The 72089-nt window shown below is 46.0% G+C and overlaps 1 long non-coding RNA gene and 1 pseudogene across 1 annotated transcript; one reads left to right on the forward strand and one right to left on the reverse strand.

Moving 5' to 3' along the window:
* The first annotated feature begins 26743 nt into the window (after positions 1–26743).
* On the forward strand, positions 26744–59047 carry FAM182A (family with sequence similarity 182 member A). Its single transcript, NR_026713.1, has 5 exons — positions 26744–27215; positions 41047–41334; positions 45900–45999; positions 53294–53520; positions 55024–59047. It is a non-coding gene; the product is annotated as a family with sequence similarity 182 member A (long non-coding RNA).
* BSNDP3 (BSND pseudogene 3) lies at positions 44118–44481 on the reverse strand (annotated as a pseudogene).
* Positions 59048–72089: the final 13042 nt, after the last annotated feature.

Raw genomic sequence — 72089 nt, forward strand, 5'->3', positions numbered from 1 at the left:
AGTACTCTTGCCACCAAAAATAGTGCTTCTATAAATATTCTTTTACTTATATCTTTATTTTTACTTCTGCTGAAACAAATTGCATGAGGAAACAAGTGTATGTGTATAAAGTGTAATATATGTGTATATATTTAATATGTGTATATGCAACTTAATATATACACAACATACAATAACATATACAACTTTTTTGTTTTGTTTTTTGAGATGGAGTTTTGCTCTCTCATCCAGGCTGGAGTGCGGTGGCATGATCTCGGCTGACTGCAACTTCCGCTGCTTGGTTCAAGTAATTCTCCTGCCTCAGCCTCCTGAGTAGCTGGGAATACAGGCATCTGCCACCATGTCCAGCTAACTTTGCTTTTTTAGTGGAGATGGGTTTTCACCATGTTGGCCAGGCTGCTCTCAAACTCCTGACCTCAAGTGATCCGCCCACCTTGGCCTCCCAAAATGCTGGAATTACAGGCGTGAGCCTCCGTGCCCAGCCTAACATATACAATTTAATGTATATACAAATATAGGTTGGGTGCAGTGGCTCACTCCTGTAATCCTAGCACAATGGGGAGCTGAGGTAGGGGATTGTTTGAACCCAGGAGTTTGAAATCAGCCTGGGCAACATGGTGAAACACTATCTGCACAAAAAACGCAAAAATTAGCTGGGTGTACTTGCAGGTGCCTGTGGTCCCAGGTACTCAGGAGACTGAGTGGGAGGATAGCTGGAACCTGGGTAGTCGAGGCTGCAGTGAGCTGTGATCATGCCACTGCATCTGAGTGTGGGTGACAGAGTGAGACCCTGTCTCAGACAAAAACAAAAACAAACCAAATATAATGTGTATGTGCTACACACTTGATTTCTTTCCAAAGGGTTATATAACACTCTACTTTCACCAGCAATATATGTGACTACTCATTTCCTACATACTATCACTTGTATGCAGTCGAGGAAACTTAGTAGGCCTGAATTGCCCAAACCTGGCATACTCCAAAGAAAGGTTTGACTCTATCCTAGCTCCCAGGAAATAACCTCTAAGTCCTTGGAATCTCCTGCCTATCTGGGAGTTAACAACGTGATTTATTATGGGGAACTTGGACCATGCAGTGTCAGCTTGACCTTGGGAAGGGTGGAGACAGAGAAACTAAGGCCATCCAAATGGGTGCTCTTGTCCATGTGACCAACCTCCAGTAAAACCCTCAACCCCAAGGCTCAGGTAAGCTTCTTGTTGGGGAGTATATTCTATACTTTTTGCCACATATCGCTGGGTGAATTAAGCACCGTCCACACGATGTCACTGGGAGAGGAAAACTGGAAGCTTGTGCTTTGTCTCTCCTGGACTCTGCCCTATGCACCTTTTTCTGCTGCTGATTTTCATCTGTATCTTTTTGTTGTAATAAACTATGAGTATAACAGCTTCACTCGGTTTTGTGAGTCTTTCTAATTAATCACTAAACCTTTGGGACCTCAGAACACAATGTTGTTTCTTCTTTAATTGAATTTTCCATGTTATGTAAGAAACCTATGTGCATAATTGAAAAATTACAAACTAAGAAAGAGCTTTCCATGCAGTCTACTCCCCCAACCTGTTTCTCCAATGCTCCCAGGTCTACTTCCTGAATAATCAAATGTTTAAATTTTCTAAACTATTTCTAATCTACATATCTGAGTGCTTGTCTCTATATTATATAATAGGTAGATCCTGCTTCTTCTCAATATATCAACTTGATATATTACCTGATGGCTTCCTGTTCTGATAGCTGATGACTTGGCTGACACTGGCCCTTTACTCCAGTGCCTGGACCACTTTTCAAACATGGTGCTCTCACCATTTTATTTTTCTTTTCTTTTCTTTTTTTTTTTTTTGAGGCAGAATATTGCTCTGTCACCCAGGCTAGAGTGCAGTGGCATGATCTGGGCTCACTGCAACCTCCACCTCCCAGATTCAAGTGATTCTTCTGCCTCAGCCTCTGGAGTAGCTGGGATTACAGGGACATGCCACCACACCTCGCTAATTTTTGTATTTTTAGTAGAGACGGGGTTTCACCCTCTCAGCCAGGTTGGTCTTCAATGCCTGACCTCATGATCCACCCATCTCAGCCTCTCAAAGTGCTGGGACCGCACTCGGCCACTCTCACTATTTTCAATGGCTCTCTTGGTCACCTTTCACTTGGGAGAGTAGCTGAGGCAGGAGAATCACTTGAACCCAGGAGGTGGAGGTTGCAATGAGTTGAGATGGTGCCATTGCATTGCAGCCTGGGCAACAGGAGTGAAACTCTGTCAAATAAATAAATAAATAAATAAATAAATAAATAAATAAAACAGAAAAGGAAAAAAAAGAAGCTCTCCCTCCATATACCTGTAAGGATCATTGTCTTAATTTTCTTCATGTCTTAACATGATTCTTGCCTTGTCAGAGATCATCCTATCTGAAATTGAAACTATTTACCACTTCCCTATTTTTTCCATGGCACTTAAAACTTTTTTTTTTTTTGAGATGGAGTCTCGCTCTGTCACCCAGGCTGGAGTGCATCGGTGTGATCTCGGCTCACTGCAACCTCCGCCCCAAAGGTTCAAGTGATTCTCCTGCCTTAGCCTCCCAAGTAGCTGGGATTACAGTCATCTGCCACCACGCCTGGCTAACATTTTTTTTTTTTTTTTGTATTTTAGTAGAGACGGGGTTTCACCATGTTGGCCAGGCTGTTCTTGAACTCCTTACCTCAGGTGATCCAAACCACCTCGGACTCCCAAAGTGTTGGGATTACAGGGGTGAGCCACCACACCCAGCCCTGGCTAATTTTTGTATTTTTAGTGGAGACAGGGTTTCACCATATTGGCTAGGCTGATCTCGAACCCCTGACCTCAAGTGATCTCCCTGCCTTGGCCTCCCAAAGTGTTGGGATTACAGGCATGAGCCACTGTGCCCGGACTGCCTTTTGACAAATCATCTCTGTTCTTATATTATGTCCACTAGAATGTAAACTTGATGAGAGCAGGAGATATTGTGAATTTTGTTCAATGCTATTTATCCCTAGAGCTTAGAACTGTACCATGTACACAGTAAGGAGACAAATATTTGTTGAATGAATATATTGAGCAGCTTTTCTCAGACTTTTTGGTTTCAGAAATTCTTTACTCTCTGTTTCTTTACTCCCGACCTCAGGTGATCTGCCCACCTTGGCTTCCCAAAGTGCAAGGATTATAGGAGTGAGCCAAAACACCCAGCCACTCTACTAATTTTTGTATGGTAGTAAGCACGGGGTTTTGACATGTTGGCCAGGCTGATCTTGAACTCCTGACCTCAAGTGACCCCCACCTCAGCCTCCAAAAGTGCTGAGATTACAGGCGTGAGCCACTGCACCCGACTAAAGAAACCAAAAACTTTAGATAAGTGAATTTGGAGGAAATATTTATAACAAGATAATTCTAATTTACTGTCTCTCTGGCTTAATAAAATATTAGTCAATACCCTAAGAAGAAAGGAACAAAATCTAAAAATTCACCATTCACAAACACAAATAGTCGGAAAACAAGGTCAAAACCAAAGAACTTGTTGACCAATTATCTCTCCTCTGAAATCAGCTCTTGAATGTGTTGAACTAGGATTGATCTCGGATTAGGAAATTTTTAAAATATTTTTTAAAGTTTCACTATTTGGAATTTAAAATTAATCCAAATTATGTAATATACAACATTTGGAATTTACCAATCAATACTCTATCATTTTATTTTTCACTCTTCAAATAATTTCTTGTTCAAGAGTTTAAAACGCTTTTAAAATTAATAGATTCTGCAGGCTATGGTCTGTAGAGACTGTCTCTACAAAAAATAACAATATATATACTTTTAAAATATATATAAAATATATATGTATTTAAATGTATATGGTTCAAGTATATAAAACATATTTTTAAAATTTCATTTTTCACTGGATTGTATGGTAAGCGTATGTTTAGTCTGGCAGGAACTTGCAAAACTGCCTTCCACAGTGGCTGTCCCACTTTGCATTCTCAGCAGAAATAGAGATGAGTTCCTGTCGCTCCATATCTTCACCAGCATTTGGTGTTGGTGTTTGCATTCAAGGCAGTCTAAGAGATGTGTAATGGTATCACATCGTTGTTTCACCCTAGTGACATATGGTGTTGAGCATCTTTTCAGAGGTCTATGAAATGTGCTGGGCATGGTGGCACATGCCTGTGGTCCCGGCTACTCAGGAGGCTGAGGCGGGAGGGTTACTTGAGACCTGGAGTTTGGGGCTGCATTGAGCCATGATTGCACCACTGCACTCCAGCCTGAGTGACAGAGCTAAACCCTGTCTCAAAAAGATAAATAAGGCCAGGCGCAGTGGCTCATGTCTGTAATCCAAGCACCTTGGAAGGCCAAGGCGGGTGGATCACGAGGTCAGCAGATCAAGACCATCCTGGCTGACACAGTGAAACCCCATCTCAACTAAAAATACAAAAAATTAGCCAGGCATGGTGGCTGGTGCCTGTAATCCCAACTACTCAGGAGGCTGAAGCAGGAGAATCACTTGAACCCGGGAGGTGGAGGTTGCCATGAGCCGAGATTGGGCCATTGCACTCCAGCCTGGGTGACAGAGTGAGACTCCATCTCAATAAATAAAAATAAATAAATAAATAAATAAATAAATAACTGACAATTTTTAGAACAGTTGTAGGTGTACAGAAAAATAGAGCAGAAGGCATATTGAGCTCTAATATTCACCTCACACCATAGTACACACGCTTCCTCTATTATCATCTTGTTAGTGTGGTAATTTGTTATGCTTGATGAGCCAATATTGATATTATTAAGTTCATGGCTAATATTAAGATTCACTCTCTGTGTTCTACCATTTATGGGCTTCGACAAATGCATAAGGACATATATCCACCATTATAGGGTCACACAGAAAAGTTTCACTGCCCTAAAAATCTTCTGTGCTCCACCTATTTATCTTTCCCTCTGCTCAAGCCTCTGGCAACCACTGAACTTTTTATAATACCATCTGCCTAGTTTTGCCTTTTCTAGTATTCCATATAGTTGGAAATCTATACTATGTGGCCTTTTTGTATTGGCTTCTTTCACTTAGAAATACATGTTTAAGATTCCTCCATGTCTTTTCATGCTTTGGTAGTTCATTTCTTTTTATTCCTGAAGAATATTCCTTTGTATGAATGTTTCAGAATTAGTTTATCCATTTCTCTATTGTAGGATATCTTGGTTACTTCCAATCTTTGTCAGTTGTGTATAAGCTGCTGTAAACATTCATGTGCAGGATTTGAGTGGATATAAGTTTTCAAATACCAAAGAATGCAATTGCCAGATTGTATTTAAACATACAAGGATGCAGATGCCATACACACAAATATGTATGTATATGTCATGCTCATATACAATTTTAAATACATATATGTGTTCTATGGATATATAAGTATTTCTCTACTTTCACAGAAATGTCACTCTAAATCAGTACCTAGGAAGGGTCATCATTTTCTTAATCTACAAATCAAGACATGATATGAGTGGCTGCATCCTTGTTTAGTACGTCCTCTATTATTGAGGATGTTTTCCTGTTTCCTTTTTCATTGCTGTTGTTTTGTTTTGAGACAAGTTTCACTCTTTTGAGTCAAGTGATGTGATCTCAGCTCACTGTAGCCTCCTGAGTAGCTGGAATTATAGGTGCCCACCACCACACCCAGCTAATTTTTGTATTTTTAGTAGAGACGGGGCTTTACCATGTTGGCCAGGCTGGTCTTAGCTCCTGACCGCAGGTGATCCGTCCACCTCAACCTCTCAAAATCCTGAGATTACAGGCGTGAGCCACCATGCTTAGCTCCTTTCATCATTTCAAACTGAGCTTGGAGAAGAACCTGAGGAAAAACATGACTTTAAAATTTTGATGAATGGAGAAATCTCTTTCCATTCACCTTCCTTTCCTCTATTTCATTCTTATTTTAAAATATACAAACAAAGATATGGATACATCAGTTATTAAATAAACATCTGTGTGATACCTATCCAGGTGAAGAAATAGAGGACTATCACCACCGAGAAGTCCTCTGTATGCACCTAACTGATCCTAAAGTCTTCCTTCCCCTTATTAGTAACAGATATAAGAGATATCCACATTACCTGTGGATATCTGCCATCCTCTCCTTGGTTCTCTTTATAATTTTATTATGTATTTTATATCATTTTTTTTTTTTTTTTGGAGACAGAGCCTCGCTCTGTCACCCAGGCTGGAGTATAGTGGCATGATCTTGGCTCACGGCAACCTCTGCCTCCCAGATTCAAGTGATTCTCATGTCTCAACCTTCCAAGTAGCTGGGATTACAGGCATGGCCCATGTGCCACCATGCCTGGATAATTTTTGTGTTTGTAGTAGAGATGGGGTTTTGCATGTTTGTCAGGCTGGTTTAGAACTCCTGACCTCAGTGCCTGGCCTTATTATGCATTTTTTATATGCCTAAAGTAAAGTCTGATTTTGCCTGGTTTTTCTCTTACATAATTGGAGTAAAAGTCTGTATCCTGGTGCATCTGGCCCCTTTTACTCAATATTAAGTATTTAAGATTCACACTTAACATTGTTTCTTCATTCTATTAAAACAGTACACCAGCCAGCCATGATGGCTCGTGCCTATAATCCCAGCACTTTGGGAGGCTGAGGCAGGCAGATCACTTGAGTTCAGGAGTTCCAGACCACCCTAGCCAACATGATGAAACTCCATCTCTATTAAAACTACAAAAATTAGGCCACGTGGTGGCCAATGTCTGTCATCTCAGCACTTTGGGAGGCCAAGGCAGGTGGATCATTAAGTCAGGAGATAGAGACAATCCTGGCGAACACAGTGAAACCACATCTCTTCTAAAAATACAAAAAATTAGCCAGGTGTGGTGGCACATGCCTGTAGTCTCAGCTACTCTGGAGGCTGAGGCTGGAGAATCACTTGTATCTGGGAGGCAGAGGTTGCAGTGAGCCAAGTTTGCACCACTGCACTCCAGCCTGGGTGACAGAACTAGACTCTGTTAAAAAAAAAAAAAATTAGCCAGATGTGGTGGTGTGCGCCTGTAATCCCAATTATTTGACAGGCTAAGGCAGGAGAATCAGTTGAACCTGGGAGGTGGTGGAGGTTGCAGTGAGCCAAGATCTCACCCTGTACTCCAACTGGGGCAATAGAGTGACAGTCTCAAAAAAAAAAAAAAAAAAAACAGCCCAGGCGCAGCGCCTGCCACCTGTAATCCCAGCACTTTGGGAATCCGAGATAGGTGGATCACCTCACGACAGGAGTTTGAGACCGGCCTTACCAACAAGGTGAAACCCCATCTCTACTAGAAATAAAAAAATTTACCGGGAGTGGCGGCATGCGCCTGTAATCCCAGCTACTGGGGAGGCTGAGACAGGAGAATTCCTTGAACCCAGGAGGTGGAGATTGCAGTGAGCCAAGATCGCACCACTGCACTCCAACCTGGGCAACTAAGCAAGACTCTGTCTCAAAAAATATATATAAATTTATATTTATATATATAAAATAAATATAAAAAATAAAAATAAATAAAACTACAGTACACCAGTGTGTATCCCTTCATTGTTGGTGGACATGTAGGTTGTGTTCACTTTTGTCAGTTACAAATGATGTTGTTGTGAACATGTTTGTATTTCTATTTGGTTACCATTAGTGTGTATTTATGTACAGTATAAAGCAAGAGGTGAAACCATAGGTTACAGGGTAAACTTATCTTCAGTTTTACTAGGTATTATTCGTTTCATTCCAATGTTAACACACCAACTGACAGTCTTACAATGTGATAATTCTCAAATCTTCGCATTCTTCTTGACACTTAATTTTGTCAAAATTTTAATTTGAGTCTTTTGGTGGGTATGTGGCAATGATTGTGATATTAATTTACTGGGCCTTTTCTTCTCTGTAACAGGCCCTGGCAAGATATATGTGTGGTGTGGCAGGGGTAGGAGCCCCTAGAGGTAGCATGGGCTCTGGAATCCTTAATCATCCTATGTGAAAAAGTTGGTGGGGCAGTGAATATATATATATATATTTTTTTTTTTTTTTGAGACAGAGTTTTGCTCTTGTTGCCCAGGCTGGAGTGCAATGGCACTATCTCAGCTCACTGCAACCTCTGCCTCCCAAGTTCAAGTGATTCTCCTGCCTCAGCCTCCCAAGTAGCTGGGATTAGAAGCATGTGCCACCACACCCAGCTAATTTTTTGTATTTAGTACAGATGGGGTTTCACCATGTTTGTCAGGCTGGTCTTGAACAGCTGACCTCAGGTGATCCACCTGCCTCAGCCTCCTAAAGTGCTGGGATTACAGGCATGCACCACTGCACCCTAATATTTCCTGTGTGCAATGGTGTAGCCAGGGTGCAAAGCCAGTTCTTAATGATTCTGTCATCCAAATATTATATCTTCTTGCTTCCCCTTGAGATATGCTCATTCCTCCGTACAATTAAACAATCTCAATTACTCTTGAAAGAGCATAAAATCCTCCCTGTCATGGGTCCTTCCAAATTATTTGTTGGCTTGTGTTTAAAATATAAAAAAGAGAATGTAGATTTTGTTTTCTTCTTTCTGCTTAACCTGAACAAAATGTCATAGGTACCTCCTAGCCTGTTGGTAAATCGAGAGTCACTTGAATAATGAACAAGAGTGGAGGGAAACCACATGGATAATTTATCATTACACTATCATCACATACATGGAACTCATTAATGAAGTTTACAAAAAAAAATTGAGTCATTTGTGGAAAAGTGTAAAGAGAATATAGGAGATGTCTCAAGTGAAGAGAAAAAAGCTGCAGAAAATAATTACAAAAAAAGAGTGTTAAGATGTAAACACAAATTCAGAGATTCAGGAGCATGAAGGGCTAAGTTAAGGGAAAAAAGAGTTATCAATATTTTCTTATTCATTTTGGAGAGCAGGATGAATTCTTAAAAGGTCAAATAATTGTGAGTCTGATATATCTGATGATAATTTGTATTTTGTATTTCTAATGTTGTAAATGGTTGTTAATTTACAGTCATTATTTCTATTTCCTTTAGACTAGTGACCATGAGTTTGACTGACAATAACCCATTGGGTTAGTATTGTTATCTACGTGTGTTCATCATGCTATGTGTTAAAACAAGTCCATCAATTTTTGTCTTGTGTTTGTTTTCATTTAATTTTAGTTTAGTTTCTTTGGGACAGGGTCTCACTGTCACCCAGGCTGGAAGTGCGGTGGCATGATCACAGCTCACTGCAGCCTCTACATCTCCAGGCTCAGGTGATCCTCCTACCTCAGCCTCCCAAGTAGCAGGGACTACAGACATGAGCCACCACACAGTGGCTAATTTTTGTATTTTTTGTAGAGACAGTGTTTTGATATGTTGCTCAGGCTGGTCTCAAACTCTTGGACTCAAGTGATCTGCCCACCTTGGCCTCCCAAATTGCTGGGAGGACTGGCATGTACCACTGTCCCGGCCTGTTTTCATTTTATTAATTGGCTGATTCATTCAGACACATAATTATCAAGTCAAATCTCACTCTTTCTTTAGCATTTCCCTTCAGTTTAGCTGAGAAAATCTATTCTTATTTTAAAACATATACAATTATTCAAGTGTGGTGGCACACGTCTGTAATCCCAGCTACTCAGGAGGCTGAGGCAGGAGTATCACTTGAACCCGGGAGTGATATAGTGATTATATGTAGTATATAACTATATAGTGATTATAGTTTATAATTTTAACTATATCATGTCTCCTGCCTCATAAGTACCACTGGACAAGGTCCCTTTTATGTATTCAGCTTCTGTCAGAGGTAAATGTATTTTGAAGTGGAGAACAAAGATAAGTGCAAAATTGGCATGGAGAACTAACGTAATTATGAAAGTTCCAGATACAAAGAGAGAGGGCTCAATATGCCAGCAGTTCTCTACCAATCCATCCTAGCGGTCTTCTTTTAGGATTGCCTAAATAATTCAGGAGATAAGTGCAAGACACACAAGTGTTCCAGAAGCATGTAAACAAGGTACAGAGAAGAGGATAAGATAAAGTAAGATAAGAATATTAGGAATGTCTTGTTCAGAAGATTGCCTACAGAGGCAAAAGGGACAGTTTCATTTTGCTGAGGGAAACAGGGTGGTAAGAACACTCCTGGGGAAGACCCCCACTTACCCTGATACAGAAAGAAGGTGTAAAATAACGTAATGGGAGAGCATTAGGCTGAGATAGCTCCCATGGCCAGGGTTCCTACATAGAAAAAATGAAACAAGCTTAGCCCATCAACAAGTGGCCCGCTGAGTATTAGCTGTGTAATGAGAGACCTACCACCAGGATAGTTCAAATAATGCAACTGCCCAAATTTTTGCCAATCAAATAATTTCTCTACCCTACTTCTATATTCACCCTATAAAAGCCTTCCTTACAAACACCTCCAGTAGATCCTCCAACCACTTTCAGTTTGGAGCTGCCTGATCCATGAATCTCTGTTTGCTCAAATAAACTCTTTAAAATTTTAATGTGCTTAAGTTTATCAATTTTTTTTCTCATTTTTAAAAATTGAGATGGGATCTTCCTATGTTGTCCAGGCTGGTCTTAAACTCCTGAACTCAAGGAATCCTCCTGCCTCAGCCTCCTGAGTAGCTGGAATTATAGACGTGTGCCTCCACACCCAGCTTACATTTATCTTTAAACAAGGGTTTGACCCCTTTCTGAAATATATTTCTCTGAAGACCTGTACCCTCAGTGATATGGGAGGCTCATTTTAGACCATTGGGCACTTTTGTCTCCGGACCACAATTTGCCCTTTGTGACCTGCTCTACTAAGAAATTCAAGTGTAATTCAAATTAGTTTACCATCTGCTGATCAGGGGAGATTGCTCTGGGTGCAAGTTCAAGACAGGCACTCACATCTTCATTCGTACCCCAAATCTCAGCATCACACAATACATCCATGTAATAAACCTGCACAGGTACCCTCCAGAATCTAAAATGAAAGTTGAAATTCATTAAAATTTTAATTTCATCTTATTACAAAACAAAGATACATTTACTTCTTTCCAATTTTGATATATATTATACTGACATACACACTGTATTCTATGGTGAATTATACTGATTGAATTTCACATTTTGAACTAACACTGAATTACTTTGAAAAACTCTACTGGGTCATAATGTATTATGTTTTTAATATATTTTAATACAATTTGCAAAAATTCTGTTTTAAAATTACCTCTCTGTTCCATAAATAAATAAATATGTAAAAAAAATAAATGTTTGTATTATTCAAGTGAAGATTATAGCAATAATTTTGAATATCTACTTAACCTCAACTAGTTTTAATTCAGAAGTAGCAACTCCATAAAAATTCAACTTATTACTACCTTATTACTCATACTTGTCTCCTTGAAGAAGTTCATTGTTATCATCCAGTTTAGACTGGGATGTCATAAATCTCTAGACTGAGTAGTATAATATTCACTGTTCAAAAAAAATCAAATTATTATTATAATGTTATGACACCTCCAAATACAAAAAGCAAGCCCATGGATGTCAGGTTAAGGTATAGAGGCAAGTATTCCTACTTACTATCTTTTAGGGCAGACATATCCCAGCCAAGCTGATTGCAAAATGAAATGGAAACCATATGGTGGAAGGGGACTTGGGACTCACACAGATTGGATTTTCATTCCAACCCTTACATACACAAGCTGCATGACTCTGGGTAGATTGCATATTCTCTTAGAGTTTCAATTTCCTCATCTGTGCAATGACACTTAATGCCTATGGGCTATGGCTGATGTGGGGATAAAAGAACCAACACGGATGCATGGGCAGGGCCTGGTCCATAGGGCAGCTGGCATCAACAAATGGAAGCCCCTTCCCATCTTGTCTTTGCATGTACTACAAAATCCGGAATATGTGGGTATAAAAAGTACTCTTAAAAGAGACATAATTGGAAGCTTTTGCAAAAAGAGATTGGAAAGGTGTCACATCTTGTAGCATGAGGAGTTGTGGGCATACAGTTGAACTTTGTGCTGTGAGATATCCACAGAACTTCAGTAGTTTAAGAGAACAGTTTAGATATCATCTTATTCATCTACCATAGAACTTCCTCCTCTTTTCTGAGATTTCTAGACAGTAACTTTTACAGCTCTAATAATGCAGTTCTCTCCCAATTGTTTGGACTATTCTAATAGACACAAAGCAGTATTTCACCAGCAGATGCTACTGCAGTTTCTATGATGATTTCAAACTGAGAATCCATTTAAACTTATGCAATACTTTTTTTGGAAATAGGGTGAAAGTATTTTAAGTTTAAAATCCTATAAAATAGGTTTACAGTAAATAATTACTTGTTGCAATATCTATCATACTATCTTATATTCACACATGTATTGGAGTCCTAATACATATGTATGAGAGTGAAAGTTACCTGAGGTCAGAGACTGTGCCATATGTTCCCTGCACCACTGGTGCCTATCTCAGCACATGATATACAGTAGATGCTCAATAAATACTTTCCCTAAAAAGCGCACTAAGAATAAATTTGATTAGACATCAAAATACATATGAGTACAATCTAGGGACATGGTCAGGAGCTCAAAATTCAATCTTATTTATTTTTTATTTGGAGACAGAATCTCACTCTGTTGCTCAGGCTGGAGTTCAGTGGCATGATCTCAGCTTACTGCAACCTTCCTTTCCTGGGTTCAAGTGATTCCCCTGCCTCAGCCTCCAGATTAGCTGGGATTACAGGTGCACACCAACACGCCCAGCTAATTTTTTTGTATTTTTAGTAGACACAGGGTTTCACCATATTGGCCAGGCTGGTCTCAAACTCCTGAGCTCAAGCAATCTGTCCACCTTGGTCTCCCAAAATGCTGGGATTACATGTGTCAGCCACCATGCACAACCACAAAATGTTTTAAAGTAGCTTCAAAACCCCTTTGCAAATAGGTGTATTCATAACAAGATGCAAACAAGAAAACATTGAGCTTCATATAATAGAAGGGTTCTGCCTGGATTTGCATGTGGCCCCATCATTTGTTTGCTGTTGGGCCATGGTCATGTTACTTAGCTGCTCTCTGCCTCCACATAGGTTTTAGGCCTGTGCATCCCTCATCTACAAAATGGGAATAATAAGAATATCTGACAATTAGACGTGTAGAAAATATATGTAAAGGCCTTTGAAAAGAGCTTGTGAAAGCTCAATAATTGTCCCCAATAATTGCTCTCAATAATTGTCAGCTATCATTCCATAATAAGCGTAATCATAAAAATGTTTGACTCAAAGAAAGATTCCGACTTCATATCCAGCTTCCCAAAAGAATATCAGACATAGGACCTGTGAAAGGAATGACATTGAGATGTATTTTCACATCGCTAAGTTGGTTTTTTCTCTTTGTCATTCAATTTCTGCAGTCCCTACTCTAAGCCCATGGTCCACCTTTTTATTTTTCCTCCTAAAATGTCTTCCCTTCTCATAAGATTTACTTTTCCTAAAAAGGGCCCTTTTCATCCACCCACTCTTTTGCCCTTCCCAGAAGTTGGTTAATGGGGACAAAAATACAGTTAGATGGAAGGAACAGAATTTCTAGTGTTCAAAAGCACAGTAGGGTGATGATCATTAACAATAACTTATATATTTCAAAATGACTAGAGGAAAGATGTGGAATGTTCTCAACACAAATAAATGATAAATGTTTAAGTTGATGGATATGCACATTATCCTGATTTGATGACTACACATTGTATGCATGTATCAAAATATCACATGTACCCTAGAAATATGTATAATTGTCATGTATCAATAAAAATAAAAAGGCCTATTTCTCTTTCCTTCCTCCCCGTATTTCCTACAAAGTGGATTTTAGTAACAATCTTGAGTCATCACAGAAGCTAATGAAGTTGGGGATTCCACGAATCCATCCAAGCATATAAAGCCCATTTCCCGGGGTCCCTTTTCCTTAGCTCAAGGCCACAAAAAATCAGAACTTGAATTCCAGCCCACATTTGCCTTATGTCTACATAATTATGAGTTGTAAATGAAGCTAACAATTAGTTAAATATGTTCTATTCTCCTACTTTGATAAATATACACCCATAATAACCCACAAGGTCAAAGTCGAGTGTAGAATTCTCTGATTTCTTGGTGCTCTGCACAGGATTGTGGTAGTAAAGGGAGAGCCGATCCTCAGCCCCAGGCTAAACTTTTTTCTTTCATCGTAGGTAGCCCTGTCCTCACTTGAGAAGCTTTGCATACCCCTGTGTGGGGGACTCCCTAGGCCCCGTGCAAGCTCCATCCACAATTCTCACCCCATTCAGACAGCAGAAAGCCTCTGGTGCACAAGGGGGCACCATTTGGACAAGCAGTTTGCGCTTTGAAATGAACCTAGGGAAGAGGCCATGCAGGCTCAGGCACATTTCATCAGGGGCCTGAGTGCCCAGCGTGTGCCCTAGAAGAGAGGGTGAAGCTCTGGGTGGGCCAGGGTACAGTCAGTGGAGGGCCAGAGAGGCACCTTCTCAAGTACAGGATTCAGGGCAGGGGTCCTCTTGCCCAGATCGATGGCTACCATTGCTTAGTGCAATGGCGCCTGCGTCATGTCTTCTCAGCTCACCTTTCATTCAGTCTCAGCCACCGTGGGAAGTTCCACTGAAGCGCAGGCTTCCCTTGTGCTGCCAGCAAACTCAAGCTCCACTTTCTGCCCTAGGGCATCTCCATTATTGTAGGATTTTGTCTGAGCATAAATACAGCCCAGAAACACTTGCAAGTTAACAGCCTCAGGGGAAGACCTCAACCAGTGTGGGACAGGTGGACAAATGCTCCAGGCTCATGTTTCAGGTGAACAGTTCTGGATAACTTTCCGGAACCTCTTGGAAGGTCCTGAAGAAAAAACACCATGGCAGGAGCCTCAATAACATGCCATTATTTTGGTTTTTCTTTCTTTCCTGGCTCACTCTTCCCACTTCTGACTCTTGCTTCTTGGAATCACTTCCCAAATAAACCACCCACACCCAAGTCCTTACTCCAGCTCTGCTTCTAGGGATACAGGCACACCTTGGAGATATTGCAGGTTTGGTTCTAGGTAACCACAATAAGGGGAATATCACAACAGCGCAAGTCACACGAAACTTTTTGCAAGTCACACGAAATGTTTTGCTTTCTGGTGTATATAAAAGTTATGTTGCCAGGCATGGTGGCTCACGCCTGTAATCACAGCACATTGGGAGGCCGAGGCGGGTGCATCACCTGAGGTCAGAATTTCGAGACCAGCCTGGCCAACATGGTGAAACCCTGTGTCTACCGGAAATACAAAAATGGTGGTGCACTCCTGTAGTCCCAGCTACTCAGGAGGCTGAGGCAGGAGAATTGTTTGAACCTGGGAGGCAGAGTTTGCAGTAAGCCAAGATCGCACCACTGCACTCCAACCTGGGCAACAGAGCCAGATGCCATCTCAAAAAAAGAAGTTATGTTTAAGCTACTGTAATCAATTAAGTGTGCAATAGCATTATGTCTAAAATATAATGTATATACCTTACTTTGAAAATACGTGATTGCCAAAAAATGCTAACCATCATCTAGGCCTTCAGCAAGTCATCACCATTTTGCTGCTGGATGGTTTTGTCTCAATGTTGATAGCTACTGACTGATCCGGGTGGTGGTTGCTGAGGGCTGGAGAGGGAGTGACAAATTTCTTAAAAGAAGATGACAATGAAGTTTACTTCATTGACTGACTCTTCCTTTCACAAAAGATTTCACTGTAGCATGCTATGCAGTTTGGTAGCATTTTACCCACAGTAGAATTTATATCAAAATTGGAACCAATCCTCTCTAACCCTGCCACTCCTCTATCAACTAAGTTTATAATTATTATATAAGCAAAAATGATATCCCTTGGTTTTTAAAGATAATACAAAGTGGATTTTAGTAACAATCTTGAGCTGTCACAGAAGCTAAAGAAGTTGGGGATTCCATGAAGCCATCCAAGCATATAAAGCCCATTTCCCTGGGTCCGTTTTCCTTAGCTCAAGGCCACAAAAAGTCAGAACGTGAATTCCAGCCCACATTTGCAGTATGTCTAAATAATTATGAGTTATAAATGAAGCTAACAAATAGTTAAATATGTTCTATTCTCCTACTTTGATAAATATACTGTCATAATAACCCACAAGGTCGAAGTTGAGTTTAGAATTCTCTGATTCCTTGGTGCTCTGCACGGGAATGTGGTAGTAAAGGGAGAGCCGATCCTGAGCCCCAGGCTAAACTTTTTTCCATCTAATTCCATTTATTTCCATTAAGATTGCAGCAATTTGGCCGGGCGCGGTGGTTCATGCCTGTAATCCCGGCACTTTGGAAGGCCGAGGTGGAAGGATCATCTGCGGTTGGGAGTACCAGTCCACCCTAACCAACGTGGTGAAACATCGTGTCTACTAAAAATACAAAATCGGCCGGATGCGGTAGCACATGCCTATAATGGCAGCTACTCAGGAGGCTGAGGCAGGAGAATCACTTGAACCCAGTAGGCGGAGGTTGTGGTGAGCCGAGATCGCGCCATTGCACTCCAGCCTTGGCAACAAAACAAAACTCCATCTCAAAAAAAAAAAAAAAAAAAAAAAAGATTGCAGCAATTCACTCACGTCTTCAGGTTCCACTTGTAATTCTAGTTCTCTTGCTATCTTCACCACAACTGTGGTTGCTTCCTCTGCTAAGGTCTTGAACCTCTCAAAGTCATCTATGAGGGTTGGAATCAACTTCTTCCAAACTCCTATTAATGCTGCTATTTTTACCTCCTCTGGTGAATCTTGAATGTTCTTAGTGGCATCTGTCATAGTGAATCCTTTCCAGAAGGTTTCCAATTGACTTTGCCCAGATCCATCAAAGGAATCATGACCTATGGCAGTAACAGCCTTATAAAATATATTTCTCAAATAATAAGACTAGAAAGTCAAAATGATGCCTCAGTCCATGGACTACAGAATAGATGTTGTGTTGGCAGGCATGAAACCAGCATGCGTTTCCCTGTACATCTCCATTAGAGCTCTTTAGTCACCAGGTACATTGTCAAAAAGCTGAAGTATTTGAAATGAATCTTTTTTTCTGAGCTGTAGGTCTCAAAAGTGGGATTAAAATACTCAGTAACCCATGCCGTAAACAGCTCTGATATCATCCAAGTGTTGTTGTTCCATTTATACAGCATGGGTAGAGTAGATTTAGCATAATTCTTTTTTATTTTTTCTTTTATTATTATTATACTTTAAGTTTTAGGGTACATGTGCACAATGTGCAGGTTAGTTACATATGTATACATGTGCCATGCTGGTGTGCTGCACCCATTAACTCGTCATTTAGTATTAGGTATATCTCCTAAAGGTATCCCTCACCCCTCTCCCCACCCCACAACAGTCCCCAGAGTGTGATGTTCCCCTTCCTGTGTCCATGTGTTCTCTTTGTTCAATTCCCAAGTATGAGTGAGAATATGCGGTGTTTGGTATTTTGTTCTTGCTATAGTTTACTGAGAATGATGATTTCCAATTTCATCCATGTCCCTACAAAGGACATGAACTCATCATTTTTTATGGCTGCATAGTATTCCATGGTGTATATGTGCCACATTTTCTTAATCCAGTCTATCATTTTTGGACATTTGGGTTGGTTCCAAGTCTTTGCTATTGTGAATAGTGCCACAATAAACATACGTGTGCATGTGTCTTTATAGCAGCATGATTTATAGTCCTTTGGGTATATACCCAGTAATGGGATGGCTGGGTCAAATGGTATTTCTAGTTCTAGATCCTTGAGGAATGGCTACAGTGTCTTCCACAATGGTTGAACAGGTTTACAGTCCCATCATAGTGTAAAAGTGTTCCTATTCCTCCACATCCTCTCCAGCACCTGCTGTTTCCTGACTTTTTAATGATCGCCCTTCTAACTGGTGTGAGATGGTATCTCATTGTGGTTTTGATTTGCATTTCTCTGATGGCCAGTGATGATGAGCATTTTTTCATGTGTTTTTTGGCTGCATAAATGTCTTCTTTTGAGAAGTGTCTGTTCATGTCCTTTGCCCACTTTTTGATGGGGTTGTTTGTTTTTTTCTTGTAAATTTGTTTGAGTTCATTGTAGATTCTGGATGTTAGCCCTTAGTCAGATGAGTAGGTTGCAAAAATTTTCTCCCATTTTGTAGGTTGCCTGTTCACTCTGATGGTATTTTCTTTTGCTGTGCAGAAGCCCTTTAGTTTAATTAGATCCCATTTGTCAATTTTTGCTTTTGTTGCCATTGCTTTTGGTATTTTAGACATGAAGTCCTTTCCCATGCCTATGTCCTGAATTGTAAAGCCTAGGTTTTCTTCTAGAGTTTTTATGGTTTTAGGTCTAACATTTAAGTCTTTAATCCATCTTTAATTAATTTTTGTATAAGGTGTAAGGAAGGGATCCAGTTTCAGCCTTCTACATATGGCTAGCCAGCTTTCCCAGCACCATTTGTTAAATAGGGAATCCTTTCCCCATTGCTTGTTTTCCTCAAAGATCAGATAGTTGTAGATACGCGGCGATATTTCTGAGGGCTCTGTTCTGTTCCATTGATCTATATCTGTTTTGGTACAAGTACCATGCTGTTTTGGTTACTGTAGCCTTGTAGTATAGTTTGAAGTCAGGTTAGCATGATGCCTCCCGCTTTGTTCTTTTGGCTTAGGATTGACTTGGTGATGCGGGCTCCTTTTTGGTTCCATATAAACTTTAAAGTTGTTTTTTCCAATTCTGTGAAGAAAGTCATTGGTAGCTTGATGGGGATGGCATTGAGTCTGTAAATTACCTTGGGCAGTATGGCCCTTTTCACAATATTGATTCTTCCTACCCATGAGCATGGAATGTTCTTCCATTTGTTTGTATCATCTTTTATTTCATTGAGCAGTGGTTTGTAGCTCTCATTGAAGAACCAAATGCCTTCACGTCCCTTGTAAGTTGGATTCCTAGGTATTTGCTTCTCTTTGAAGCAATTGTGAATGGGAGTTCACTCATGATTTGGCTCTCTGTTTGTCTGTTATTGGTGTATAAGAATGCTTGTGATTTTTGTACATTGATTTTGTATCCTGAGAGTTTGCTGAAGTTGCTTATCAGCTTAAGGAGGTTTTGGGCTGAGACTATGGGGTTTTCTAGATACACAATCTTGTCATCTGCAAACAGGGACAATTTGACTTCCTCTTTTCCTAATTGAATACCCTTTATTTCCTTCTCCTTCCTAATTGCCCTGGCCAGAACTTCCAACACTTTGTTGAATAGGAGTGGTGAGAGAGGACATCACTGTCTTGTGCCAGTTTTCAAAGGGAATGCTTCCAGTCTTTGCCAATTCAGTATGATATTGGCTGTGGGTTTGTCATAGATAGCTCTTATTATTTTGAGATATGTCCATTCAATACCTAATTTATTGAGAGTTTTTTGCATGAATAGTTGTTGAATTTTTTCAAAGGCCTTTTCTGCATCTATTGAGATAATCATATGGTTTTTGTTTTTGGTTCTGTTTATATGCTGGATTAATTCTTAAGAGGTGCCCTAGGATTTATGGAATAGCAAATGTGCATTGGCTTGTAACAAGAAAGTCAGCCTGTCCTTTAAATCCTTTTTTTATTTTATATAAAGTCTCACTCCATTACCCAGGCTGGATTGCAGTGGCATGATCTTGGACCACTCCATACTTGACCTCCTTGGCTCCACAATCCTCCCACCTCAGCCTCCTGAGTAGCTGGGACTAGTAGCATGCACCACCATACATGGCTTATTTTCATTTATTTATTTATTTATTTATTTATTTATTTTTTGTTAGAGACAGGGTTTCACCATGTTGCCCAGGCTGGTCTCAAGCTCCTAAGCTCAAGCCATTCTCCCACTTCAGCCTCACAGAGTGCTGGGATTACAGGTGTGATCCACCGTGTCTGGCCTCTAAATTCGTGTTATGGAGACTCCTTTTCATGGTTAAAATGTCCTGAATTGACTGTGGCCTGTTGGGAGTCGGGATGGAGGAAATTACTTATGGAAAATGAAGAAGAAAGGGAAGCACACCAGAAGAATATGTCATCAATTTTTACATCAAGGACTCCAAGATAAAGAGAAAGTACAGGTGGCCTGTTATCATGGCTGACCATTGGACTGTGGACTGCACCTGAATCTACCAGGTTCTTCTGGGTAGTCCCAGTATTAAATTTTTGACCTGATAATCATGAACACAGTGCTACTGGTCAGACCTTTGTCCAGGTTTAAGCTTCAGAACATAATGTCTTCATGCAGTGGGAGGCCTGATTAGCGTTATGATTCTGCCCTGGGGCATCTGCCCCTTCTGACATGGAGGTAAACTTGGCATCTGCTACTTACCTCTACACTTGAACAGGCAAGGATGGGCTGAGCACAGAGGCTCACATCTGTAACTCCAGCACTTTGGGAAGTCAAGGCAGGAGGATCGCTTAAGGCCAGGAGTTCAAGACCAGCCTGGGCAGTATAGTGAGACCTCATCTCTGTAAAAACAAACAAACAAAACCGAGGATGGGTGGGTGACAGGGAGCAGTTCAACATGGGAAACCATTAATCTGAGAGCTGGAAGGACCCTTAGACCATCCCCCCATTAACAGATGAGACTCTGCCCTGAGATTATAGCCTAAAGCAATGCATTGAGCTTTTCTAGAGATTTGAAAATAATCAATCCTAAAACCCCCAAGCATACTGCTACTGTTTGCTGTTGGATAATGTTTTCTAGTCTGGGTGTGGTGGCTCCTGCCTGTAAACCCAACACTTTTGAAGGTCGAGGCAAGTGGATCACCTGAGGTCAGGAGTTCGAAACCAGCCTGGCCAACATGGTGAATCCACGTCTCTACAAAAATACAAAAAATTAGCAGGCCATCGTGGTGTGTGCCAGTAATCCCAGCTGCTTGGGAGGCTGAGGCAGGAGAATCCTTTGAACATGGGAGGCAGACATTGCAGTGAGCCGAGATCACACCATCGCACTCCAGCCTGGGCTACAAGAGTCAAATTCCATCTCAAAAATAATAATGATAATAATAATGTTTTCTACAAGCAAGGAGTTACTTAGTACTGTGAACCGGTGTGAAGGGATTTGCCATGTGTCAGCTTTTGGATTCATGACAGTTATTTCTAGATAACAGAGGTGGGAATGTTTGTTGATCATCTTCTATGTTCTTTGTTATATTGATTGATTTTTTAAAATTAGCATTTTTATAACAATAAAGTCATAAAAATAAGTAACTAAAATAAAGTAAAGTAATCTAAAAAGGCTGAGTGTGGTGGCTCATGCCTATAGTCCCAGCACTTTGGGAGGCCAAGATGGGTGGATCCCCTGAGGTCAGGAGTTCGAGACCAGCCTGACCAACATGGTGAAACCCCATCTCTACTGAAAATACAAAACTTAGCCAGACGTGGTGGCAGACACTTGTAATCCCAGCTACTCCAGAGGCTGAGGCAGGAGAATTGCTTGAACCAAGGAGAAGGTGCTTGCAGTGAGCTGAGATTGTGCCATTGCACTCCAGCCTGGGTGACAAGAGCTAAACTCCATCTCAAAACAAAACAGAACAAAAATCTAAATGTAATTGAGTTGAATATTTAAACTTTTAATTGACATTTCATATTAGATTCTAATTCCATTTAAAAGAGCATCTCGTAGAAGCAAATGAACTCAATTATATTAACTCTGTGGTTTCATTTAAGCAATTTGTTTTGTGAAGGGACACAAATCCAACCAGATTTTAACGGTGTATAAATATGTATTTATTAATTTAATTACTACGACAGTACTCTCAACTCCCCATTTGAATAAAGGAGAGCATCGGATCTGTGTTCTGGGACAGCGTGCACTATAGGTGTGTGGAAATACCGATGCCCTCAGCTGTGTGGCAGGCTCAGTGGGACCTGGAGTGCAGGAGCCCCTGGGCCATTCACCTCTGGCCACAAAAGTCATTGTCCATTTACCCCAAACTGCTATAGAAAGATTATTTTCAGTGGCTGTTATGATGCAAAAGAAAAGAAGCAGGGAGATTTATTAAACTTTTACATATAAGATATGTTAGTAAATAAAGTCTACTTTCTTCTGGCTTAACTAAAAATCTATACTAGTATTTATGCCTTTTGGAACTTAGAGATGCCAATTTAAAAATTAGGAAGCAAAACAACTGAGTATTGGATAAGACAGCCAAGTACAACTGCAGAATTGTAGAGGTTATGGGTTACATGTATAAGAATATTTCATAGCAATAATCTTTTAAGACTCTGTGAAGACACTCCACAGTGAAGCAGAAATTAGAACAGAATTAATAATACTGTGTATGCTCTCAGTTCACCAATTATTTATCAAAACTAGCTTTATGATACAGGAGGGTGTCTGCTCTTTTGCAGTTGGAAGAAAAGAAAGAATATTTTATTTTTTTGAGTCTTTAGATTTTCTTCACTAACAGTATTTCCAAGGCTAAGTAAGGGGGTTGCAAGTAACACCAAGAGAAAAAAGCAGTCTTGAGCAACTTTTTAAAAATGGTCTTAAAATATGGAAAATGGAGCCAGGTGTGGTGGCTCACTCTTGTGATCCCAGCACTATGGGAACCTGAGGGGGGAGGATTGCTTGAGGCCAAAAGTTTGAGACCAGCCTGGGCAGCATAGCAAGATCTCCATCATTGCAAAAAATAATATTTTTTTAAAAAATTAGCTGGATGTGGTGGTGCATGCCTTAGAGTCCCAGTTACTTGGAAGGCTGAGGTAGGAGGAGCTCTTGAGTCCAGGAGTTCAAGTGTGAAGTAAACTGTGATTGCACCACTGTCCTCAAGCCTGGGCAACAAAGTGAGACCTCTCTCTCTCTCTCTCTCTCTAGATATATATATATGGAAAAGAGAAGGTCCAAGAATATCAAAGACATTGAAGAAGAGGAAAGATTTGTCCTGCCAAATATCAGAACTTTTATAAAGCTACAGCAATTAAGACAGTGTGGTCCTCACTGATAAACTGACTAATGAAACAGAATAGAGAGCTCCCAAGCAAATCTCTACAAATTTAATCTTCGATACGTGATGTAGGTGACATGGCAGATCAGTAAGGAAAGAAAGGACTTTTCAATAAATAGAATAGAAAAATAATGGTTATTGATATAAGAAACAAAATGAAATTATATTCCTACTTCACTCTATATACAAACATTAAATTCCAGAGGACCAAAGACTTACATGTCAGAAACAAAACTTTAAAACTTTTAGTAGAAAATGTAAGTGAATGGGACACAAAAAGCCATTTAACCATTAAAAAAGATTAGACATTTTGACTATCACAAAATTAAGAACTTTTTACATCAAAAAGTGGAAAGATAGGCTGGTCACAGTGTCTCAATCCTGTAATCCCAATAGTATATCACCTGAGGTCAGGAGTTTGAGAGCAGGCTGGCCAACATGGTGAAACCCCATCTCTACTAAAAATACAAGAAATTAGCTGGGCATCAGTGGCAGACACCTGTAGTCCAAGCTACTTGGGAAGCTGAGGCATGAGAATCATCTCAACCCAGGAGGTGGAGGTTGCAGTGAGCCACTGCACTCCAGCCTGAATGACAGAGCCAGACTCTGTCTCAAAAACAAAAAAATTGAAATTAAAAAATAAAAGTAAAAAAGTCAAAAGATAAACTATAAATTAGAGAAGATATTTGCAGTACCTAAAACCTATGAAAGATTAATATCATATCAACTAAGCATAAGGAGCTCCTATGAATTAATTTTAAAAATAGCAACCCAACAGAAAATTGGGAAAAGACATTAATAGGGATTTCACAAAAGAGAAAGCTTGCAAAACATAAAAATTTTCTCAACCTCATTAGTAATCAGGGAAATGCACAAGATACTACACACCTATTCTCTCCACAAATATTAAGAAGTTTGACAATACCAAATGTATTAGTCCATATTCACACTGCTGATAAAGACATACCCGAGACAGGGAAGAAAAAGAGGCTTAAATGGATTAAGGGTTCCACATAGCTGAGGAGGCCTCAGAGTTATGGCGGTGGATGAACAGCACTTCTTACATGGCAGTGGCAAGAGAATATGAGAAGGAGGCAAAAGAAGCAAAAGACGAAACCACTAACCCATCAGATCTTGTGAGATTTATTCACTATCACAAGAATAGCATGGGAAAGACCAGCCCCAAAGATTCAACTACCTCCCCCTGATTCCCTCCCCGAACACATGGGAATCCTGAGCAGTACAATTCAAGTTGAGATGTGGGTAGGGACATAGTCAAACCATATTATTCTGCTCCTGGCCCCTCCAAATCTCATGTCCTCACACTTCAAATCCGATCATGCCTTCCCAACAGTCCCCCAAAGTCTTAACTCATTTCAGCATTAACCCAAATGTCCCCTGTCCAAAGTCTCATCTGAGACAAGGCAAGTCTCTTCTGCCTATGACCCTGTAAAATCCAAATCAAGCTAGTTACTTCCTAGATACAATCGGGGTACAGGTAATTGAGTAAATACAGCTGTTCCAAATGGGAGTAATTGGCCAAAAAAAAGGGGTTACAGGCCCCATGCAAGTCCAAAATCCAGCAAGGTAATCAAATTTTAAAGCTCCAAAATGATCTCCTTTGACTCCCTGTTTCACATCATGGTCATGCTGATACAAGAGGTGGGCTCCCACAGCCTTGTGTAGTTCTGCCCCTGTGGCTTTGTAGGGTATAGTCCACCTCGTGGCTGTTTTCATGGACTGATGTTGAGTGTCCATAGCTTTTCCAGGCTCATGGTGCAAGCTGTCAGTGAATCTACCATTCTGGGGTCTGGAGGAGAGTGGCCCTCTCCTCACAGCTCCACTAGGAAGTTCCCCAGTAAGGACTCTGTAGAGAGGCTCTGACCCCACATTTCTCTTCTGCAGAGCCCTAGCAGAGGTTCTCCATCAGAGCACCACCCCTGCAGCAAACTTCTGCTTGGATATCCAGATGTTTTCAAACATCCTCTGAAATCTAGGTGGAGGTTTCCAAACCTCAATTCTTGACTTCTATGCATGTGCAGGCTGAACACAACGTGGAAGCTGCCAAGGCTTGGTGTTTGCACTCTCAAGGCCATGGCCTGAGTTCTATGTTGGCCCCTTTCAGCCATGGCTGGAGGGGCTGAAACGCAGAGAAACAAGGCCCTAGGCTACACACAGCACAGTGAACCTGGCCCAGCCCAGAAATCCATTTTATCCTCCTAGGCCCCGGGCTTGTGATGGGAGGGGCTGCTGTGATGACCTATGACATGTCCTGTAGACATTTTCCCCATTGTTTTTGGGATTAACATTCAGCTTCTTGTTACTTATGCAAATTTCTGCAGACACCTTGAATTTATCCTCAGAAAATGGGATTTTCTTCTCTATCACATTGTCAGGCTGCAAATTTTCCAAAACTGTATGCTCTGCTTCCTTTATAAAACCGAAGGCCTTTAACATCACCCGAGTCACCTCTTGAATGCTTTATTGCTTAGAAATTTCTTCCAGCAGATACCCTAAATTATCACTCTCAAGTTCAAAGTTCCACAAATCTCTAGGACAGAGGCAAAATGCTGCCATTCTCTTTGCTAAAACATAACGAGAGTTACCTTTGCTCCAGTTCACAACAAGTTCCTCATCTCCATCTGAGACCACCTCAGCCTGGACCTTATTGTTCAAAACACTATCAGCATTTTTGTCAAAGTCATTCAGCAAGTCTCTAGGAGGTTCCAAAGTTTCCCACATTTTCCAGTGTTCTACTGAGCCCTCCAAACTGTTCCAACCTCTGCCTGTTACCAAGTTTCAAAGTTGCTTGCACATTTTTGGGTACTTTTTTAAGGAGCACCTCACTCCACTGGTATCAATTTACTGTATTAGTCTGCTTTCACCCTGCTGATAAAGACATACTCAAGTCTGAGAAGAAAAAGAGGTGTAAAGAAAAAGAACTGTAATTGGATTTACAGTCCCAAATGGTGAGGGGGGCCTCAGAATCATGGCAGGAGGTAAAAGGCCTTCTTACATGGCAGCAGCAAGAGAAAATGAGGAGGAAGCCAAAGCAGAAACTCCTGATAAACCCATCATATCTCATGAGACTTATTCACTATCATGAGAATAGCACAGGAAAGACTGGCCTCCGTGATTCAATTACCTCACCCTGGGTCCCTCCCATAACATGTGGGAATTCTGGGAGATAGAATTCAAGCTGAGATTTGGGTGTGGTCACAGCCAAACCATATCACCAAATATGGAGAGACTGTGGATCAACAAGATCATCTCAAACTAATACAGGAGGTGAGAGTTTAAATTAGAACAACCACTTTGGAAAGCAATTTGGATTATCTTATAAGTTTGAGCATTCTCATATGTTATGGCAAAGTAATTCCTCTACCATAGGCCCTGGAGAAACTCTTGCCCATATGTACCAGAGGTAGTAAAAAAAAAAAAACGCTCATGTAATTCCATTCATAATAGCGAATATATGGAAACAAGCCAGATTTTCATTAATAGGAGAATGGGTAAATTAATAGGATAATGGGTAAATAAATTATACCCTTAAAAACTAAATAATATATCATTTAAGGTAATCATATGTATGAAATAAACAATGTTTTTTTTTTAAAGGAAGAGAATCCTAAACATAAATTCAGGGTAGTAGTTACCCTCGGGCTGAAGGGTGAAAATCAGGAAAAAGGACAGAGGAGGAGCAGATGTTAGGGTCAGAACCCTGGTTCTTTGGTTGTGTTGTAAGTTCACAAGTGATTACCATATTATTCAAATACATTTACACAGAGGCCCAGGCACAGACAAGGATGAAATAGGAGCCAAGGTATGCTATGAGCCAAGGATTATGAGTAATCCAGTTTTGTGCACTTTAAGCCATTTGAAAAACAGAAAAGCAAAACAACAAAATAATTTTTAAGAAATTGAATATAGGGTGTTATGCTCTGAATGTGTCCCCCTAAAATTAATCACCAATGTCATAAGATTAGGAAGTAGGGCTTTAAGGTAGTGATTCAGTCATGAAGGGAGAGTGTTCACGAATGAGTTTAGGATCCTTACACAAGGACTGGATGGAGTGGGCTTCCCCTGTTTTGCCCTTCCACCTTCTGCCATGTGAGGACACAGTGCATCTCCTCCTGAAGACACAGTGCACAAGATACCATCTTGGATGCAGAGACCAGACCCTCACCAGACACCAATCCTGCTGGCACCTTGATCTTGGACTTCTAGCCTATGGAACTGTGAGAAATACATTTCTGTTCTTCAGAAATTACCCAGCCTAGTGTATTTTCTATATAGTAGTACAAACTCATTAAGGCACAATTCCTCTTGTCATTTTCTTCTACAATTTTCTTTGTTGCCTCTTTAGCACTGGGTCATTTTATATTTGATCCTTCATAATATCTCTTACTTTTGGTTTTTCACATTTCTGTTCCAAATGTATTCTTAGATACATATTTTCCACTATTAGCCTCAGGGTTTGCCTGGGAGTGTGTATTTCTGTGCCACCGCTGTAGGACTGTGTGTGTGTGTGTGTCTCCCATTCTCTCTTCTCTCTCTGTCTCTCACCCTCTGTGTGTTTCTTTCCCTCTCTCTGTCGGTCTGTGTGTGTGTGTTTGTGTGCGTATGCCCGTGTGCGTGTGTGTCTTTGGACGAATGTGCTCTGTTCGCCAAAATGCAATTTTTTGCATGTTGGCCAGTCTTTGGTGAGCCTCTTTCTGCATCTCTGCCTGGGTCCTGTGGCCGGTTGTCCATCGTTTTCACGGCGGTTCCACTTTGGGTTTGTGAAGGCCTTGATCACTTGAGGAGACGCGTCGGTCCCAGAGCAATCAAAGTCTCATCCGCATCCTGAGCGGCTTCTTTTCTAGGATCAAGAGGACCACACTCCAGCCCAGGACAAAACCCCACAGCAGCTCATTGTCCGGCAGGAGAGGAGAAGACCCACCTCCAAGAAGATGGTTGTACCCCTGCACGGCTCTTCTCTGAGCAATGAAGCCACACCACCATACAATTCTGAAGAGGAAGCCGGGAATGGGAGACGGCAACAATCCCTGTCCCTGGAATGCTGGCCTCTCTGGACAAGTCACGCGTTTCGCACCCCTCCCCTTATGCCCGTGGCAGTGGCAAGGTTCTGTAACCTGCCTGGGCTCTGGCCTCTGCTCTGTCCTCCCTCTTGCCCGGTCTCCCCTGTTTCTGAGGGGACTAGTTGCCTCTTGGTCTGGCTGAATAACTTCTACGAAGATCGCTTCCCAGTCCATCAGGGAGACACTTCCTGTAGATCCTTGTCATGACTCCTTCTCTCTCCAAACCTGTTTCTGCTGGATTGGGCAGGTCTGATGAGCCTGGAACACTTGGCTTCCACACGTGTCTCAGACAGAGAAGCTTCCTTAGTCTCCTTGTTTCACCTCATGGGTGGGTGGATTGTCTAGAATGAGTGCTAGGCGATCATGACTGGCCTTGTCTTCTAGGACAGATGGTGTCCCATTACCTCTGCACGTCCTGTCTCACAAATGAGGGATATCCTCTCCTCTGCTCGTAGGTGGACTGACTCCCTGAATCTTTTTTCTGTAACGAATGTCATGAAACCAAAGGAACAGGGCTGGGCCTGGGGATGGGGTTGCGGCTGGGTGCAGGGGAGGTTGCGTCAGGGCTACCTGGGCGGTGGAGGCTTCGGGGTGGGGTGAATGTTGCAGAGAACTCCTTGCTCCTCTGGCAGGCATTTCAAAATGTGGCTTGGACTGAGGCACAGGCCTCCTCCTTGTTCGCAGGTGTTCTTTGATTTTCCTTGGCATTCAGGGAAAAGCCACTTGATCCGCCTTTCCACCAGGCACATGCGTGGACACTAATGTTGGTTTCATCATTGCAACATATGCCTCCGGTGACATACATTCACACCATCTGCTGTGGGATACGCCAGTGCCACGCGTGATCGCATTGTCTCCACCTCGGATTCTCACCGACCCTGTTTGCACCTGTCCTGGAAAGCGGTGTCTGCTGGCAGGAGCCCCACGGCTTTTAGAAGTGGGGCACACCACTGCTCTTTCAACGGAGGAGGGAGGCAGAGGGCTCACTGATCAGTGAACATTTAGCTGACACCACGCCTTGAGGGCCATGGGATCATTCTGTGCAGCAGCGAGGCCCTGCCTGCCTCACCAGATGTGCTGAGCCCTTCCTTTCTAACCAGGAGGGGTCCAAACTAAGATCTGAAGAGGATTCCTGAGAACCCAGCAGGCGCCTTGAAGCTCCCCCTCCATCAGTGGAAGTCGGCTCAAGGAGGTCCTGAAGACTGGACTCCTGGGGGTTTGGCCCTGGGACAGGATACTCAAGGCCCCTTCTCCCACGCCGCCACAAACTGGACCCCTGAACCAGCCGCCGCCGTGGCAGCAGCAGGAGCCTCGCCGCCACCACGGAGCAGTGGCGTTATTGAAAGGGGACGCAGCCTAACTGCCAGGAGGGAAGCGCGAGTCGGCCCAGCCAATGCGCATGCGCGAGGCGCGAGCGGCTTCTCCCATTACAGTGGTTCCCACGGTTGTCTTAGAAACAAGTCCTCGAGGCTTGGCAAAGCGGGAGCCTTCCGCGGCAGAGCTTGGGTGTCCGGGCTCTGAGGCTCCGGTCTGACCTCTCCACGGGGTCGACGGGAATGTCTCCGGATGCCAGGAGTTGCAAAGGGCAGACCTAGATGAGGAAACCCCAGGCAGAGTCCTGGGGAAGCAGCACGGCATCCGAGCCTCAGGCTTGCCTGGACGGTGTTGGTTGGGGTGAGTCTCCTCAAAAGTCGTGCCGCAGCCGTGATCTCGAGGACAGGTCGGCCTGCATGCCCCTGGGCTGCTCTGTCAACCGAGGGTCGCTTTCTTTGAGAGCAGAACCACGCAGCCTCATGGGTTGCCTGGGGTTGTGTGTTTCAATGCTTCTGCTCTAGGACTCTGTGTGTGTGTGTGTGTGTGTGTGTGTGTGTGTCGGTGTGTGTCTGTGTGTGTGTCTCCCATGATCTCTTCTCTCTCTGTCTCTCAGTCTCTGTGTGTTTCTTTCCCTCTCTCTATTGGTTTGTGTGTGTGTGCCCGTCTGCTTGTGTGTCTTTGGACAAATGTGCCCTGTGCGCCACAAAGCGGTTTCTCGCATGGCGGCCTGTCTTTGGTGAGCCTCTTTCTGGGTCTCTGCCTGGGTTATGAGGCTGGTTGTAAATTGTTTTCACTGTCGCGGAACCGCTTTGGGTGTGTGAAGACCTGGCCCACGTGAGGAGATGCGACGGTCCCGGAGCAATTGAAATCTCATCCCAATCCTGAGTGGCCTCTTTTCTAGCATCAAGATGAAAACACAGCAACCGAGGACAAGAGCCTCACAGGAGCTCTTTTTCCCACAGGACAGCAGCTGACCCAGGTGAGAGAAGATGCTTGTATCTTTTCACGGCTTTTGTCTGAGAAATGAAGCCACACCACAATACAGTCTGCAAGAGGAAGCTGGGAATGGGAGATGGCAACAATCGCTGTCATTGGAACGCTGGCCTCTCTGGACAAGCCACCCTTTTGGAACCCCGCCCCTTATGCCCATTGCGGTGGCACGGTGCTGTACCCTGCCTGGGCTACAGCCTCTACTCTGTTGTCACACTCGCTGTGCCTCCCCTGTTTCTCAGAGGCCTAGATGGCTCTCGCTCTGGCCAAATTTCTTCAACAAAGATGACTTCCCAGTCCGTCAGGGAGACACTACCTGGAGATCCATGTTATGATTGTTTCTCTCTCCAAACGTGTTTCAGCTGGATTCCGCAGGTCTAATGACCCTGGAGCTCTGGGTGTCCATACATGTCTCAGGCAGGGAAGCTTCCTTCTTCTCCAGGTTTCCTCTCATGGGTGGGGCTGTGGCTGGGGCTGGGGCTGGGTGCAGCCGAAGTTGCTTCAGGGCTACCAGGGCGGTGGAGGTTTGGGGGTGGGGCGAATTTTGCAGAAACCTCTTTGCTCCTCTGCTAGGCATTTGAAAACGTGGCTTGGGTCAGGCACAGGCGCCCCCACCCCCCGGGTCCCAGGTGTTCTTAGATTTTCCTTGGCATTGATGGAAAGGTCACTCGTTCCCCACTTCCGCCGGCACATGCCTGGACACCACCATTTGTTTCGCCGTCGCCCCGTATGCCTCCGGTGACACACATTCACACCATCTGCTGTGGGATACGCCAGTGCCACGCGTGGTCACATGGTCTGCACCTGGCATTCGCCACTGTTCCTGTTTGCACGAGCCCTGTAAAGCGCGGTCGGCTTTCCGGAGCCCCAGGGCTTTTAGAAGAGGGGTAGGCCACTGCTCTTTCAAAGGAGGAGGGAGGCAGAGGGTTGAAGGATCAGTGAATTTGCAGCTGACACTAGGCCTCGAGACCTATGGGATCATTCTTTGCTGCAGCGAGGCCCTGCCTGCCTCAGCAGATGTGGCGAGCCCATCCTATCTCACTCGGTGGGGGCCAAAATGGGATCTGAAGGGGTGTCCTGAGAACACAGCAGGCGTCCTGAAGCTCCCCCTCCCTCCCTCGGTGGAAGTCAGCTCAAGGAGTTCCTGAGGACAGGACTCCTGGGGGTTTGGCCCTGGGACAGGACAAGACACCCGCGGTCCCCTCTCCCACGCTGCCCCAAACTGGAGGCCGGATCCAGCCGCCGCCGCGCCTGCAGCTGGAGCCTCGCTGCCGCCGCGCTGCGGTGGCGTTCTTTAAAGGGGACCCAGCCTGACTGCCAGGAGCAGAGTTCGAGTCGGGCCAGCCAATGCGCATGCGCGAGGCGGGAGCGGCTTCTCCCGTCACAGTGGTTCCCACGGTTGTCTTAGAAAGCAGTCCTCGAGGCATGGCAAAGTAGGAGCCCTCCATGGCAGTGCTTGAGTGTCGGGGCTCTGAGTCTCCGGCCTGACCTCTCCACGTGGTCGACGGGAACGTCCCCAGATGCCAGGATTCGCAAAGGGCTGACCAGGATGGCGAAACCTTAGGCAGAGTCCGGGGAAAGCAGCACGGCATCCCAGCCTCAGGCCTGCCCGGACGGTGTTGGTTGGGGTGAGTCTCTCCAAAAGTAGTGCCGCCGTGATCTCGAGGACATGTAGGCCTGCGTGCCCATGGGGTGGTCTCTCACCCGAGGATCGTTCTCGTCGAGAGCACAACCCCGAAGCCTCAGGTGTTGCCTGGGGGTGTGTGTTTCAATGCCTCTGCTCTAGGACTCTGTGTGTGTCTCTGTGTCTGTGTGTGTGTGTGTGTGTGAGTGTGTGTGTCTATGTGTGTGTCTCCCATTCTCTCTTCTCTATCTCTCAGTGTCTGTGTGTTTCTTTCCCTCTCTCAGTGTTTTGTGTGTGTTTGCCCGTGTGCGTGTGTGTCTTTGCCGAATGTGCCCTGTGCGCCACAAAGCGGTTTCTCGCAGGGCGGCCTGTCTTTGGTGACCCTCTTTCTGCGTCTCTGCCTGGGTCATGAGTCCGGTTGTCAATCTTTTTCGCCGCCGCGGATCCGCTTTGGGTATGTGAAGGCCTGGCCCACTTGAGGAGATGCGTTGGTCACGGAGCAAATGAAATCTCATTCCCATCCTGAGCGGCCAGTTTCCTAGGATCAAGATGAACACACTGCAGCTGAAGACAAGAGCCCCACAGGGGCTCTTTGTCCTGCAGGAGAGCAGCGGACCCACGTCAGAGAAGATGCTGGTATCTTTTCACGGCTCTTTTCTGAGAAATGAAGCCACACCACCATACGGTCTGCAAGAGGAAGCCGGGAATGGGAGATGGCAACAGTCCCTGTCACTGGAACGCTGGCCTCTCTGGACAAGCCATCCCTTTGGAACCCCTCCCCTTATGACCGTGGCGGTGGCACGGTGCTTTACCCTGCCTGGGCTCCGGCCTCTGCTCTGTCTTCCCTCTTGCTCTGCCTCCCCTGTTTCTCAGGGACCTGGATGCATCTCGCTCTGGCCAAATGTCTTCAACAAAGATGACTTCCCAGTCCGTCAGGGTGACATTTCCTGGAGATCCGTGTCCTGAATGTTTCTCTCTCCAAACGTGTTTCTCCTGGATTCCGCAGGTCTCATGACCCTGGAGCTCTTGGCTTCCATATGTGTCTCAGGCAGGGAAGCTTCCTTCTTCTCCACGTTTTCCCTCATGGGTGGGTGGATTGCCTAGAAGGAGCGCTAGGCGACAGTGACTGGCCTTGTCTTCCAGGACAGGTGGTGTCGCATTTCCTCTGCACTTCCTGTCTCATTTTTGAGGGACATCCTCTCCTCTGCTCCTGGGTGAACTGACTCCCTTGATCTTCTGGCCGAAACGAATGTCAGGGAACCAAAGGGACTGGGCTGGGGCAGGGGCTGGGGTTGGGGCTGGGGGCAGCCTAAGTTGTGTCAGGGATACCAGGGCGGTGTAGGGTTGGAGGTGGGGCGAATTTTGCAGAAACCTCTTTGCTCCTCTGGTAGGCATTTGAAAACGTGGCTTGGGTCAGGCACAGGCCCCCCCCCACCCCCCGGTTCCCAGGTGTTCTTCAATTTTCCTTGGCATTGAGGGAAAGGCCACTCGTTCCCCTCTTCCCCCGGCACATGCATGGAGAACACCGTTTGTTTCGCGTCGCCCCGTATGCCTCCGGTGACACACATTCACACCATCTTCTGTGGGATACGCCAGTGCCATGCATGGTCACATTGTCTCCACCTCGGATTCGCCCTTGTTCCTGTTTGTAGGTGTCCTGTAAAGGGCGGTTGGCTTTCCGGAGCCCCAGGGCTTTTAGAAGCGGGGCAGGCCACTGCTCTTTCAAAGGAGGAGGGAGGCAGAGGGCTGAGGGATCAGTGAATTTGCAGCTGACACTAGGTCTTGAGACCTATGGGATCATTCTGTGCTGCAGCGAGGCGCTGCCTGCCTCACCAGATGTGGTGAGCCCATCCTATCTCACTCGGCGGGGGCCAAAATCGGATCTGAAGGGGAGTCCCGAGAACCCAGCAGGTGTCCTGAAGCTCTCCCTCCCTTGGTGAGAATTGGCTCAAGGAAGTCCTGAGGACAGGACTCCTGGGGGTTTCACCCTGGGACAGGACACTGGCCACACCCTCTACCGGGCCGCTGCAAACTTTACCCCGGATCCAGTCGCTGCCGAGGCTGCAACAGGAGCCCATCTGCTACCGCACAGTAGCCATTGTTGAAAGGGGCAGCTGCCTGCCGTCCAGCACCGGAGCTTTAGTCGGCCCAGCCAGTGTGCCTCCACGTGGCTCTAGCTGATTGTCTCATCACAGTGATTTCCACTGTTGTCTTAATATCCAGTCCCTTAATTTTGGCATAGCAGGAGTTCTCCATGACTGTGCTTTGGTGAAGGGGCTTAATGCCTCCGCTGTCTTGCAGGAGTTTTAATACCCCTCCCATCCTGTGCTGTCTCCTTGCTAGGATCAAGACGACTGCAAACCAGCCAAGGACAAAGGCCTCACAGGTGCTCATTGTCCACCCACAGGCGTGTGCCCACAGACCTTCAAGAAGATGGTTCTCACTCCTCTCGCCCTTTGCCCTCATTGAGAAAGCTACCCACAGCTATACACTGGGACGGAGAAGGAAGCTGGCTACAAGATGGGGCAAGCATGTCTGTCACTCAAACGCTGGCCTTCCTCGCCAAGTCACCCATTTGGCACATTTTCCCGGATGCCCGTGATAGTGGCATTGTGCTGTGGCATTGGCCTCTGCTCTGTCCTCCCTCTTGTTCTGTCTGCCCAGTTCCTGTGAAGCCTAGAGGTTTCTTAGTCTGGCTCAATGTCTTCAACAAAGAACACTTCCCAGTCCATTAGGGAGAAATTTCGCTGGGCTCCCTTTTATGATTGCTTCCCTCCCCAAACCTGTTTCTGGATGATAGGTTGTCATGATCCTGGAGTTCTGGGCTTCCATACCTGTCTTGGACAGGAAAGCTCCCTTTGTCTGCATGTCCTAAGTGATGGCTTCGTGGTCCATCAAGGAAGAGCGGGAGGCAACCCCACTGTGGCTGACCTTTGCCTTCTAGAAAAGTTAGTGTTGCATCCCACCTGCCCTTCCTCTCTCATTCCTGAGGGCCATCCCGTTCCTCTGCTCCTGGGGAAAGTGCCTCCAAGCACTGAATCTTTTGGCTGCCACGGATGTCAGGGAGCCAAAGGGACTGGGTTTTGCTGGGTGCAGAGGAGGTGGCATCAGGGGTACCTACAGGTGGCAGGATGTCGGTGTGGTGTCGTTTGTCGAAACCTCTTGGCCCCTCTGGCAGTCATCCCTGAATGTGGCTTGGACTCAGGCACAGGCCCTGTCTCACAGGTTTTCTAGTGTGCTTGGCTTTTCCTTGGCTTTGTGTGGGAGGTCCCAGTGACCCACCTGCACACACCTGGACATCACTATCCGTCTCAGCATCGCCCCATATGGCCTCAAAGACACACACTGACTCCATCTGCTCTTGGGGAACATTAGTGCCACGTGTGGTCACATTGGCTCCATCTCGGACTCACCTCTGTCTCTCCTTGCACATGCTGCGGAAAGCAGTGTCGGGATGCCAGAGCCCCGAACCTTGGAGATGAAGTCAGGCCACTGCTCCACCTAGGAAGGAGGGAGGCAGTGGGCTCATGGGTCAGTGCATTTTCAGCTGACAGTTCGCCTTGCAGCCCTTAGGATCTTTCTGTGCCCCAGCGAGACCCTTCCCGCCTCACTGCATTGTAACCCCATTCCTGATCACCCAGTGGGATCCATAGTCAGGTCGAAGAGGATTCCAGAGAGCCCAGCCACACCCTGAAGCTCCTCCTCCACCGGCAACCAAAGCAGAAGACCGATCAAGAAGGTCCTGATGACAGGACCTCTATGGGTACAACCCTTGGGTCTCCCGCAGGACCCTCTCGTAGTCCTCTTCCCACCCGCCGCCTCGGACTGCGCTGCTGCTGCCACCGCTGCCCCAGTCCCCTCAGCCGCGCGTCGCCGCCATTTTTTAAAGGATCTGCCGCCGGACTCTCGGGAGCAAGCGGGGATTCAGTCTCGCCAGTGCGCATGCGCAAGGCCTGAGCCTCCGCTTTGGTCGTAGTGATTGCCACTGTTGCCCGTGGATGGGTCCCCGAGACTTTGCGAAGTAGGAGCCCCGTGTGATAGTGCGTCAGAGTTGGGTCTGAGAGCAGTCCTGGCCAAGGCATTAACAGGATCGTCTCCAGAGCCTGGGATTCTCGGAGGGTTGACCACCAGGAAGAAACCTCAGAAGGAAGAAACCTCAGAAGGTAGAAACCTCAGGCGGATCGCCGGGGCGGCAGCGCGAGATCCCAGCCTCAGGCCCGGATTCGGGGAGGGTCGACGAGGCCCCTTTCCCAATCTTCACTTCACCCGCCGCAGCACCAGTCCCCGCAGCCACCGCTCCGCGGTCATTTTTCTTTTCTTTCTTTCTTTTTTTTTTTTTATAGTCGGAATCTCACTCTGTCACTCAGTGGAGTGCAGTGGCGGGATCTCAGCTGACTGCAAACTCTGCCGCCCAGGTTCAAGTGATTCTCTTGCCTCCACCTCCCGAGTACCTGGTACTAGAGGGATTAGTCAGAGTCCGGGCTAAGACCAGTCCTGGCCAGGGCATCAACAGGATAGTCTCTGGAGGCCGGGATTCACGGAGGGTCGTCCAGGAGGAAGAAACTGCAGGTGGAGGGCCGGGCAAGCAGCGCAGGATCCCAGGTTCAGGCCTGCACGGACGGTGTGCCAGTGAGTCTCTTCAAAAAAGGAGAGGTTTGCTTGTGTGCCCGTGGGCTGCTCTCTCACCAGTGGGTTGTTGTCATGGAGAGCAGAACCCTGAAAATTCAGGGGCTGCCTGCGTGTAGGTGTTACCGTGCCACTGCTGTATGTCTTTGTGCGTTTGTGTGTGTGCGTATGTCTCTCTCTTGTTTCTCTCTCTCCCCTTTCTCACTCTTTTGCTCTGTGTCCCTGTGTGCATGTGTGTGTGTGTTGGGACATATGTGCCCTGTGCGCCAGAGGACGGTATCTTCTATGTCCGCCTTTCTTGTGGTCAGCCTCTCCCCGCGTCTCTGCCTGGCTTGTGTGGCCCGTTGTCAGTCATTTTTCTGGCGGTTCCAGTTTAGGTTTGTGAAGGTCCAGATGAGGTGAGGAGCTGCGTCTCTCTCATAAGAATTTAAATCACCTCCCCACCCTGAGAGGCCTCTTTTCCAGGATAAAGGCCTCCACCCCCAAGCCAAGGATAATAGCCTCACCGGAGAGGTCATTGTCTACCTGCAGGAGCAGTGCAGAGCGACCTGAAAGAAGGTGGTTCTCATTCATCTCTCTCTTTCATCTCCTTGAGAAATCTAGCCACAGGGTAACACAGGTTTTGAGAGGATGGGAACGGGACGTGGCAAGGATCTGTGAGTGTGCAGGCTGTGTTTCACATATCATTAAACATAGTCCAGTGAGGGTTCTGCAGATAACTGGCGTTTAAGTTTGTTTTATTGAATCAAGGAAAAAGAAAAAATACTGAGAAAAAAATGACGCAACTTGCCTGCCAGCCCATCTGACTGTTACAAATTTAATAGTAGTTTTTATTTATCTTCTCATGTAAAGGTCCTTGGCAGTGATACCTAATTTCCTAAGATAGCCTTGCTTTATATTGTGTGATTAAGATGTCATGCATATCAGAGTATCTGGAAATTCTTCTCAACGTCCTTTACATACGTGATTAATCACATTTCCAAAATAACATACCAAAATGAATAACAGAAAATCATTTTAAGTTGTGGTTCCTTCATGCACAAAACATTTCATGTGTGTCTGGCACTCTTCCGGCCACAGATTTCATCTTAACCTAAGTATTGAAATGCTTGTGCCCTTTGATTAATTTTTCTATGTAAATACTTTGATAATAAGCTACACTGAGGCCGGTGCAGTGGCTCACACCTCTCATCCCAGTTCTTTGGGAGGCCGAGGCCAGCGGATCACGAAGTCAGGAGATCAAGACCATCCTGGCCAACACAGTGAAACCCCGTCTCTTCAAATATACAAAGAATTAGCCAGGTGAGGCCAGGCTCTGGCTCATGCCTGTAATTCCACACTTTGGGAGGCTGAGGAGGGTGGATCACCTAAGGTCAGGAGTTCGAGACCAGTCTGCCCAACATGGTGAAACCCTGTTTCTACTAAAAATACAAAAAATTAGCAGGTTGTTGTGTCAGGCACCTGTAATCCCAGCTACTCGGGAGGTTGAGGCAGAAGAATCACTTGAACCCAGGAGGCGGAGGTTGCATTGAGCTGAGATCATGCCACTGCACCGTCCGGCCTGGGGACAAGAGTGAAACTCTGTCAAAAAAAAAAAACAAAACTGGTCTATACTAAAAATACAAAAATTAGACCCTGAAGGTCATGTCCAAATGAGAAAGACATTGTTTGGCTCAAATTGTCTGACACTAAGGAATAGTGCAGACTGGACAAATGAGGTGACTGACACCTGTAATCCCAGCACTTTGGGAGGCCGAGGCCGGTAGATCACCTGAGGTCAGGAGTTGGAGACCAGCCTGACCAACATCGTGAAACTCCATCTCTACTAAAAAAAAATACATGAAAATTAGCCGGCTATGGTGGTGCATGCCTGTGTATCCCAGCTACTCAGGAGTCTGAGGCAGGAGACTTACTTGAAACTGGGTGGCAGGGGTTGCGGTGAGTGGGGATCACACCACTGCACTACAGCCTGGGCAACAAGAGTGAAACTCTGTCTCAGAAAACAGAATAGTGCAGAGTAAGAGCAGATTTATATATGCATGTATGTATGTATGTATGTATGTATGTATTTATTTTCAGAGAAGCAGGGAATCTGGAATTTTGGGTGAAATGTCTGTTTCCAGAAGGTGAAAATGCTCTCAAATGGAAAATTCAGGTTAGCCTATATCAAGCTTCTCCTTGTTCTATGTGTGAAGACCATGGGACAGAGGGAGCAGCTTGAGCCAAGTCAGGATGGTAGGATGGGACAGGTGGCCAGGGCTGCTGCACTGGGAACCCTGGTGGAGGATTTGGCTGGAAATGCAGGTGGGACCAGACCATGAAGACTCTCAAACACAGACCTGAGGACTCTGAGCTTTATCCTGGGGGCGGCAAGAAGCCATGTTAGGTGAAGGAACAAGGCTGTTTCTCCCACAGCACTAGTGCAAGGAAAGGTCAGGGAGGCCCTCAGTGGAAGCTTGCTGCTGGATTTGTTGATGTGCCTTTTCTCCTGCCTGCACTAGGGTCAGAATGGCCTTGGGTACTGCACACTTCCTACCAGGAATAGAAGGCGCCAGAGCTATAGCACTTCTCTTCCCTTTAGTTCTTTGGAAGGATGAGCAAATTATTCACCCTCTCTGAGCCTCAGTTTCCTCATCCATAAAATGATGACAGTACACCAACCTCGCAGGTCACAAGGATGTTATGAAATCAGGTGAGCACAGCATAGCAGTTGTATTTTTGGGTCCTATTATTACATGTGAACTAAGTTGCCTTGTAGAAAAAGCACAGGCTCAGGGGACCTGTGTTTCAATCCCACTAAGCCCCTGTAATGCCCACCTCTCAGGGATGATGGAAAGATTAAGTTCAAGGAGACGATGCTTGTGCAGCATCTGATACCCAGCAGATACCTAAGAACCTAACCTACCACCCCCCTGAGCAAGCACAACAGTCCTGCTCCTCCTGCAAGTACTGGGGATGCTGCCTCCCACCCGCCTTAGAACACTGCTCCTCCTCCCTCTCTGCAGGAGGCATTTTGTAGGCCTCAGTTGCTGGGCTTGCTGTCCTCTCACCTGCCTCTCAGCATGGGGCTCAGAGCACACATTCTTCACCTTTGCAAGAAGCTTCTCTAGGCATCCCTGCCCCCAGGCTTGCTGAGTGCATTCACCTATTGTCTTATTTATAATCCAGACAGAGTTACTCCCTACTGTGTAGATGATGAAATGGGGACCTAGAAAGGGAAGGAAAGACCAACACTTTGAGCACCTGCAATGTGCCTGAGGCAATGTACGCATTAGCTCTGCTTCACAGCAGCCCAAGAGGGAGGTATTATTCTTCCCCTGTGTAAATGTGGGTGTTGAGGCTCAGAGAAGGGCAGTGACTTGTCCAAGGTCACATAGCAAGCAACCGTCAGTGGCTGAGGGCTAACCCAGGTCTTTCTGACTTCAGAGTGTGGGATTTAGAACAAACATTTGCAACGTGAGATTGACAGATCCATCCCCCAGTGCTGTTCCAAAGACCAGATGGGGTCGTAAGTGTGTGAGTACCTGATATGGTGCCCAAGGACTGGGAGTAGAAGCAGAATCCCATCCACCTCCACCTAATCATACAGAGAAAGGAGACAGGAGCCCAGGGAGGGCAGTGCTGTGCCCAAGCTGTCAGCAAGCAGTAGGCAGAGCCCAGGCCCCTGCTTTCCCATGCCCACCCCTTCCCAGTTCAGGGCAAGGCCACCTCTCCAGGCCCTTTCCCTCCCCTAGAGAGGAAACTCCCCAAGTTCCTCTGACCAGACAGGAGAGCGAATGAGAGCAGAAAATTCCACTTCGGCACACACACCTGGAGCCTGAAGCTGAAAGCTGGAATCCCAGACTTTGACACTCAAGAAGGCACCTCCACACTCTTTCAGCACCTCCACCTGGGACCTTCATGAGCACCTTGCTTCCCTCCCAGGGGAGAGGGGTGTCCCAGAGACACTGGGGCCCTTAGAAGGCACTATGAGTTGGCAGTGACTGCAGCAGCGTGGTGGGATTGCGGGTGGTGTAGGAAGCAGGGGAAGCAGATCACAGCACTCAGGATGGCCAGAGCTGAAGGCATCAGAGTCCCCTGCCCTTGCTCTGCAAAAAAAAAAACCCATGGCATATTCCCCTCCCACTCCACACCTCCCACGGTCAGCAGTAGGCCCCAGAGGAGGAGCAGCGAGGCCTCAGGAGGACAGCAGCCACTGCTGGCAAGACGTTGGTGTTCTCCTGTTGAACTGCACAGGTTGTCAGCATCAGACAAGGTCGCTCTGTGACCATGATGGGTCAAGACAAAGCAAGGTCACTTGGTAGCTATCATGGCTCAGCTCATGCAAAATATGGACAAAAATGACCTCATACCCCCTCCCCTGTGTCTATGTCTTCACCACTACCTCTTTGTCAATTGCAGCGTTAGCTTTGTTTTTGTCTTCCTTCCTTCTAGGTAAGATTGGGGAAGATGCCAGGTGATAGAATCCACCCTGCCTCTGACAGCATCCAATCTGGAGCAAAGGCTTATTTCAACCCTCCCCCAAGCTCCCAATACAAGCCCAAATTCTGGAACAGGTCCTTTCCAACACCTCCTTCAGAGAAGCTCCCTGGCTCCAGGCAGTGCTTGCTCCCCTCACTGCAGCAGGAAGCCTAACTTGCGAACTGCAGGTGTGCTCCAGGTGGTCACTGGATGCAAGGCATTGACAGATGGATCCCATCGATACCCCCACTGCAAAACCATGTAAGCATATCATCCCCCACTTGCACATGAGGAAACGGAGGCCCACAGGGTGGGGAAGGGAAGACATAATTTGTCCTTCAAATGCGATACCGGTGAGATGTGAGAGGCAGCACCCCTCATAACTCTTCGAGGCAGTGGGCACACCAGGACCCTTCCAGGCAGATCGGGTATGTGGTCATCCGCCCATTGCATAGCATGTGTGGGAGTTGGGGAGACCAGACATGGGTCTCGCCACCTCTCCACTGGCCCGACCTCCCTGCAGGCCCCCAGGACAGGGTTAGCATCTGCTTGCTGGCAGGCCTGGCCACCAGAGATTTTTTCTTATGTCTAAGGTCCCTGTAGTTGTGGTTCACAGGATGGGGGCTGCTCCTGAGATTCAGCACCACACAGGCACTGCACAGCACTGTGCCATGGTGGTGGGCACTCGCTTTCCAGATAGGGCCCATGTTGCCAGCAGGCATGATGCATCATTTACCCTACCTTGAGTGCAATATGTGGTTTTATAGAAAAAAACTTGGGCCAGGTGCGGTGGCTCACACCTGTAATCCCAGCACTTTAGGAGGCCAAGGCGGGCGGATCACAAGGTCAGGAACTCAATACCAGCCTTGCTAATATAGTGAAACCTTGTCTCTATGAAAAATACAAGAATTAGCCAGATGTGGTGGTGGGCGCCTGTAGTCCCAGCTACTCCAGAGGCTAAGGCAGGAGAATCACTTGAACCCAGGAGGCGGAAGTTGCGGTGAGCCAAGATCATGCCACTGCACTCCAGCCTAGGCGACAGAGCAAAACTCCATCTCAAAAAAAAAAAAAAAAAAGAAAGAAAAGGAAAAGTATTTGTAGATGAATGAAGGTGATTCCTTTGAATATTGAAAATGATTTTATTTTAGCCATTGGTCTGACACTCATTCCGATGGGGTGACATGTGTCCCTGCCTTAGTCAGCAGAGCACAGGAGTGTGCTACACCTCCCCTCATCTGAAGATTCAGCCCATGAGCAGGAACGCCTGTCTTTGTGTCATACCAACAGAGAGGATGTGTCTGGTTTCACCATTCACTGCAGAGGCAGAAATTACCCAGAAAGAAGAGATAGTCTGTTCCCGGGAGTGTGTCCTTTTGACCCAGCATGGGGGTCATCTCCCTTCCTTGGCCAGGACCCCCAACCTGAACACAGAGGTAGAGAACATGTGAAGGGCTCCCATTCCCAGGTGGTCCAGGGTGCAAGCTCTGAGCCTGTGGTCCTGGTCACTGCCCTTTTCTCCACAGCATGGCAGTCACCATCCTGGGCTGGGGTACAGAGGGGCTTTGCAGAGATCAGCATAACAAAAGCATCACTGAGATGCTGCAATAGGAAACCGTGATACCTTCGTGGGCTGCCAAGGCAGCCTAAGCTATTTGTTGCTGCACTCAGTGTCCCCAGACAGCTGTGTGGCTGTCACTGCCTCTGGTGTGTCCATTTTACTTCTCTTCTCCTGCCTCAGCTTCTGCTCTGAACTCTGTCTCTAACTTACAAGAAATCAAGCTCACTGGATTCTGAGCTCTTCGGGGTCAAGGACTGTGTCAGTAGTTCATGTCTCTTTCTAGAGATCACAGCTTAGTATCTGGCACAGAGCAGATACTCAGCCAATGCCAAATGATTCATTTGCCAGAAGGCTGAATTTCATCCATAATCCTAGTCAATGCAAATACATTTTGCCGGTGGGGTGTGTTTGTCCTCTGAAGGCGTTTTCCCAGGCTTTGTAAATACATACAGGCCATTTAGAAATTTGAATGTCAAAGAGTAAAGGAGCTTAGAAAGTAAGCATTGGAGAAGTGTGGGAGGGTGGTATTATTTACAAAACATTCCTGGGTCCTTGTGAGTTCTATACACCCTTGATGAGCACTGATTCTGGGCCAGGCCAGACACCCAGCTGGACCCAGGAGATACTGAGGTGAGTAAAGCCAAAATGCCTCCATTCAGCAGGAGGCGGGCAGTCACACCAAAGTGATAAAGGCACAAAATGCAGAGGCAGCAGAGGAGCAATGACTACCTTGTTCCAGGACTCTGTGACCTCAGGGAGAGCTTTCAGAGGAGGACATCTGTGCAAGGCTTGGAAGGATGAACACAAATTTGCCTAGCAGAAAAGGGAGCCAAGCAAATCCTGATGGAGAACAGCTTGGGTGAGAGTGTGAGCCACAGGATTGAGGGGCTCAGGCATGTAACTGGAGGAGCAGAAAGAATGAGGGGAGATAAAGTTGGGAGGTCAGCAGAGGTCAGTCACAGAAGGTTTTGAATCCTGGTGAGGGAGCAATGGGTGCTGCACAAGGGACATGGGCCTGGAGGAGATGCAGTTAGCTCTGAGTGAAGATGGAGCATGCCATCCACCAGGGAACCACAAGATACAATAGAAATAAGAACCCTGAGAAGCCTGCACAAAGAATGAGGGGCCCAGGGGTAGCACCAAGAAGGTCCCTGTCAGAGACCAGCTTTGAACGGAGACAGAAAAGACTCTTGAGGGCCTCAGCTGCTGCAAACCTCCTCAATAAATCATATTTTACCTTCCAATATTTGCTAAAGAATACTAACTATTGGAAGAGCAATGGCCCATTGATAATAATTATTCCCTCAATGTACATTTTTTACAATTCTCAAAATGCTCTCGGTCCAGTCTCTCATGGGAACCCCCATAAAATCCCATTTTACAAATAGGGAAATGAGGCCCTGTGATGTCACACCGAGGTTTGCAGCAGTTCCAGGATAGAAAATAGGAAGCACTTTCATCTCAGCCCTGGGTATAAGTCTCAAAATTCCTTTTCGGGGAGGGGGTCCTTGAGGCCATCCAGCAGCCCATAGTCCAAGTCTTTTTCTTCCTCCTTGGGCTTCTCCACACCTGTATCCAAAGCTTCCTTCTCCTCCTTTGTTCTCAGGTACCACTACCAGTTGTTGGGCAGGGAGACCTCCTGCTGCTGCCCATCCTATGTTGCATCCTCCAACATGGGTGCACTGTGGTTCAGCCAGCACCTATACCACCTGCAGCCCAGGGCTCCTGTGGTGGGCCTGAGGTTCCTCCCTATCAAATGGAGATATGCTGAGGTTGCTGCCTTTGCTGAAGCCCATGTCCAGGTCATCTTGGGGGTGGCCAAGGTTACAGGGTCCTGGGGACAGGCCAGAGGGCTGCAGGAGCAAAAACCAAGAGGATGAGGGGATCTCTGGGTCAGACCGCCTGGATCCACATCCCAGAGACTAGCTGCAAGGCCTGAGGAAGAATGGTTCACTTCTCTGGGTGTCAGTTTCCTCCCCTGTAAAGTGGGAGGTATAACAGATTCACTCCTACAGTTGTCTCTGAGCTTTATAGCAGGTAATGTGTGCAAAGTACTTCCCATAAGGCCTGGCACATGGTAGGTGATAATAAATAATAAACAGGGTTACTATGATATCATCATCTGAGCTAGGTCACTCATGCACCTCTCCAATGCTTCAGGGTGCCCCTCCATCCCTCACAGGGTAGCAGCAAGTGAAAGGGATCCCCCTGGCCTTGAGGAGCTCACATCTACTTATTTCCCAGGGGTCTCTGTCCAGTGCCCACACATGCCTGGCATGTAGTAGGTGCCTCATCCACATCTGGTGAAAGAGTGGAAAGCAGGTCATTATCATGTATTGTTTGGCACAGAATCTGCAGTAGGGGACAGAGAAGTGAGTGACTGTAGTTGTGCCCACCAGTTCCTGTCCCTGAACTTTCAGGGATCAAGAGGCCTTAGCAAGTCTAGTACCAGGGAGTGGGCACTGTGTGGTGGAGCAGGAGGCAGGTCTTAAGAAAGGCAGTGGGGTGAGGAGAGGAGATCTGCCTTTGAGGTCTGGGAGATCCTCTACCAGGACCTCAACAAAGGCCCCAGGAAGGTCATCCCTCCTCCCAGAATCTCTCTATACTCTTCTATATAATGGGGCTAGCCTGGAAGAGATACTTGCACAACCATGTTCAGAGCAGCATCATCCACAATAACCAAAAGGTGGAAGCAACCCAAGTGTCCGTGGATGGATGGACGGATCAACAAAATGCTGTCTATGCATACAGTGGAATAGTGTTCAGCCTTGAAAAGGCAGGAGATTCTGACACCTGCAGTGTCAAGAATGAACCTTGAGGACATTAGGCTGAGCAAAATAAGCCAGACCAAAAAGACAAATGTTGTATTATTCCACTTTTCTAAGGCACCTAGAGTCATCAAATCTATAGAGACAGACTGGACAATGGTGGCTACCAGGTCCTGGGGAGGGTGGTGATTGGGGAGTTGTTTTTAAATGAGTTACAGAATTGTAGTTTTACAAGATGAAAAGCATTCTGGAAATTGGTTGCACAACATTGCGAATGTATTTAATGCCACTGAAATGTAAATTTAAACATAGCTAGACAGTAAATTTTAGTTTATTTTACCAGAATTTTTATAATGGGGTAGTTATGCCTGTCTCCTTGTGTTGCTGTAGGATTTCATGAGATAACATATAAGGAACCACCCAGCATGTTGCCTGGCACATAGTAACTACTGTATTATACTGGGTTCATAAATAGCACTCCCCCTTTTCCCTTCCCACAGAGTGCAGTGAATAGAAGACACTTCTCTGCACCCCAAAAGCTCCATGCTGATTGTGAGAAGGAAATGCTGGATGGAGGGGTTCCTGGAACTACTGTGAGGGGTGAGCTTTCTCCAGATGTCTAGAAATGAGGCAGGGACCCTACATCTTCCACCCCCACTAAGGTTACCTTGCAGTTCCCAGCTGGCTCTATACTTCCTGGAAACTGCCACTTTTCTGCCTCCATTACCTCATAGCCCTGTCAGCACCATTATCTTCATCACCATGATCGCCATCACCATCCTTACAATCACCAACACTATCATCATCGCCATCACCATTCTTACCCTCGCCATTCTCACCATCATTATCATCATTACTATCACTATCATCGTCACTATCACCATTCTCACCATCATCCTCATCATCATCACCATTATCCTTACCATAACTATCACTATTATCATCACCACCTTTGCCATCACCATCCTTATCATCACCATCACAATCACCACCATCACCTTTCTCACCATCACCTTGTTCACCTTTACCATTCTCACCATCATCATCACCTTCATCATCCTCAACATAACTATCACTTCATTATCACCACCTCCACCTTCACCATCACCATCCTCACCATCATCATCACCACCATCACAAGGATCCTTGCTACATGAAACCATGCATTCTGGGTAGCAGGGCTCTTGGGTCAGGGCTTCTAACACATCTTGTAGGATAGAAACCCAGCCCCTCAGGGTCTCACAGTTGGTGAAGTAACTGATTCTTGTGAGGTCATATTCCTCTGGGTGATGTGGGATGTCACAAGACCAATAAATATGGGCTGAAGCCCATCGCATCACTTCTTTTCTTGTAAAATAAGCTCCATCATCAGTAGTAATTGTATGATAGCAGAGAATAAGAACTCAGCAAATGTAAATAATTTGATGCTATCAGAAGCATATGAAGTGGAGTCCATATTCTGATATGCATCTATTCCAGTGAGGGCAATTCTTTACCACTTCCATGAAGGAAGGGAAAAAATATTATTACCACATTACCAGAAATCTGTCTGGTCTAGGCAAGGCAGTTCCTCTATCCAGGGTCTCATTATTGCTCATTGTCGGCCGTCAGGGCACTCATCTGGGCAGTAGGCAGCACTGCTGCAGGGAAGTTCACGTTATTGGAAACATGTAGCATCTTCTCCTGCTACCATCGCCACATTGTCCATGAACCCACTGGGCAAATGATGAGGAATCTGGGAAAAGATCTCATAACCAGAATATAATCATCCACATCAGGATATCAGCATTCACCCAACACTACTGTCCAATCAACAGACGCTATAATCTCACCCAAATTTTCTCAGTTGTGCCCTAAATACAGTTTTTTTGAACTTTGTAATCCAGGATCCAATCCAGGATTTCCCATTGCATTAATTGTCATGTCTCCTAAGCTCTTTCAACTTCAAAGAGTTCCTCTTTTTTTCCCTATTTTTCATAACCTTAAGAGTTTTAAGAGCATAAGCATTTATGAAGGATGTGTTCACCTTTTTCCATCTGATGTGTTTCCACATCCAGACTTAGGTCATGTATCTTTCACAAGAAAATCACAGAAATAATGCTGTGGTCTTCCTAGGACATCCCAGCAGGAGGCACATGATCAAGTTTGTGCCAGATTTGTCCACCACAAAGTCATCATTCTTCCAATTGTAATTGAGAAGTATTTCATATGAAGATATTAATTACACATACACATGAATGCATATTTATATGTAACATACATACAAAATATTATTTCAATGTCTAACCAATATAAAAGTTATTAATTAGATATGTTTAATTTTATTTCCTACTAAGTCTTCAAAATCTGGTGTGTGTTTTACCCTGACAGCACATCTCAGTCCAGCCTAGCCACATTTCAAGTGTTCAATATTCACATGGCTGTGGCTACCATATTTGTTAGGGCAGCACTAAAGCACTAAAGAACTTCTTCCTTGGAGAAGTTCTAAGCTTTCAAAATGTTTGGCAAATACATTTTATAAAATTCTTCAGAATCCATAAATAGGCAATTACACATTTAGTAAGCCATAGAATCCAACATGGCATTAAAAATGAATCCCTCGACAAAAAAGAAGGTAGGCAACATTTTCTTCAGACCAAATGGACAAATCAATTATGATTACCTCACATGCCCATTATTATTTATTAACATCTTTCATTAATACCCCCAAACCCCATCAACAGGTAAATGAATAAATGCATTGAGGCCTATCTGAACAATGTCCCAATTCCTTACCATTCTTACTTCTTTTGCAAGCAGAAAAGACTCAGTATTAGCAAAGACTATTCAGATAGTTTGTTCTTATGCCAGTAGTTGTAATTTTCTGGAGGTCTATGTGATATCAATTATGTACTTCAATACCTCTCACAAGTACTTTTCCTGTTTGGCCATTTTCTGCGGTATATCCATGTTCCTATTTTCTCTATTCTTTTATTTCTATCCTAGACTTTTCTTTTATCCTATAATTCTTTATCCTAAAAATATTAATTTAAGGATAATGTCACAAAATATTATATTTCTTCAGATGATACTCCAAATTGATACTTAATATACAGAAATGACTATCATGGACATAACCCACAACATGTGAAATGTATGGCTCATTCTACTGACATTATACAGGAAAGTTAATGACAACTGAATTTCTAGTCATTTTCCACCCAACAAGTTGCTTATAAAATGTCAAGGAATTGTAGGTATGTACACAGTGGCTATTTTTGGGTGGGGTGTTCAGCAACTCTCCTCTTGAGAGCCCCCCTTTTCTTTGAGGACCATTTCAATGAGAACCAACTAAGCTTGACCCAACCTACCAGCCCCAGCCCTAGAGGTGATCATGATGCCCAGCTCTGGTGAAAGACTCTACCCTTGGATCATAGCAACTGTTTCAGTACTTTTTTTTTGGAATCATCAGGAAGGACTCTTGCTTTTTCTAGCACTGTGGTCTGTGAGGACAAAGTAAGTGTGTTATTTGTAGCACTATCTCTTGCTACAGAGAGGGAAGAGAGTCATCTTCAGAAGGAAAAAATGAGGCTAAAACAAAAGGAAAAGTGTCAAGAGAAAGAAGGAGAACATTTCTTGATGATTTTATATAAGCCCCTGGGTCCAGCTATGCATGACAGCAACTTGGGTTAAAGCTCTGTCGCTTATGGGACCATTGACTTAAATATAAAATAAAGTATTAAAAGCTATGAACTTTTAGATGAAAATACAGAAAAAAAATCTTTGTAATATTCAGTTAATCAAAAATGTCTTAGATGAAGCCCCAAAAACCAAATGCACAAGAACAATTAATAAATTGGACCCCATCAAAATTAAGAGCATCTGCTATTTGAAAGATAGTGTTATGAGAACAAAAAAGAAAACTCAAGGGGAAAATACTGGCAAGTCTCATATCTAATAAGGGATTTGAATCCAGAGTATATAAAGAAACTATTAAAATTTAATAATGAGAAAATAAGCAAAGAAAAAAACAAAAAAGAAAGAAGCAAAATAAACGTGAACATACACTTTACCAAATATATACAGATGGCATGTACGTACATAGATACTAAATATTATTAGGCATTAGGGAACCACAATAAAATACTATTGTACAAACAGGAAAATGTCTAAAATTTTAAAAGAAGGCCCATACAAAATGTTGGCAAGAGTGTGGAATTCTTATATACTGCTGATAAAAATATAAAATGGTACAACCATTTTGGCAAACATTTTGACAGTCTCTTAAAACTAAACCTAAACCTATTAATTATTACACTCCTAATGTTTACTCAAAGTTAGAAGAACTTATATACATGAATGTTCATTGCAAATGTATTTGCATAAGTCCAAAACCGGAAGCAATGCAAAAACCCATCAACAGGCAAATGTATATATAAGTTGTGACCGATCTGCACAATAGAATACTACTCAGTCATAAAATTAATGGCCTATTGATGCCTGCAATATAGCTGAATCTCAAAATAATTATGCTGTGTGAAAGATGCCAGACCCCTCCTAAAAAGGGTCCATACTACACTTCATTTGTATAAATGTCTAGACAAGGCAAACTATTTTATAGTGACAGATTGGTGATTGCCAGGGAGAGTGGTAAGGTAGGAAGATAGAAAAAGTTTGGGATTATAAAAGGGCAAGGGGAAACTTTTATGAGTGCTGGATATGTTCATTATTTTTATTTTGGTGATGGATTTGCAAGTATACATAAAAAATAACATGCAATGGAAGTAGAAACAGTAATTTTGTTTCTTTCTTAAAAAAGCACAATTTACTTACTAATGGGATGTGTGTGCCTGTTGGGCACACAGCACAACTTTTCAAATCTTAAAATCGGACTGGATCTCAACCACTGGACCTTATTCCTATTCCACACTGACTTTAGCACAATACTTGCTTTTATCGCGGTAATTAACACCACCCACCTTAAAGGTAAAGAAATGCACTTCTAACTAACTACTTTTGAAACTCTGAACTGCCTCAGGCTAGTAGTTCTTAAGGTCTCCAGCAAATGTTGCTTCGTTTCTCTCAAAAATATACAGCCTGGGCAACATGGCAAAACCCCATCTCTACTACAATTAGAAAACTTAGCCAGGCATAGTGGTGCATGCCTGTTGTCCCAGCTACTCAGGGAGGCAGAGGCTGCAGTGAGCGTAGACCTCACCACTCCACTCCAGCCTGGGGGACAGAGTGAGACCCCCATCTCGAATACACACACACACATACACAGACTCACACGCTATCCACTGGTGCCCCTGTCAGTTAAACACAGCATCTCAGGGCACCTTAGCACACAGTGTGAGAGCCGTGGTCCTAAACACTTCAATTAAAAGTGAAACATCTCTGGCTGGATTTTTAGAATATTTACTTTTTAATGTTTTATATTATATTTACTTTTATGTTTTAATTAATTTATCTGAATACATGAATCCAGACATTTGGAAGTAAAACAATGGAAAACATGCCTGCAAACACTAATCAGCACAAAGCTCATGTTGCTATGTTATTATTGCCAGTTTAGACTTAAGCCAAGAAATATTGCTAAGATAAAAAAGATTTTACGATGTCAGTCACTAGAAAAGTATGCCAATTTTAAATATGTATAAATATAAAATATCCCTTCAAGTTATTTAATACAGAAACTGATATAACTAAAAGAAAAATGGACTAATCTACAATATAGATTTTAACATACCTTTCAATTACCGATGGAACCAAGAGAAAAAAATCCATAAGAGAAAGGGAGATTGGATGAACACAATGAACAAACTTGACATAAACTGACATATACAGAACGTGACACTCAACAACTACTGAATACACATCCTTTTCCAGTGCACGTATCATATTTACCAACATAGATTATATGTCAGAATTTAAAGGGACTCATCAGAGTATTCAGTCGTGGGATTTTGCCTAAACTTGTCTGGCCTTCAACAGGGTTCAAATACAGTTAAATTCTTATTTCATCTAAAGAGTCCTATCCTTTTTTTTGGAAATTTTACCGCAACAATCTAAATTTGCATAACAACTGAACCCAGCCCTTGGAACTTGAAGTTTATTCTAGCCAAAGGCAGATTAAACTGTCTAAGTAGTAATGTCCTTCAAATTGTTGTCCCCTGCTCCAGTAACGGAGTATAGCTCCAAGAAGCTAATAGACTGTTTGTACTTCATACTATACATTCTATGTTACATCAAAACACGGTATAAAGCCTTGAAATCAGCAGCAGAGAGAAAATGAGATCAACAACCATCTAGCTGTGACCTCACTACTTAGTAATTACGCTTTTAGCTGACTCCTTTACTTGATTCCTAACTGCTTATTTCTGGCAGGGTAGCACTAATCCCTGACCAAGCTGACCTTTTAAGAAGTGAGCAGAACGAAAAGGCTCTACCACCAGTGATCAGTTTAACAAGCTGCAACACTAATCACTGGCTGCAACTCTAGTCACTGGCTGCAACTCATATTGTGGGTTTTAAGAGCTCAGAATTAACATGGAAATACTATTGACTCCAAAAGAAACTCAGAAATCTCTGGGAATCCAGCAAAGATAGAAAGGGTCCTCTCAATAGTCACCACTCACACTTTGCTTTGTTTTGGTAACTATTTTTATTACATACGGAGAATATCAAAAAAGTATGCCTTTTCCTCATTGTGAATGCTAACCCTAAAATGGTAAGGCCCTTGCAGGTTGAAACCCCCAGGCTCTCACTGGCCCTTCAACAGAAGGCAGTGAAGTCACCTGCAAGAGTGATCACCCAAAAGCTTCCAGGCTGGACGAGTTGGGACTCAGTTGCCAAATTCACAGTTCTCTTGGGACACGGTTATTTATGGAGCTCCTGAAGATGAGAAATTCCACCCAGGAAATTCTGGTTATAAAAATTATTCACGGCCGGGCGCGGTGGCTCACGCCTGTAATCCCAGCACTTTGGGAGGCCGAGGCGGGTGGATCACGAGGTCAGGAGATCGAGACCATCCTGGCTAACATGGTGAAACCCCGTCTCTACTAAAAATACAAAAAATTAGCCGGGCGCGGTGGCGGGCGCCTGTAGTCCCAGCTACTCGGGAGGCTGAGGCAGGAGAATGGCGTGAACCCGGGAGGCGGAGCTTGCAGTGAGCCGAGATCACGCCACTGCCCTCCAGCCTGGGCGACAGAGCAAGACTCCGTCTCAAAAAAAAAAAATTATTCACATCTAATTATCTCAGGAGACATCAACACAGCAATGTTGAAAATTTCCCATTAATTGTTAATCCATGGAGAAAAACTGGACAATTATTTTTTAAAATATGAAAAGCTTCATATAATACAAATTATACTCCCACATGTGATTCAATTTCTATTAATGGCAGAGAAGTTAATAATTACGAATTGCCAGTGGTTAAAAAAAATAAATCATTCGGCCGGGCGCGGTGGCTCACGCCTGTAATCCCAGCACTTTGGGAGGCCGAGGCGGGTGGATCATGAGGTCAGGAGATCGAGACCATCCTGGCTAACAAGGTGAAACCCCCTCTCTACTAAAAATACAAAAAATTAGCCGGGCGCGGTGGCGGGCGCCTGTAGTCCCAGCTACTCGGGAGGCTGAGGCAGGAGAATGGCGTGAACCCGGGAAGCGGAGCTTGCAGTGAGCCGAGATTGCGCCACTGCAGTCCGCAGTCCGGCCTGGGCGACAGAGCAAGATTCCGTCTCAAAAAAAAAAAAAATAAATAAAATAAATCATTCATCGTTGGAGACGTGCAGAAGGTTTAAAAGAGGTAAGAATTAGTTTTTGGGTTTGGGGCGTTTTACGCTTTCCAAAAGGTTTTGCTCTTTTTTTTTGCTCATGGCTTTCTCTCTCTCTCTCTCTTTCTTTCTGATTTCAGTTTCTTTTGATTTCTCCTGCTTAGAAATGGTGAGAGAACTTTGGATGTGGAACGTGGAGGAGGAGGAACACGAAGTGGGGATCTCCACTTGGGGTGGTCAGCACTGCGGGTGCCCAGCAAAGTCACTGCCTGGTCCACATCCCGGAGGGGTCTCTGCGCCTCAGTCGGCATCGCAGCTGATGGTGAAACTTTTGGTGTGGCAGAAGAGTGTCCACAAACTTCGGAAGGTATCCGCTACATCCTCCATAGCCGTGTATCCCTGCCGAGGGCGATCTTCTGGGGGAGCGGAAAGTCCTGCTCATGGGCCAGGGCTGGCTGGCTGGAGCCACTTGCGCGGCGCAGCCCTGGCGGAGGTTCAGGCGGCCCCGGTGTCGCAAGCGGCTGTGAGTGATGCCTCCTTGGGGCCGGAGTGGTCCCAGGAAGGCTGCAGACCAGGGCTGACCAGCGGGCAGCATGGTGGCCACGATGGAAGGTGATGGGGTTCGCAGCGCCAGGGGACCCAGCAGAGCCCGAGCCCGGGCATCCCGCATCTCCAGCCAGCATCGCGGGTAGGCCTGGCGCTGGTGAAGTGGCGGCCAGTGCACAAGGCCCATGACCCAGTCCCAGAGGCCAGCCCATTGTCAGCTAACTTCAGGAACCCCGGGCCAGCTGAGGCCCCGGGCCCCATGGGCAAGACAAAGGGCAGAGGGTCCGCAGGCGGGGCCGAGTGCAGGCAGTGCAGGCCTGGCTCCACCGCCGCGGAGCTCGCAGGGCGCAGCAGGCATCGGGCAGTGACCAGGGCTTCCAGAGGAGGCTGTGCACCCCTGCAAAGGCTCCTGCCCTGCGTCCAGCCTATCCGCGGAGACTCCACGTGCACCCCCTCCTCATTGTCCTTGTCTAGGGCCGCGGCAAGGTCCTCGCTCCCATGGCATGGCTCCGGGGCACAGGAGCCTGGGCTGAGCAGGTGGAGTAGGGTGAGCTCCGCCAAGAACCCAGTGAGAGTGGCGCCCCAGGGCGGCACAGGAGGCCGCATTTAACGTGTCAATCATCTCAAAGATTTTATGGCATCTTCTTTTTGACATCTTATAATATCTATAATGTTTATTATATCTTGTGATATAATTATTAACACCACTTCATTGTGATTATTATGATTATTTTTATAACAACACATCTTCAATTATTAATATTCCCAGTTGCTAGAGAAAAATGAAAACGACTAGTTTTGAAAGCCTCACCTCTGCCAATGGAAGCACATTCAAGCATGTCGCCAACGCAATCCACTTTCCACCACTTTCACAAAAAACGTTACTGCACAATTATACTATCCTACCCTCATATACTTTTTTTGTGTGTGTGTACTTGTATGTATGTATGTTACATATGAGATATATATATATATATATATATATATGTATATATATATAAAGTATGCCAGAGATGAACAAGTATTAGAAAATTAAATGCAGACAGGTCATGTCAGTGCTATGTATAATGTGGTGTACTAAGTATAGATGTTCAACAGTGTGGGATCTAGGCTGGAACAAGACTCCTAGTCTTAAGCAATTCTTTCTAGGTTCAGTCTCTGGAAATAATGCCTTGAATCAAATGTGTGAGAAAATCAATGGGTTTTAAAGACTATTCTATGTCAACTATAACATTTAATTTGGGGATTTCTGTCCCTTATAATGTCTACCTCATTTTGGATGGAATCCTTGAGGCCTGGTTTATTTTTCTTTTCCTTTCTACAGATCGCTGCTCAGAGTGAGGAATGGAGTTGTGTTTTGAATAAAATATCCACGCATCCTTTTGTGAGCAAGGAGCATGATGGTACTTAGACCTACCATTTCTCGTTATGGTGGTTGCGGTTACAGTGGGGCTGGGGTGTTTACCTGGAGCCTGGACATCCACTGGGACATGATACCCACTGGGAATTTTTTGTGTCAATCTGGTCTCTGATGTCCACCTGGGGATTGGGTATCCACCTAAGGCCTGATGTTTACCTGGAGCCAGATGTGCACCTGAGACCTGATGTCTATCTGTGGCCTTATGTTCCCCTGGGGACCGATGCACACCTGAAGGATAGGTATTCATCTGGGGCCTGATACCCACCAGTAGTATGGGTGTCAACCTTGGGGCTAGTGTTCAGCTGGCGTCCACTGTCTACTTGGGGCCTGGTGTACACATGGGGCCTGGGCATCCACCTGAGACTTGATGTTTAATATGGTCTGGAGTTCTTTTGGGGCCTGTTGTACCCTGGAGCCTGGGTGTACACCTGGAGCCTGATGTCCCAGGTGAACAACTGGGTCCCAGGTGATCTTCAGGCCCTAGGTGAAAACTCCAGGCTCTAAGTGGACAACCAGGCTCCAGGCTGATGTTTACTGGGGCCAGATGTCTACCAGGCCCCAGGTGAAATCCCCAGGCTCCAAATGGACAACATAGCCCCAGGTTCCAGGTAGACATTGGAATCCAAATCAACACCAGGCCCCAGATGGACACCCAGGCCTGTGGTGGACATCAGACTGCAGAAGGTCATCTGGCTCGAGGTGGACATCAAGCCCCAGGTGGATACCTAGTCCCCAGGTGGATATCAGGCCCCACTTTGACACCAGTCCCTGGGTAGATACCTTGGCCTCAGGTGGATATCCAGTCTCTAGCTAAGCATCAGGCTCCAGGGGGACCCAGGCCCTAGCTGACTGGGGACTAGTGTTCATATGGGGCCACATGTCCATCTGGGCCCTAGGTGTCAACTTGTAGCCTGATGTCAACCTGGAAGCTGGTGTTCACCAGAGAGGACTAAAGTCCTCCTGGTGCCTGGTGTCCAACTTGGGACTTTGTGTCCACCTGGAGACCGATGTCCACTTGGGACCAGATGTCCAGCTGGAGCAAGATGTCCACCTGCAGCCTAAAACTTCACCTAAGGCCTGATGTTCCCCAGGGCCTACAGAGCCTATGTATCTACCTAGGGACTTGTGTCCAGGTGGGGCCTGAATTCCACCTGGGGCCTGGAATTAACCTGGGACCTGATGTCCACCTGAGACGTGGGTGTTCCTCTGGAGTCTGATATCTATCTGGGGCCCGGGTGTCCTCCTGTGGTCTGATGTCCACTTGTAGGCTGGTGTCCACCTGGGGCCTGGGTGTCCACCTAGGAACCTGATGTATACCTGAAGTCCAGTGTCTACGTGGGTACTGATGTCTACCAGGAAAGTGATATAAACCTGGGGCCTGATAGCCACCTGGGCCCTGAGTGTCCACATATGTTCTGATTTCTCTTTTGGCCTTAGTGTAGGGCCTGAGTGCCACCTGCTTCCTGATGTTCACCAGGAACCTAGGTATTCACTTGGGGCTTGCTGTTCACCTGGGACCTAATGTCCATGTGAGGCCTGGTATTCAGCTAGAGCCTGGGCATCCCCCTGTGGCCTGAAGTTCAGTTGCTGACTAGGAATTCCACTAAAGCTTGATGTCCACCTGGGGCATAGGTAACCACTTGTGGCCTAGTGTTGCCCTGAAGCCTAGGTGTCAACCCAGGGCATAATGTCCCCTTGGGGCCTGCTGTCCACCTGCAGACTGGTGTCTACATAGGGCCTGGTATCCACCTGGGGTCTGGTGTCTGCCTGGGGCCTAGTGTCCACCTGAAGACTGAGTATAGACCTCAGATCTGATGTATGCCTGGGGCCTATTTATCCACCTGGGGACTAGCATTCATCTGGGGCCTCATGTCCACTTAAGCCCTGGGTGTCAACCTGGTGCCTAATGGCCACCAGGGATCTATGTACTCACTTGGGGCCTGGTGCTCCCACAGGGCCTAGGTATAAACCTGGAGAATGATGTGCAGGTGGAGGTGGATGTCTTCCTGGGTGCTGGTGTTCACCTGGGGACAAGGGTCTCCCTGGGGACCAGTGTTTATCGGGAGCCTCATATGCACCTTGAACCTGCTGTCTACCTAGGGCCCGATGTCCATGTTAAGGCTGGGTGTCCACCTGGGACCTGGTTGTCCACTTGGGGCCTAATGTCCACCTAAGACCTAGTGTTCACCTAGGGCCTGGGTGTCCACCTGGAGCCTGATGTTCAGCTGGAGATGCATCCATCCGAAACCTAGGTATCCACCCAGGTTCTGGTGTCGACCTGGGGTCTTATGTCCACCTGGGGACTAGATATCTACCTGAGGCTTGATGTCCACCTGGAGCCCGATATCCACCTCAGAGCTGGGTGTCCACCCAAGTTCTGGTATCCACCCGGAGCCTGGTGTTCATCTGGGGCCCAGTGCCCACCTGGAACCTGGGTATCACCATGGGGCCTGGGTGTCCACTTGGAACGTGATGTGCACCTGGGACCTGAGTTTCCACCTAGGGCCTGATGACCACCGGAGACCCAGGTGTCCACCTGGGGTCTGATGTCTACCTGAAGCCTAGGTAACCACCTGTGCCTTGGTGTTACCTGTGCCTTGATTTCCACCTGAGCCTGATGTACACCTGGGGCCTGGGTGTCCATCTGAGGCCTGATGTACACCTCAAGTCCAGTGTCCACTTGTGGCCTGATGTCAACTTGGAAGCTGATATCCACCTGGGGACTGATGTTCTCCTGGGGTCTGATATCCAACTGGGATCAGATGTTCACCTAAGGCCTGGAGTTAATCTGGGGCCTGATGGTCACCAGGGACCCAGGTGTCCACCTAGGGCCTAGTGACCAACTAGGGCCTGATGTCCACCTGGAGTCTAGTATCCGCCTTGGCCCTGATGCTACTTGAGGCCTGGGTGTCTTCCTAGAACCTGAGTCCCCAACTGGGCCCTGATGTCCACCTGAGGCCTGGTGTCCTTGTAGGGCCTGATATCTACCTAAGGCCTGGGTATCCTCCTGCAGCCTGATGCTCACCTGTAGGCTGGTGTCCATATGGGGCCTGGGTGTTCACCTGTGAGCCTGATGTACACCTGGAGTCCGGTGTCCCCTTGGTTACTAATACGTACCAGGAAAATGGTATATACCTGGGGCCTGATATACACCTGGAGCCTGTGTGTCCACTTGAGCCCTGATGTCCACCTGGGGCCTGGTGTTTACCTGGGGCCTCTATCCACCCACTACCGAAAGTCAAGTTAGGAAAAGGGCCCAGGATAGGTGAGGAGCACAGAACAGGGACCTCATTCATAAGAAATTCTGCTGTAGAATGTGTGCTCTAAGCTCTTAAAACAGCTCTGCCTCAGGAAAGACTGTCCAGGGCATAGGAAGCCCACACACAGGGTGGGATGACAAGTTTGCATCTGGCACGGCTGGGAGCCCTGGGGGCCTCTGCCCTTTTGGCCGCGTTGTCTCCTGGCTTTTAGGGTGGTGGGATTCTCGGCTCTGATTGCAGCAGGTGGATTCACTTAGCTCTCCTCCCCTTTTAGCATTACTGTCTTCTGTAATAAACCTCTCACTTTGATCTGCCAGGCTGTCAAATGCTTTGATTGCCCTCTCTGTTTTGTTCCAATGGTTCATCAATCCAAATATCCACAACACAAGGACAGATTTTAGTCTCTTCATACAGTGGGATATTTCACAGCTATTAAAACAAATCAAATAAATGCTTGTGTATTGATATGCAAAGTTGTCCTGCATCAATAACTTTTAAACACATTTTATGATCCCACATCTATATCTATACATAATGTTTGCCACTGCTTAAACAAAACAAAATCTAAGCTTTAGACTCCAAATGGAATTACAGGGGAATCTTGATGTCTGTGTTCTGCAGTTCTGTCATGTTTGAAATTGTCAAATAAACATGGTGCCTTTCCAGTAGCCACTCAGAATTCCTCCTCTCTGTCCACAAAGCATTGTCACCCTCCCTGTCCCATTTGCCCCAGCCCTGTGGAGCTCGCTGAGCTGGCACCATCATCTCTTGTAATAGACGAAGACATTGAGGACCAGAGAGGGGAAGCACCTTGTTGACATCCCACAGCTCTGAGTCAAAGTGGACTTGGTCTCCCTTACTAGATGTTTCCTAAAGTCCAGGGAGCCCTGGAGGCCCAGGAATGTAAGGGCTGGAGCCTGGGGCTTTCTGTCCTGAGGTAGGGGAGCTCACGGCTACAGTTCACGGCTTGAGTGCATTTCCTCTCAAGTACAATAACGGCTGCTTTGTAAGATGGAAAATATAAATGGCTGCCTGCAAATTTGTCAGGTAATGTGTTTGTCTCCCCTATGGGACTGTAAACTTGGACCTGTCTGAATCACCCTAGTGTCCCCAGCACCAGGCCAGAGCCTGACATATAAAATGACTGACTTCATTAAATACCAACACCTTCTAGGTGCCAGGTACTGCTCTAGATGCTGGAATCTGCAGTGAATAAGATACCCAGAATCCCTGCCCCTCACTGTAGTAGAGCAGAACAGATGATGAATAAGTAAGCATGCAGGGTGTGAGATGGGTGGGAGACCGCATTGTGGAACCAGGCAGTGTGCAAAGCGGACACTCAGGAAAGAACCTGAGGGTTGAGCTGTGGATATAATGTGGATATGATGTGGATATGATGGAGGAAATTCGCCCCTAACATGAGTGGAGACACTCCAGCTACAATAACAAGCGAAGGTGGAGAAGGAAGCACAGAGGCAAGCAGCTGGGGAGATGTGGGGGTGGGATCCAGGGAAGGTTCTCTCTTTATTGCATCTATTTTCAAATTGAAATAGGAAGCAAGGCAACAGGTGTAAGGAAGGCTGAGGAAGGTTTTAGAGGTTTAAGGAGGAAGGAGGAGGCAAGATACTGTTGCTTGGGGACAGGGCAGCACTTCTAGAGCTGGGTGCCTGGGCTCCAGGGCAAGTCACTTCATCTCTTCCTGTGCCAGCATCTCCTCAGCTGTGAAATAGTGATTATTATAGAACAGATTCATAGAGTTTGATGATAATTAAATCAGTTGGTATTCATAACATGCTTAGATTATATATTTTTTTATTAAGATAACAAAGAAGTCTGGCAGACTTATGGACTCAGGAAATGAGTGAGTCTGTAGAACATCATCCAGTGCCCACTGGAGGTTTGGGCTTGATGATTAAATGAGAGCAAAAGGCATGTGTGTTTCTCTCTGGCTGTGCACAGCCACCTGAGTGCAGGAGCAGAGGGAGTGGGTGCCTGGTTTTCAGCAGAGTGCAGTTTTCCCCTGGGAGTACAATTATTTGTGGGGCAAGAGAGTGGAGAGTGTTAGAGAGGGTGGATGACAGGCTGGGCCATATAGTCTCAGCTGGGAGGAGGGGAAATTTGCAAGAAAGTGAGTGAGACACAAAAGTGAAAATTTGGAGTCATTGAAGTGTGTCGGAGTTGGGAGGCAGCTGGAAAAAGGAAAATGGTGGTCAAAAAAAGGGTGTTTGAAATTGAGGGTCTGGAGTAGCTACAGTTTCTGCAGTGATAAGGACAAGAATTTACAGGTAGGAGTGGGTGACACAGGGAGGGTGGAGACAAGGTCTCTAGGGGTGGAGGGACCAAGAGCCAGAGCATGAGGAGGACTCTCTATGTGCATGTTGACATCACCTCAGCAGGAGAAAGTGCCCATGAACCGGGAGCCAAGTCCTCAATGCATAGGGATGCGGCCCTGGGTGCAATCTGAGGGCAAGAGCTTCAATATTGATTCCCTTCGTGTGTCACCGTGTCCTTGGGTAATTTTTCTTTGTGTGAACATCACAGAGTGTGCTTACACACACCTCAATATTGTACCTACTGTACACCTAGGCTCTGTGGCACAGCCTACTGCTCTCAGGCCGCACACCTGGGCACAGGTTACTGCAGTGAATACTGTTGGCAGTTGTAGCACAATGGTCAGTACTTGTGCATCTAAACGTATCATGAAAAGTACAGTAAAATCGTAGTATTGCACTATATAAAAATATAGTATGGTACCTAGACATGGTGCACTGGTCTAGGACACTTATCATGAATGGAACGTGCAGGGCTGGAAGCTTCTCTGGGTGCGTCAGTGAGTGGTGAGTGAAGTTGAAGTCCTAGGGCGTGACTGCGCACTACTGTAGATTTTATAAACACTGGACACTTAGGCTACACTACGAGATATATATTTCTTTTTCTATAGAATTATAAATCTTTTTTAATCAATATATTTTTAAAGTAACTGTGCCATAACGTTACAATTGTTATGTCACTGGGCTAGGCAGTAGGTGTCTTTCGGCCCCATTATAGTTTCATGGGTCCACCACTGCACATGCGGTCTGGGTTGATGGAAACATCATTTCGTGGTGCATGAATGGATTTTTATGGGAGAGCAGGATGATGAGCTGAAAGAGGGAGGCAATGGGAAGCAAGGAGGACCTATCCTGCTCAGGCCCAGGGAAGGGCTGCAGCAGAGGACAGCAAGGCAGCAGTGTCCTCAGGGGATCGGGCCTCTTACAGCAAGGAAGAAAAGGAAGAGTTCCCTGAGGCTGCTGAAACCCAGAGGGCTGCTGGTGCTGGAGCAGGATTTTGAGGACATGCAAAAGGGTTTCAGCAAGGGAGGGAGGGAGGAAGGAACTGGGGAGCGAGGGTCAGCCCAAGATAACCAGGTCTCTCCCAGGAATCTTCTGGCCACTCAGAAGTAGTGCTCACACCCAGTTGAGCCCACAAAGGGCACCCGTGCCCAGCGTGAGAACCTGGTCTGCCTATTGCCCAGCCCTGACACAGCCCAGCCATTGCTGGCACCTGCTGTAGCCCCTAAGATGGATCAGCCTGGTCGGGTCCTCAACAGCCCTCACTGAGGCAGGTAAAAACACAGGCACCTGTGATAAGAGGCAGGCAGAGGCAAGTCACATAGTAGTGTCAGACCAGGTGCTGCAGGAGCCCAGTCAGAAGGGCACTGAATCCAGGCAGGCTTTCTAGAGGCAGTGACTCAGGATTTGTGTTCCAGTTGTGATGGTGGCACATCCAGGAAGCAGCGCATGGTCCAGCTGGGCACATTGGGACTGGAGGCTGTTTTTTCGTTTTTGTTTTTGAGACGGAGTCTCACTCTGTCTCCAGGCTGGAGTGCAGTGGCATGATCTAAGCTCACTGGAGGAGGCTGGTTTTTAATGAGTCTTGAGGCCAAGGCAAGGGTCATGACCAGGGTCCAGCCTCAGTAATGCACTCACCCCTTCACCCTGGGGCACTGCTGCAGGCCCACCATCACCAGCCTACATTTGCTCCCCTCCTGCCCTCTCTTTCCAGGAAGCCCCTCACCTGTCACTTCATGAAGAATATGGAAGCCAAGGAGGTCTTCTTCAGGCATTCTTCTCCACCCATGCACTTCCTCCCTCCCTGCCAGCTTCAAAGGCATTGATGTCCAGAGAGACCCTCCCCAGTTGCCCCACCTTTCCGTCAGCCTCTTCCAGGAAATGTCCTCTGACATCTCTCTGTCTAGGTCTCCCTGTCACTCTAGTGCACACCAAGACTGTTCTCCCTTTTCCTGTCAGCCACTGAGTCCACTCAGATATCTTCTGCTTCCCAAAATTAAAATTACAAGTCAAAACAGAAACAGCTTCCATGTCCTTACACATTGTAGACACTTGGCTACAGCAGTGAATGACATAGACAAAGTCCCTTTCCTCATGTAGCCCTCATGCTAGTAGGGTGAAACAGATAATAAATAAACTAGTCAAATATTCAGCATGTGAGTTGGTGATGAGAGCATGGTGGTTCATGCCTGTAATCCTAGTGCTTTGGGAGGCCGAGATGTGAGGATGGTTGAGGTCAGGAATTTGAGACCAGTCTGGGTAACATAGTGAGACCCTGTATCTACAAAAAATAAAATAAAGGAAAAGTGAAGGAGGATAGAATGTATCAGTGGGAAAGGGGGATGGGAGAGCCACATTTTAGACAGGGTGGTCCAGGAAGGTATAGCTCCAACCACTATTCCTCTGGCCCATTCCACATCTATCCCCATCCCACCCCCTGCACAGTGCTTGGGTCAAAGCCTCTCAGTCCTGCTTGTATTTCTCCAAGAGTGATCCAGGGACCAACTGCATCAGAACTGTGGGGTGAGGTCATAGCCCCTGCCTGTGAGAAGTGCGGATTCCTCTGCCCGGACCAGAATCCCTGGGAACTGGACCCAGGAATTTCCCAAGATCTCTGGGGAACTCTGAGACAGCCCAAAGTATTAGAGCTGCAGGTTTCCTCCTGAAAAGGGAGCACTGTCTCAAGGGGTCCCGGTCACCCAGCTCTATCTTGTAGCCACCAGACCAGTCTCAGCCTTGGAGAATGCTGCTCTTTCCTCTTGGAATGCCCTTCCCAGTGTTCCTTGCCTGGTAGCTCTTACACATCCCTCAAGACCCAACTCAAGGGCTACCTCCTCCTGACGTCACTCCCAGAACTTTCTCCTGTGTTTCCACTCTCCTCTTCACCAAGTGATGTTGACATTTCTATGTGACCATCTCTCTCTCTCTCTAGAACAGAAACGCCTACAGTTGCGGCCCCCTGTAGTGCAATTTGTGTCAGTCTAGGGAGAGTGGATTTGGAGCCCAACCACCATTGAGGAAAATCCATCTGACGGACATGGTGGGTTTCAGCCTAGACACAGGGGTCAGCGAGGGGTGGTGTGACAGTGAGCACAGACCCTGGGTGGTGGTGACAGTGGCTGTCATGGGGAGGAAAGGAATGGAAAAGGGACCTCATGGGAGCAGAAAGACAGGCCTTAGCTGCAGATGGGCCAGGACCCCGCCAGGAATCCAGAACACACATCCTAATCCCAGCTCCACTGTAAGTCCACAGCAGAACCCGGGCAACGACTTTCCCCTTTCTGAGCCTCATTTTACTCATCAGTAAAATGATGACAATAACTCCAACTTCACCAAGGAGATGCTAGGCTCCATGAGATGATGGATCGGAAAATGCCTTATGTTTCATGGCACAAAGGAGAGGGATTCCTGACATGTGACAAGCACAGGGAGAGAGGAAGTGAGGGGTCTGTAAATGGCCAGGTGGCAGCCCCACCCCTCCACACACACAAACACCCATCGTGTCACCCACACTGGTGATTTTCCCAGGAGGGCCCCCGGCCTGGAATTAGCACTGCCAGGTGGGCAGGGAGGACGGCAGTCCCATTACAGGGGTGAGGAAACAGGCTGCGGATGGTCGCACAGGGAATAAGGAGCAGGGTCTAACTCCCCACTGCAGGCAGGGAAGATTGAAGTTGCTCCCTGGGAAGAGGAAGGGAGGCATTGACTGGCACTCCGTGATTTAGATGAGAAGCCCAGGCTCGGCCCAGTGACTTGAGCTTCCTGATGTAGAAGGTGAAGGATGCAGAGGAGGCAGAGGGCAGGAGGAAGAAGATAAGGAAGACAGCAGCAAACTGGAGTCACTACAGGACACTAGCTGCTCCAGGCTGCTCTGTCCCATTCTAAGAGAAAAGGAAAAGTGGAAGAGGGGATCACAGATCATGTCCAGATTCCTCACTGGCATACCTGCTGCTATGGAAACATCCCTGATGGTCCAGGTTTGTGGTGGGAGAGATTGCAACGCTCTGCTTCCTGGAAATCTGTGTTTACATCCAACACAGTTGCTGCCTGAGACAGCTCCACCTGAAGACCCCAGAGCTGCCCCAGCTTGCCAGGCTTCCCCTCCTCCTGTTATCACCCCATGCTGCTGAGAACCTGCCTGGCAGGCTTCCCAGCCAAGGCTGGGGCCTAATCTCAAGTGAAACTGACATGTCCCTGTGAGGACTGAGGAACATCCTCTCTCCCCACAGAGCCTCACTCAGGTTCTCATCTACTTCCTTGGGGTTTGCCCCGCCTCCCTCAGGAGTTTGGAACCACATACTGTTCTGGAGGGGACCTCTCACTGCTGCAGAACCTGTCCTCCAGGACACCCACAAGTGTTCATCTTGGTCATGGCTAATTAACTTACCATATGGTAGTGAACTACATTCTGGGGCCCCAATATTTTGTTTATTTTTTAAAAATAAAATTAGTACCATTGTTTATTTTCTGAATGTTCAGAAATATTTGTCTGATTATTATTTACATGCCCTTTGGGAAAACTTTATAAAATAAAAAAATATGAAGGAGAATCTTACCACACAGAGATAATCACTTTAATTATTTTTCTATTCATATTTGCACATACAGGTACATATGGGATCATGCTCTGTATCTGTTGGGAGTGCATTAATCTGAAAATTCAGTCACTTAAACAAAGACAGGTTCATTTTTCTTACATAGTTAGAGTACCTATGGTTCCTGGCTATGGTTCACTGGTTCAACAATGTTAGGCCCAGCATCTTTGTGAGTCTATTGGAATTTAGCTCACGGCTGTAAGACGGCTACTGCAGCTCCAACCACTACATGAGTTTACAAGGCCAGCAAAAGCAGTCACTTCTGTATTCTTATTAGAAAAGCAAGAACTTCAGAGGTGACCCCCAGAGGATTTCTCTTTAGGTCTGGAAATCAGTTTAGATTGGCCAGAACCTGATCTCATGACCATCCCTAGCAGTAGAGAATAGCATTGTCATGATTGACTTTGGATCAATCATAATTTATTGACTGAGAGTGCACATGTGGTCCCCCAAAGAAGATCAAGAAAGGAGGGAATTTGCAGTCTGTACTACAGCATGCATGCTGTTTTATAATCTGCTCTTTCTCTTAATTGCATATTTCAAACATCTTTCCATACTAAGAAATATAGATTCAGTCATTCATTTAACAACAAATTATTGAGAGTGTACTCTGTTCCAGGAACTTAACTTGGCATGGAGGACACAATAATGAACATAGTATACTCCTTGTCTCCATGGAGCTTAGCATCTAATGAGGGATACAGAAATTCATCAAAGAGGTTCACAAAGAAATGTAAAATTACGATTGTAATTTGTGCTGAAAAGGAGGGAGGTGTGTGGTGTGTGAGAGCATTGACAGGAGATTTGACTCAATCAGGAGGGTCTGTGATCTGAATGGCCATAAGCCAGCCCCTTGCCTAGCTGTAGCACAATTATTGCTGTATGTAGTCCAATCTCTTATTGCTGGACATTTACATTCTTCCCACATCTTACCTACTATCATCGATGCAACAATAAATACCCTTCGCTAAGTACCACTTGGCACACTTCTCTGATTATTTCCTCAGGATAAATTTCTAGGGTAAAGCCAGGCACCACGGTTCATGCCTGTAATCACAGCTACTCAGGAGGCCAAGGTGGAAGGATCACTCTGGCCAGTAGTTCGTGGCCAGCCTGGGCAACATAGAGAAGTCTTGACTCAAAAAACAAAAATCCTAGAAGAAATGAACAATTCTTAGATGTCGAATTGCCAAATCAAGGGGTGCACCATCACCATCCCCATATTCACCATCACCATACTCATTATCATCATCAGTCTCACCCTCACCATTCTCACCAGCATCAGCAGCAGCATCCTCACCTTAACTATCAGTATCTATCACCACCTTCACTATCACCATCCTCACCATCACCATCATCTTCATTATCACCATCACCATCCTGACCATCACCATCATTACCACCTCATCATCACCATCCTTACCATCACTATCACCACGCTCACCTTCACCTTTCTCACCATTCTCATCATCATCCTCAGCATAACTATCACTATCATTATCACCACCTTCACCATCACCTTCCTCATCATCACCATCATTATCACCTTAGCATCACCATCCTTATCATCACCATCACCATGCTCACCTTCACCATTCTCACCATCATCATCCTCAGCATAACTATCACTATCATTATCACCACCTTCACCATCACCCTCCTCATCAACACCAACATTATCACTATCACTATCCTCACCATCATCCTCAACATAACTATTACTATCATTATCACCACCTTCACCATCACCATCATTATCATCATCACAACCACAATTATGAAAATCTTGGAGGAAAAGAAGAGGAGGTAGCATATTAAAATACAGGTACTTTGATGGGAAGGAACAGGCAGAGTTGAAGCTGGGGAGGGGATATCAAACAATGGAGACCCCCAGAACAGAAAACTAAGAAGCTCAGGCTTTGCCTAGAATCAGAGGCATCCTTGGAGATTTATCAGCAGGAGAGTATGCAGTCAGATTTGTGTTTCGGCAGAACATTGAGCAATCTGACCAGGTCTACTTTCGAATTTTAATGAGATAATCTGGGTAGAAGTGCTGGTGCTCTGCCAGCAACAGCAGGTACTTCTCATATGGTAAACTGGAACTGTCTTCTCAGTTCCTACAGCCTTGGCTTCAAATTCTGCCTAATCCAGATGACCACTGTCTCTCACCTGAGCAAAGAAGCCTCCCATTGGTCTCGCTGCTCCAGACCTTCCTCTTTCCAGATATCAGCCTGATAATCTTCTCACTGCAAACCTGGTCATGTCCCTCCCTTGTCCCTTTGACTAAAGGGTAAGATCCAAATCCCTTAACATAACACCCCAGGCACTGAGGAGCTGAGACCCCTCCATTTCCACCTTGACTTTTTCCCCTCCCCCTGTAGTAGCATTGCTGACCCACTTGCCTTGTTCTTTCACCACAAGGCTTTGATCCTGTTACTCTTCTGCCTAGAGGGTCTTCCCACATCTTCTCTGCCTGGTGAATTTCTACTTAACCTACAAAGCCAAGCTCACCTTCTCTGTGAATCCTACTTCCTTCCCATTATGCCGCAAATTGTCTCTCTCACTAGACCTCCAGCCCCTAAAAATCAGGGACAGCTTAATGCATGTTGGAAATGGCTACTCCTCACTTAATTACCCTAATTAGCTAGTTATATTCCCTTATATTTGTGTTTCCCCATTTACTGAAGCTTTCCACGGGCCAGGCACTGAGATCCAGGGGAGGACCCGGAGGGTAGGACAAGCATGAGTACTGAAGGCTACAATGGCACAGGCACCAAGAGGCCATGTGGAGTGCAGGAAGCCTCATCTCTAGAGTGTCTTCCTGGTTTACCATGCGCTTTCTTCTCTTCCCTTATTGGAGTCACCTTGTGCTGGTTTTGATAGCCTGTGTCCCTGAAACATGCACTCCCCCACACACAAACAGACCCACATCTATCCACAGGTACCTTGCCCATACATAGAGAGACCTCTGTGTGTATCCCCCAGAGCTACAAATGCCAATCTTGAGAATGAAGATTTTGCAAGTGCTCTGTGCCAGGCATGATGCCAGGTCCTTGACAACACAAGACCCCTCTGGTTTCTCCCACTCAGCTGTGCAAGGTTCGGGGTTGAGGAGCTCCCCCTGCCAAGGTCACAGATGTGAAACATGAGGTAACAGCTATTTGAATGTAAGCCTGTAGGTCACCAAAACATATGCCATCTGCACCCCACCACAGTGCCTCCAAAGCACATGAAGACATGAGTCTATCAACTGTGACTCATTAGTACCCAGCAATATTTCCTCCTCCACTTCGTTTCTCACTGCCACTCCAGTATCTCTGCCCACAGTCCCAGAGCCACCTCTGCTTAACGGGGAGGTCAGGACAGATGCTCCGTTCCACCCAATGCCATCTCCCAGGGTGCAGCCTCCTCACGGGGAAGAGGACTACCATGGCTAGTGGTGACATGGGTGGCTCTGGCCCCCAGGACTCCTCCCCGGACCTCTGCTCAGGACATAGCATGGACAGAGGTGAGGGTACCATAAACTGCCTCGGAAATGACTACAAACCAGCTCAGACCATTTCAGCACCTAACACGCTGACAGCTCAGGGTGGGCCCACAGAAGGGGAAGGGCTAGGGAGTCCAGGGCTGCAAGAGTCCCCCCTCCCTGAGCCCTTGAGCACAGCCACCCAGGTGTAAAGGACAATATGGGGGTTCTGGGGATTCCCAAGCCTGGGCCCTAGAGGTGAGTTCTAGCAGGGCCCCCAGATATCCTCCCCATCCATCCCCTCATCCTGTCTCACATATTCTAAAAACAAGGAAACAGGCCTAGAGAGGGAAGGGGCTTGAGCAGTCTCTCAGGCAGTTAGAGACAGAGCCCAAGTTAGAATCCATGTTTCTCTCCCTTTTTTCCCCTAGGTCTGTCTCTGACTAGCTACGTGACCTTTGAAGAGGCACTCCACCTCTCTGGGCATTGAAGGTTTACAACTTCTGACATGTTCATTCCAGAGGGTTGTCAGGACCTGACAGCCCTTCACCTAAACAAAACACTCTACAGTCTACAAATATTCATATATCTCTTCTCTTCTCTGACCTCTGTAATACCTCTATGAGGCTGTGAAAATTGGTGCTTGTGTCCTATTATGCAGATGCAAATACTGGACTCAGAAAGACAAAGACCACACAGGAAGTTTGGGACAGGACTGGAACTAGAACCCAGGTCTCCCAAAGCAGGGTCCTTGCCATCACTAAGGCTAGGAATACATTTAGACTCCAAAATATGGAGAGTTGCTCAATGTATGCCACCCAGGTTAGAGCTGACCAACCCCAGAATGCTCAGCAGCTCTGGGACCCTGGAGTGGAGGACTCAAGGCAGAGGGTGATGCCTAAGTCACACACATCTGAGCTCCAATCCAAACTCCACTACACAGCTGTGTGACCCCACTTTACGAGGCTCAGCCTTCTCTACTGCAAAATGAAACTATAGAAGGTACCAAAAAGCTCAGGATGAGGGGAGAACTGCACCCTGAATGCAGGACTGCCAGGCAGGTGGTAAGCACTCATTAACTTTTGTTTCAAGCACACAAATCATACGTTGTTTTTCATCATGTCTCCCCATGGTGTCTGGTCTATGGCTCCAGAACCAGGAGGCTTCTGATCAATCTTTATGCTAAATGATGGACAGATAGATGGATGGGTGGTTGGACAAATAAATGGATGGATGCATGGATTGATAGATTGATGCTGAGATGAATGGATGAATAGATGGATGAATGGATAAATGAATGGATGGGTGCTCAGAAGAGAAGAAAGAATAAAACAGTGAGTCAAAATGAAAAGAACAAGAAGATGATTGAAGGATGGGGCTGAAACATGGAAGAGAGGTACAAGATCCAGCCCTTCTGGCTCCACTCAGCCCCACAGCCACATACCTTGGGGTAGCACTGGCACATGCTCCAGATTATACCCCTGGACACCATGATGCTGCCACAGAAGGTTTCATTGGACTGGGGCCCATCATGGCTCAGGAGGAATGTACTGAGAGCCAGAAGACCCATACATTGAAGCTGAAGCGGAAGGTCTTCTCATCTGCCAAGGTCTCCTCACCTGCCATGGCTGCCAGCATGTGCACCTGTGCACCCCTGTGCACCCCTGCCAGAAGGGGCCCATGCCATCCAGCATAAACATCCAGACAGGCTCACAGGAAGAGATGAAGCTCTTGGATCACTGCAAATAAAGGCTTAAAGGTAAAGGGAGGGCAAGACCCCTTCAGCTCCAGGCCTATTCCCTGGACCCACCAGTTCAGCAGGGCTGGAGGCAGCATGCTTTGGTGGACCAGTGAACCCAATCCCCACCCTCTCTCCTTCCCTTGGGGCCCAGAAGGCCTGGAGTGCATGTGTGAATCTGGGTGAGGGAGCAGGCAAGGGAGGGACAAGGGGAGGTTACAGGGGCTGGGCCCCAGGCAGGCCTGTGACAAAACCTTCTTTGCCTACTTTGGGGCTGAACTGAGTAAGCAGCTGATCCCACACCTTCTAGGCCCGGGAAGCAGGGTACAATTCTGCAGCCAAAATATGTTAGAATGCTGCCAGAGGATTTCAGGATCCCAGTGCCAGGCATTTCAGGATCCTAGATTTTAGACCCTTCAAGGATATGTGTCCATCTGGGATTCAGGCATGATAGCCCATACGTACTGGATGGTGACGATGTGCATGGCACCATTCTAAGCATGTTACAGCTATTAACTCACTTAAGGGACTCCATGAGGCAGGTATTGCTATACCCACTATGCAGAGGGCACTGAGCACAGACAAGTAACTTGCCCGAGGTCACACAGCTGGAAATGGTAGAGAAGCTGGAACATGAACCTAGAAGCTGTGCCCCTGGCCACAGGGCAATCCTGCTTAACGGCAGCACGAGGTTATGGGTGAGAGCTCTGATGGCAAGGCAGGCTGCCTGGGTTTAGATCCTGGCTCCTGTACTGCGCGGCAGCATGGTCTTGATCACATTACCTGCCTGTGTCTGTTTCCTCCTCTGTAAAATGGGGATAATAACGGTACCTCCCAGCATTAGCGCTATCTCCAGGCCTAGGTGTCCTGGATCCTTCTGCCCCCTTTACACTCTGTGCAGCATCCAGGCCTGCTTGTAATGAGCTCGTCTACTCCCCCACCAAAGCTCTGGTGAATTAATGTCCCTGTGGGGTATAAGTGACTGACAGTAACTTCCTCAATCTCCTTGCAGCCTAATCTAAGAAGATGCCTTCTAAAGAATAGCATTCTAATGTGAAATTTTAGTCCTGTGAAAGGCTAATGGGAGAAATCAGATTCCAAGATTACAGAAAAAACAGGACGATGAGTATCTCTAAAAGAAAATGTTCACTTGTAGTATCGATGGGGTTAGGTGGCCGATACAGGATGAAAGGCTTTCATTTGGCTCCCTGACTTGCTGGGTTTGGGGATTTCCCTGGTCCTGGTCATTACCTCTTTCCTCCTGCCCAGCATGTGCTCACACCAGCCCCTCTGCCTCACAGTCCTTCCCACAGGCTCTTTTTCTTACATTTTTTTAGAGAAGGTAAGCTCAGAGGGACTTTTAATATGCCAATCGATGTTAATAAAATATAAGTCAAAGACAAGTGCAAACATGCTTTCAACCAACATTAATGAGGAAACGACACAAATTCTTTTTCTTTTTATAATTTATTTTATTTTTGAGATGGAATCTCGCTCTGTCACCCAAGCTGGAGTGCAGTGGCATGATCTCCACTCACCACAAGCTCCTCCTCCTGGGTTCACTTCATTCTCCTGCCTCAG

The sequence above is a fragment of the Homo sapiens genome, chromosome 20 (assembly GCF_000001405.40).
Source record: "Homo sapiens chromosome 20, GRCh38.p14 Primary Assembly".
Classification (NCBI taxonomy): Eukaryota; Metazoa; Chordata; class Mammalia; order Primates; family Hominidae; genus Homo; species Homo sapiens.